The 72,089-nt window shown below is 32.2% G+C and overlaps 2 protein-coding genes across 2 annotated transcripts; both read right to left on the bottom strand.

Annotated features, from left to right (window-relative positions):
- Nucleotides 1–12,722: 12,722 nt before the first annotated feature.
- On the bottom strand, nt 12,723–37,943 carry LOC126892595 (macrophage mannose receptor 1-like). The gene is made up of 4 exons (XM_050662162.1): nt 37,788–37,943; nt 31,893–31,999; nt 17,701–17,809; nt 12,723–13,039 (listed from the first exon to the last, which is right to left on the bottom strand). Exons 1-4 carry the CDS (start codon nt 37,873–37,875, stop codon nt 12,765–12,767), a joined length of 579 nt encoding a protein of 192 aa, XP_050518119.1. The 5' UTR covers nt 37,876–37,943; the 3' UTR covers nt 12,723–12,764.
- A 4,738-nt stretch (nt 37,944–42,681) lies between these two features.
- On the bottom strand, nt 42,682–67,686 carry LOC126892594 (perlucin-like). The gene is made up of 5 exons (XM_050662160.1): nt 67,668–67,686; nt 67,317–67,438; nt 61,005–61,090; nt 60,527–60,635; nt 42,682–43,092 (listed from the first exon to the last, which is right to left on the bottom strand). The coding sequence occupies exons 2-5, from the start codon at nt 67,405–67,407 to the stop codon at nt 42,788–42,790; spliced, it is 591 nt and encodes a 196-aa protein (XP_050518117.1). The 5' UTR covers nt 67,408–67,438; nt 67,668–67,686; the 3' UTR covers nt 42,682–42,787.
- Between the last annotated feature and the right edge of the window lie 4,403 nt (nt 67,687–72,089).

The raw sequence follows: 72,089 nt of genomic DNA, 5'->3' as shown, positions 1-72,089 counted from the left end.
AATGCTATAGAAACAGCAGAGATGAAAACATTGCGAAAAATCGATGGTAAGACGCTGTGGGATAGAGCTAGAAGTGCAGATATATGAAGGAGATGCAAGGTGGACAACATTAATAACTGGGTGAAACAGAGGTGTAACCAGGATGATCCTAAGGGGGAGTTACGTCTACTTGAAGGTCTCTGGGGGTATGGAATAATAATTGTGTTAAGCGTATAGAGCTCAAAGTACATCCAAAAGGGGGGTTATAACCCCCAAAACCACCCCCTGGTTACGCCTATGGGGTGAAAAGCAGAAGAGTAGAATGGAACGACCACATAAGCCGAATGACAACAAATAGAGTAGTAAGGACGGTCAGAGAAGGTTCCCCAATAGGAAGACGATCAGTGGGAAGACCACGAAAAAGGTGGAATGACAACTTACTGGAGGCACATTGAAAAACAGACAGAGTAATGTCTATATAAAAGTAAGAAGAAGAAGAAGAAGAAGAAGAAGAAGAGAAGAATTTTCAAAATTAACCATGCTTTGGAAAGGTAATGTTCAGTAATATTTTTGGGGACGAGAACGAAAAACAGACACTAAATGGGACGTAAAATCCACACCCTTGGACCAAAATGGATGGTTGACATATATCTCTTTTCCTATATTTTAAGATTGGATTTGGCCCAATTTTTTCAATTCAGTCACATTTAGAAAATCGAAAATTTCTTGTATAATATAGTGTCGCATGTACGGGAACAGCCGTTCTCTGGGATATAAAAAAATAATAAGCATCAAGGAGACCAAAGCGAACTATAAACAATTTTTCTCGGTTAGATCTACATAGATCAAACTGAAAATTTGTAGAAATACACCTTATAATATTTATAAGGACGTAACGTAGAGAACATTCCTTCTTCTTCTTCTTTCTCATAATCCTTAGTGCCATTCAGGGCGTCGGATGTCGGGTTCTGCCTTGTAGAGAACATTCTAAAATTTTAAAAAAAATTTCCGAAATTTTCCCTCTTGTCGGAAAATCTTTTTGGAAAATTTTGTGTACAATTCTTTGTCATGCCCTTTTAAGTGTAGTACTTAGCGTGTGTACCAATTTTTAGCTAAATCGATTCAAAAGTAACCGAGAAACACTGTTTTAAATTTTTTTTTTGATAATACCTCTTCGTCGATAGCCTAAAAGAATTAAGATTTCTGTTAGTTTGCCCCAACATTTTTGTCAGACAACTATATTTTTTGTTTAAGAATATAATTACTTGTAACCTACTACTTTTGTCGGAAAAATGGTTGTAAAGATAAGGGATGCACGAACCCAGCATAATTTGAAAGTATACTTTACTAATAAAAATACATTTTTTGTCCGACTGTCGAGTTGCCCCAATATTTTTGTCCGACACTTTGATTTGTTGATTAAGAATATAATTACTTATAACCTACTAATGTTGTCGGAAAAGTGGTTTTAAAGGTAAGGGTTGCACGAACCCAGTAAGGTTTAAAAGACAGTTTATTAATAAAAATTAAATTTTTTGTCCGACTTTGGATTTGACCCAATATTTTTGTCGGACACGATTTTTTGATTTGGAATATAACTACTTATAACTTGATACTTGTGTCGGAAATTTTTTTTATTTCGACAAAAAAAAACTACAGAACGATGTTTGTCGTTGTTCAAGGAGTATGTACACAAATTATCAGATCACAATTTTTCTAAAATTTTCCCTCTTGTCGGAAAATTTTTTAAGATAATTTTGGGTTCCGATCTACGTCATACCCTTTTAAATGCTTTACTTAGTGTGTGTACCAATTTTCAGCTAAATCGATTCAAAAGTAACCGAGAAACACTGTTTTAAAATTTTTTTTTGATAATACCTCCTCGTCGATAGCCTAAAAGAATTAAGTTTTCTGTTCGTTTGCCCCAACATTTTTGTCAGACAATTATATTTTTTGTTTAAGAATATAATTACTTGTAACCTACTACTTTTGTCTGAAATATGGTTGTAAAGATAAGGGATGCACGAACCCAGCATAATTTGAAAGTATATTTTACTAATAAAAATAAATTTTTTGTCCGACTGTCGAGTTGCCCCAATATTTTTGTCCGACACTTCGATTTTTTTATTAAGAATATAATTACTTATAACCTACTAATGTTGTCGGAAAAATGGTTTTAAAGGTAAGGGTTGCACGAACCCAATAAGGTTTAAAAGACAGTTTATTAATAAAAATTAAATTTTTTGTCCGACTTTGGATTTGACCCAATATTTTTGTCGGACACTTAGATTTTTTGATTTGCAATATAACTACTTATAACCTGATACTTGTGTCGGAAATTTTTTTTTATTTCGAGAAAAAAAACTACAGAACGATGTTTGTCGTTGTTCAAGGAGTATGTACACAAATTATCAGATCACAATTTTCCTAAAATTTTCCCTCTTGTCGGAAAATTTTTTAAGAAAATTTTGGGTTCCGATCTACGTCATACCCTTTTAAATGCTTTACTTAGTGTGTGTATAAATTTTCAGCTAAATCGATCAAAAGTAACCGAGAAACACTGTTTTAAATTTTTTTTTTTTTTTATAATACCTCCTCGTCGATAGCCTAAAAGAATTAAGTTTTCTGTTCGTTTGCCCCAACATTTTTGTCAGACAATTACATTTTTTGTTTAAGAATATAATTACTTGTAACCTACTACTTTTGTCGGAAAAATGATTGTAAAGATAAGGGATGCACGAACCCAGCATAATTTGAAAGCATACTTTACTAATAAAAATAAATTTTTTGTCCGACTGTCGAGTTGCCCCAATATTTTTGTCCGACACTTTGATTTTTTGATTAAGAATATAATTAATTATAACCTACTAATGTTGTCGGAAAAATGGTTTTAAAGGTAAGGGTTGCACGAGCCCAGTAAGGTTTAAAAGACAGTTTATTAATAAAAATTAAATTTTTTGTCCGACTTTGGATTTGACCCAATATTTTTGTCGGACACTTAGATTTTTTGATTTGGAATATAACTACTTATAACCTGATACTTGTGTCGGAATTTTTTTTTATTTCGAGAAAAAAAAACTACAGAACGATGTTTGTCGTTGTTCAAGGAGTATGTACACAAATTATCAGATCACAATTTTTCTAAAATTTTCCCTCTTGTCGGAAAATTTTTTAAGAAAATTTTGGGTTCCGATCGACGTCATACCCTTTTAAATGCTTTACTTAGTGTGTGTACCAATTTTCAGCTAAATCGATCAAAAGTAACCGAGAAACACTGTTTTAAAATTTTTTTTTTGATAATACCTCCTCGTCGATAGCCTAAAAGAATTAAGTTTTCTGTTCGTTTGCCCCAACATTTTTGTCAGACAATTATATTTTTTGTTTAAGAATATAATTACTTGTAACCTACTACTTTTGTCGGAAAAATGATTGTAAAAATAAGGGATGCACGAACCCAGCATAATTTGAAAGTATACTTTACTAATAAAAATAAATTTTTTGTCCGACTGTCGAGTTGCCCCAATATTTTTGTCCGACACTTTGATTTTTTGATTAAGAATATAATTACTTATAACCTACTAATGTTGTCGGAAAAATGGTTTTAAAGGTAAGGGTTGCACGAGCCCAGTAAGGTTTAAAAGACAGTTTATTAATAAAAATTAAATTTTTTGTCCGACTTTGGATTTGACCCAATATTTTTGTCGGACACTTAGATTTTTTGATTTGGAATATAACTACTTATAACCTGATACTTGTGTCGGAATTTTTTTTTATTTCGAGAAAAAAAAAACTACAGAACGATGTTTGTCGTTGTTCAAGGAGTATGTACACAAATTATCAGATCACAATTTTTCTAAAATTTTCCCTCTTGTCGGAAAATTTTTAAGAAAATTTTGGGTTCCGATCTACGTCATACCCTTTTAAATGCTTTACTTAGTGTGTGTAATAATTTTCAGCTAAATCGATTCAAAAGTAACCGAGAAACACTGTTTTAAAATTTTTTTTTGATAATACCTCCTCGTCGATAGCCTAAAAGAATTAAGTTTTCTGTTCGTTTGCCCCAACATTTTTGTCAGACAATTATATTTTTTGTTTAAGAATATAATTACTTGTAACCTACTACTTTTGTCGGAAAAATGGTTGTAAAGATAAGGGATGCACGAACCCAGCATAATTTGAAAGTATACTTTACTAATAAAAATAAATTTTTTGTCCGACTGTCGAGTTGCCCCAATATTTTTGTCCGAGACTTTGATTTTTTGATTAAGAATATAATTACTTATAACCTACTAATGTTGTCGGAAAAATGGTTTTAAAGGTAAGGGTTGCACGAACCCAGTAAAGTTTAAAAGACAGTTTATTAATAAAAATTAAATTTTTTGTCCGACTTTGGATTTGACTTAATATTTTTGTCGGACACTTAGATTTTTTGATTTGGAATATAACTACTTATAACCTGATACTTGTGTCGGAATTTTTTTTTATTTCGAGAAAAAAAAACTACAGAACGATGTTTGTTGTTCAAGGAGTATGTACACAAATTATCAGATCACAATTTTTCTAAAATTTTCCCTCTTGTCGGAAAATTTTTTAAGAAAATTTTGGGTTCCGATCTACGTCATACCCTTTTAAATGCTTTACTTAGTGTGTGTACCAATTTTCAGCTAAATCGATTCAAAAGTAACCGAGAAACACTGTTTTAAAATTTTTTTTTTGATAATACCTCCTCGTCGATAGCCTAAAAGAATTAAGTTTTCTGTTCGTTTGCCCCAACATTTTTGTCAGACAATTATATTTTTTGTTTAAGAATATAATTACTTGTAACCTACTACTTTTGTCGGAAAAATGGTTGTAAAGATAAGGGATGCACGAAGCCAGCATAATTTGAAAGTATACTTTACTAATAAAAATAAATTTTTTGTCCGACTGTCGAGTTGCCCCAATGTTTTTGTCCGACACTTTGATTTTTTGATTAAGAATATAATTACTTATATCCTACTAATGTTGTCGGAAAAATGGTTTTAAAGGTAAGGGTTGCACGAACCCAGTGGGGTTAAAAGACAGTTTATTAATAAAAATTAAATTTTTTGTCCGACTTTGGATTTGACCCAATATTTTTGTCGGACACTTAGATTTTTTGATTTGGAATATCACTACTTATAACCTGATACTTGTGTCGGAATTTTTTTTTTATTTCGAGAAAAAAAAACTACAGAACGATGTTTGTAGTTGTTCAAGGAGTATGTACACAAATTATCAGATCACAATTTTTCTAAAATTTTCCCTCTTGTCGGAAAATTTTTTAAGAAAATTTTGGGTTCCGATCTACGTCATACCCTTTTAAATGCTTTACTTAGCGTGTGTACCAATTTTCAGCTAAATCGATTCAAAAGTAACCGAGAAACACTGTTTTAAAATTTTTTTTTGATAATACCTCCTCGTCGATAGCCTAAAAGAATTAAGTTTTGTGTTAGTTTGCCCCAACATTTTTGTCAGACAACTATATTTTTTGTTTAAGAATATAATTACTTGTAACCTACTACTTTTGTCGGAAAAATGGTTGTAAAGATAAGGGATGCACGAACCCAGCATAATTTGAAAGTATACTTTACTAATAAAAATACATTTTTTGTCCGACTGTCGAGTTGCCCCAATATTTTTGTCCGACACTTTGATTTTTTTATTAAGAATATAATTACTTATAACCTACTAATGTTGTCGGAAAAATGGTTTTAAAGGTAAGGGTTGCACGAACCCAGTAAGGTTTAAAAGACAGTTTAATAATAAAAATTAAATTTTTTGTCCGACTTTGGATTTGACCCAATATTTTTGTCGGGCACTTAGGTTTTTTAATTTGGAATATAACTACTTATAACCTGATACTTGTGTCGGAATTTTATTTTTATTTCGTGAAAAAAAACTACAGAACGATGTTTGTCGTTGTTCAAGGAGTATGTACGCAAATATCAGATCACAATTTTTCTAAAATTTTCCCTCTTGTCCGAAATCTTTTTGGGAAAATTTTGGGTACAGCTCTACGTCATGCCCTTTTAAATGTTTTACTTAGTGTGTGTACCAATTTTCAGCTAAATCGATTCAAAAATAACCGAAAAAATCTGTTTTAAAATATTTTTGGATAATACCTCCTCGTCCATAGCCTAAAAGAATTAAGTTTCCTGTTCGTTTGCCCCAAAATTTTTGTCAGACAATTACATTTTTTGTTTAAGAGTATAATTACTTGTATCCTACTACTTTTGTCGGAAAAATGGTTGTAAAGATAAGGGATGCACGAACCCAGAATAGTTTAAAAGTATAGTTTATTAATAAAAATTAAATTTTTTATCCGACTTTGGATGTGCCCCACTATTTATGTCGGGCACTTAGATTTTTTGATTTGAAATATAACTACTTATAACCTGATACATTATGTGCTGAAAATTTTTTTTAATTCGAGAAAAAAAAATACAGAACGGTGTTTGTCGTTGTTCAAGGAGTGTGTACACAAATTATCAGATCACAATTTTTCTAAAATTTTCCCTCTTGTCGGAAAATTTTTTAAGAAAATTTTGGGTTCCGATCTGCTTCATACACTTTTAAATGCTTTACTTAGTGTGTGTACCAATTTTCAGCTAAATCGATTCAAAAGTAACCGAGAAACACTGTTTTAAATTTTTTTTTTGATAATACCTCCTCGTCGATAGCCTAAAAGAATTAAGTTTTCTGTTCGTTTGCCCCAACATTTTTGTCAGACAATTACATTTTTTGTTTAAGAATATAATTACTTGTAACCTACTACTTTTGTCGGAAAAATGGTTGTAAAGATAAGGGATGCACGAACCCAGCATAATTTGAAAGTATACTTTACTAATAAAAATTAAATTTTTTGTCCGACTGTCGAGTTGCCCCAATATTTTTGTCCGACGCTTTGATTTTTTGATTAGGAATATAATTACTTATAACCTACTAATGTTGTCGGAAAAATGGTTGTAAATAAAAAAATTTCAGGAAATTGACATCTTCGGCGCGTCCGACTGCGCATATGCCCCGTGAAAATTGTCCGACAAGGTTACCACATTATTGTAAAAAGGTTTTATGATAGATACCGTTAAAATTATCGATGTGGTAATAAATTTATTATTTTCATAAATTTGACATATTTAGCGTGTCCGACGCGTCATATGCCCCAATATTTTTGTCCGACAAAATTGTTTTCGTTGTTTATATGATAAAATCCATTGATTAAAATAGAATGACCAATGTGGTAATAAATTTTTTTCTTGCATAAAATTGACAACTTCGTCACCGCTTGACAGACAAACGCCCCACTACCATAATGCGCCAAGCTCAAAATTTGTCCGACTCCATCCAAATAACAAGTACAAAAAGTTTCAACGGTGTGGTCATAAATAATAATTGTATATGCGGGCCCAAGGCCTACTAGCTAAGTCTATTATCCTTGCCGGCTCTGCTGTCGTAAGGCCAAAATCATATAGTACGTTCGGTAAAATATTGCAAAACCTCTAAATTTTAAAGAACCGCTTGGATTGACATAAAATTTGGCATACAGATAGCTAACAAGTCAAAGAAAAAAAGTGATATTGTGCCGATATGTGCTTTTGCCCCGGGGGTGCTTTTCACCCCCTCTTGAGGATTAAAAAATATTCGTCCAAAATAAGTCCGGAAATGGATAAACTGACTAATTTTAAGTAACTTTTGTTCTATAGAGTTTTTTCACTAAGTCAATACTTCTCCGGTTATTTGCCAGTGAATATGTTCATTTTTTCAACAAAGTAACCACGCTTTTAGACGGCTTTTTGCAAATAACTCAAATAGTAAGTATTTTGTCGAAAAAACATTATCAGCAAAAATATAGCCTGTAAAAAACTTAAAAAAAATGGTGTATATATCACGTATCTATACCTAGTACAAGCAGAGTTATAGCTAATTAAAAATAAGTTCATATTCGTCAAATTCCAAATGGAACATTTTAACGTGAAATAACCAAAAATGTAGCACATTTCGGGGAAAACGCATTAAAACTTTTTTAAACAAAGCTTCATTTTTGTTTTATAAAAAAAATTTCTAGCGTCAAAAGTAAACAAGTTACGCTCAAAATTAAGTTAGTCCCTTTTTTTGGTAAAAAAATCGGGAAAATCACCCCCTCATTAGTATCTCAAATGAACTTAATCGTTACGCCTTCACAAGTTTCTTGACTCGTGTATGTATTGTTTATATGATCTGTAAGTTTCATCGGTTCAAAGTCCTTATTTTTGAAAGAGCTGTAGTTAAAATGGGTTGAATGGGTCACTGATCACGAATGTATGCAAATTTAGAAACATCAAATCTTAATCAATTTTTGTCTAACAGAAAAACAAAAAAATACATGATATTCAGAAAAGCAATGTTGACTTTTTTTGTTTTTCGAGATTTTTGGTATCTCTAACAATTTTTAAGTTATTTTGAAAAAAAGCATATTTTTCAAAATTAAAATTTTTAAAATTTTTATTTTAAAACCAAATTTTTTCAAAAATAAGCACTTTGAATCGATCAAACTTACAGATCATATAAACACAACATAAGTAAAATGATTTGTGGAGCGGTAACGATTAATTTTATTTAAGTTGCTAATTAGGTGGTGGTCTTCCCGATTTTTTTTTTGCCAAAACAAAAGGGACCAACTTTATTTTGAGCGTAATTTGCTTAAGTTTAATGCTAGAAACTTTTTATAAAAACAGAAATAAAGCTTATTTTAAACTCTTTAAAAAAGTTATAATGGGTTTTCCTTAAAAAGTGCTTAATTTTTTGGATATTTCCCTTCGAGATATTCTATTTGAAATTTGATGAATAAGAATCTATTTTTCATTGGCTATAACTCTGGTTTTACGAGGTCCAGAGACCTAACGCGTACACGATTTTTTAAACTTTTTTACAGGCTATATTTTTGCTAAGAACGTTTTTTCGACAAAATACTTACTTTTTGAGTTATTTGCGAAAAACCGTCTCAAAATGTAGTTATTCTGTTGAAAAATGAACATATTCACTCGCAAATAACTCTAAAAGTGTTCACTTGGCGAAAAAGCTCTATAGAACAAAAGTTACTTAAAATTAGTCAATTTATCCATTTCCGGACTTATTTTGGACTTATATTTTTTCACCCTCAAAAGGGGATGAAAGTCACCTCCAGGGCAAAAGCACATATCGGCACAATATTATTTTTTTTTTTCTTTGACATGTAAGCTATGCGTATGCCAAATTTCAGGTCAATCTAAGCGGTTCTTTAAAATTTAGAGCAGAAACCGTAAAAGAATGTACCTACTAATATTTTTCAATCATAAACGGATTTTACTCCATTTATATTTGGATATGTCAAGATCTTTAAAAGAAAAGGAGAATTGCTTCTATAGACTAGTCAAGTGATTATTAATAAGAACTTTACTTTCTTCCATTTCATCAGCAAGACAGGCAATTTTAAAAGTGGGAAACACGTCAAAATATTTCAAACCTATTATGCACAGTTCTAATTTTTTCATAAATGCCAGTAATATTGTCTGTCTAAATGCATGCATTTGAGGCCCTAAATACGCAAGTTTTAAAAGGAAACTCGTGTCATAAAACAAGTTGGCTTATTCTCTATTATTATCAGTAAGAAAAATGGCGATCGCTTCCTTTAGCTCAGACACTTTTTGAAGTACTTTGACACGGAGAAAGCCAACGTGCCTCACAATAACATAGAAGTGATCTAAAATTTACAGCTCTTATAATAACTTCAAATATTGTTAGTAGATCTTCACCCATATCTCTTAAAAAAATCGATTGTTTGTGAGGGTCGCCCCCAAAATCGATACACGCCTAACTTCACGTGTAACTTTGATACGAGAATTATAAAAAAACATGCATTTAAATTCAGATGCCGTAATTTTTTGAGCATTATAAAGTGAGTACAGAGACATATACATATACATTTTTTTGTAATTCAATCTTCAATTTACCCTGCACTTCTCGTAGACTTATTGTCGATAGGGTAGAGTTGAATCATGCTTTGTGTCCAAACTGCACGAGGAGCAGCCACCTTTCGAACTCGTGCCTGTAGACTGTGTAGACTGGCATATTTTCCGGCCATAGTTGGAGCTCCATCTGTGCATAGTTCTACACATTTCTCCCACAAAATGTCATTTTCATTAAAAAAATTATCAAGGATATTAAAACTTCACTTACTATAGTATTGCTTTATTAAGTTTACAGAATAACATGTCTTCTCTAACATCAGTTTCCACAACATATCTTACATATGTTATCAAGTGTGCATCCTTAAGAACATCGGTAGCCTCATTTACTTGTAACGCGAACTTACTTTTACTTGTCATTTACTTGTACTTTTAATAGATAGCTTTCCTTCTATTAGTTGATCGCAGAGATCTTTAGATATTCGTCTTCTCATTGTATTACCTGCAAGTGGAATGATTTTAAGATGATCAGCATATGATTCACTGAGCATCATAACCTATGATGCTATCATAACGATTATGCTAACAATAGCATTAAATAGCAGGTAGATTCCTTTTTTTGACACCTATTCGATTTCTTAGGTTTGTATTCGAAAATGATATTTTGAAAACAGCTGCATGCCCCCTTGCAACACTCTCGGGCCCCCACACGTTGGAATCCACTGCGGTATGACATACCGTATCACAGTGGATAAGGTTTAAAACAATAAATTTAGAATGAATTTTTTTTATTTAAATAAAGCCGCATCATCCCGAAGGATATTAGCGACATAACGGTTATAATATATACAAATAACAGTAATATCTGGTACTTACATGATTAAATTTTGTACAACATAATGATACAAGATAAATACCCTATTAGTTTTCTGTAATCAAAGTTCTTTCCCAGTAACAATTGCAAGTTGTTCGGGATGCCAAAATATATACGTCTTTCAATACTATATTTAGGATAATCAATTAAGAAATTAATGAACTATACTGTCTGCTACATTACAAACTGAACACTTCAGAGCTTCGCTGTTTGTGAATAGATGTGCGTGTGTATACCTACTATGGCCCAGTCTCAAACGTGTTAGGATTATTTGGGATCTTCTGCTTGCTGCTGTTGGTTGCCACGGAAAGATGTCACTTTTAATCAGTTTTAGTTTCGAAATCGAATTTTGCCACTCCCGGTTCCACGCACTTAAGACTTTATTTAAAAAAAAAGGCTTTTAAATCACTTGCCAAACTCTGATGTTCGCGCTCCGATTCGTCACTACCAATATCATCGCGAGCACTTATATCTGCCAATTCGTAGCCATCTATACCAATGTGCGAAGGTATCCACAAGAAGTTTACTGTTCTGGAATTTTCTTGAGCTATCTGAAGTTCCACTTTTATCATTTTTTTTTCTATGGGATGTTTCGGATATAGATTTTGCACAGCTTTAATAGCGCAGAGGCAATCGGAAAGAATGATAATGTAGATGTTTTTGTTGTTAATATATTGTAGGGCTTTGAACAAAGCAAAAAGTTCTGATGAGTATATGGTGGAATAAGTGGGGAGGTCAGATTTTAATGGACTGTCTGATGTGATAACAGCTGCACCAACACCCTGTTTTTCTAAGACGTTTGAAATTTTTGGAATTATATACTTTATGTGGGTTAGTTTCCTGTAAGCATATTATATCAGGTAATTGCTCAGTAATAAGTAGTTTCAAGATTCCATTGGAGTAATGACGTGAATGTTATTTTTGACTTAATTGAGAAGTGTCACTGTCAGAGTCATAAATCTCTTTACTAAGGTAAACATAGATTTTCGTCTTAATAAATGTTAATTTGCGCTTTATACTTCTGTCTTTTAAGGGGGGATATACTTTTTCGAACATATTAATTAGACCGGAGTAATCTTTTGTGTATTCTTGAATGATACTCAAGGGATCAGCAGAGCCGGTAATGTTAGAAGCACATCCAGTTGGTTGTAATCAAGAACGAAAGCTGGAGAATAATTTTCAATGAACCTTTTTGCGGGATCTAGTAGCAGTGATATAGAGTTACTACTACTTTCCGTTGAGAAAATTTTAGATTATTTGATTTTTGGCAAAATTTTAGACTCACGGAAAGACTCGCATTCTGCTGAAGAAGACTCAATTTCAGGTGAAGTTATATCGTCAACGCTATACGCTTATGAGAGTTGGATTCTTGAACAACGTTTGTTATCGGGGTTGTTGTGTTTGAATCGTGGGGTGCTAACGTTGGTTCTTGTAATACCAGATGTACATGTTGGGAATCTGCATTGGTGGAAACGTGGGAGATTGACATTTCGTCATATGGTTTATGTGTTTGTTGCGAAGCTGCATTACCTAGGTTGGGTAAAGATTTTTCATTATTTGAATGTTGATCTTCTAGAACTGTCGATTCGGAACACTGAGATGCTTTGTGGCCAGGCTTTTTGCCATTGTAGCAGACCAAGCCATCTTGTGATATGAAAATCATATGATAGGTGTTATCAAACTCAAGTAGAAATGATTCCGGAAGTGTTAAATTGTGGGGACTGATGTATATTTGCCTCCTGAAGCTGAGAATATGGTTATATTCAGGTAAGGTGGAACTAATTTTAAGGAAGGTTGTAGGTGAAGCCGGTACTAAACAAATATTTTGTAATTCGTTGATTAGTATTTCATGAGGTATGGAGGGGCTTACGTTGGAGAGGACAACCCTCTCTGCTGGTGTAGAATGAAAATTAAATATACACTAAAGCGTTTATAATATTGTTGGTTTAAGCAATTTATTAAACATTTTAAACATTATTATACAAATTTAATTCACAATCATTTGTCATTTTAGCCTCGCAAATGACATTGTCTGGAGTCTCTCTATTTTCGTCGTTCCATCTAAGGCCTGTCTCGTATCTGTATTGAACTTCGATACAAGTTTCATCATTATCCATATAATTATTCGGTTCATTTGGTTTCCAGTTGGTAAAAGTTACAGGACGTCCTGTGGACATCCAGATCCATTTGTTGTACGGCAATCTAGTTCCCGATGTATAAAAATTGTATTCTCTACCCTGCACTGGAATTAAAAAAAAAAATAGAAATTTAAAAGAGCTTGATAATATTAACTAAGGTCATCGGTACATAATTCGCATATATTTTACGGCTATTCCTACCTTTTCTGTCTTTACACAGCAAATTATGTCTAGTAAAATTCTCACTGGTAGGGATCTGTAAACTGTACTTGACAATGTCATCATTAATTTTAAAGATGGCTTTTGAATGTTACTTGTATAATTATATATATACACCGTCCTTAGGCGTCAACGCCCTTCGGTAGGGACCTATGGAGGAGTATCATCAACCCGCAAGCCCTTATTCCTTGCCGTACCGCTCCTCAATAGGCCGATCAGACGCCAGTTATTGCAGACCAAGTCGTAGGTTCTATTTAATTTTCTACTAAGGCGTTGGCCTTTTATTAATTTCATGACCTGGCTAACGCTCGAACTCGAACCGTCGATCGCAAACCACTAAACTTGTCGATCGACTGCGCCTTTGCCAACTGGACTGTCTAGACCTACTTGTATAATTAATTACCTTAATTATTATTAATTCAGTTAATTAATATGATAATTTTTTCACTAACTATGTATTCAGTGATTATAATAATTTATCTACTGTACAACAGAAACTACTAATCAATCAAGCAAAGAGGAAAAGTGATAAAGTGATTTTTTAATAATATATTGTTACTATGAAACGCTTAAAATTTGGAACATTTTTAACAACAAAATACTTGGATCCCTGAATATATCCTCGTGTATTCTGTGCTTGGATATTCCATAAATAATAAACAATAAATAACTTTTTATTAAGTTCACGTCTTAAATCAATTATTTATCAAATACACTATATCAACATTATTTAATCAGCAACTCTAAATATTCCCGATGCCATGTCAAATATTTAAATTTGTCAATGTCTGACTGACAATACGCTAACAATATTCTATTCAACTGAGTGCGTTGTATGACAAAGATAGATTTGGAGACTATTACCTCGGACATTATGTTCATTTTTTTCGAATCTTGAAAAAACTAATAAATATTTTTGAAAAATTTAAACGCAGAATGAAAGACTAAATTATTACCGAGGACAGAAAGTTGCTTAGAATAAATAAAAAGTTCGAGAAATCAGATAGTTGAAATTAAAAATCACACTAAATTTTATCTTAGCTTTTCACCCCTGTAACTTATTTATATAAACATTATAGAAGTTGTCAGGGACTTTCGGCCCTCGCTAATAACGTAATCTTTCATTCTGCATTTAAATTTTTAAAAAATACCCATTAACTAGTTTTCTCAGGATTAAAAAAAATGAATCCCATTTGAATAGCATTGGAGTAGAAACTACGTACCCATCCCCTTAATTTATATAGGCGAGCGGCAGCAACCCCTAAAATTACGTTATACCGACCACGAAAATCAACTTTAAGGTGAATGACCAATTTTGGTGATTCTATATGTATTCGAGCTCGCTGAATCCGAATATGAAGTTAATTTTTATCTAGAATTGGTGGAAGATGTGCAAAAATGTGAAATATTAATTTTGATGATTTTTCGAATTTACCTCGCCGTGTCTTTGGTCGCTGTAAATATTTCCTTTTGAGAATTTTACAGTGTCATCTTTGAAGTATTTAGATAAGAACTAGCTTTGTAGAAAGTGTTTAAACAAATCAAAAAGGAGTTGTTAATTTTTAAACATCTTATCGTTATACTTTGTTAGTTTCATGTTTACTCAAACATAAATCCCTTGAATCGCGATTTTCGGCTCTTATTGGAGCCTTCATCGGAAGGAACGTAGGCACTGTTCTTCATATTTTAACTGATTCGTATCGAGAGGTTTGGAATCATTGCAACTGAAGTGATGATAGTAGGTGGCTAGCGCCATCTGGCATTGAAAGACGAAGATTGTTTTGCCTTCTCATTGCAACTGAATAAAAATGGTATACATTTTTATTTTATAGTCGTATTACTCCGTAGAGTAACTAGGTGCATTTTTCCGTTGGAACTTTACCAGCTGCAGACGGGGGATGTGAATTGCATAGTGTAGAATTCCTTCCCTCTCGTCTTAACTGCAGCATCCATTTGACTTGCAAATTGTAGAAGTCTTGGAAGTGTCACCAGGAAAGTGTACCAATAAGTTTTCAATTTAAAAATCTTTTTGTAATATTTTTAATATTTTCAATATTAATAATTTACTATTAGGATTGAAAACTACTTCGTCTTTCAATGCCAGATGGCGCTAGCCACCTACTATCATCACTTCAGTTGCAATGGGTGGGAAAACCTCTCGATACGAATCAGTTAAAATATGGAGAACAGTGCCTACGTTCCTTCCGATGAAGGCTCCAATTAGAGCCGAAAATCGCGATTCAAGGGACTGGACTGCACTCCGTATTCTAATTGAAAAGTAAGATTGTTTTGTCTTGCTTTACCTTTTTGATGAAACAACAATGTTGTGTCAGTATAGGTTTACTGTTTCTTATATTTCACTCAAAACGTAAGAGGAAGGAGAATCTAAGAAGATGATACAAAAGAGAATTAAAGGCATCTGAAACTCTGGACAAGCTTATCAAATGTAAAATGTACAGCAGGAAGATAGACGTTCCATCCAGACCAGTTAAAGATCTATGTGATATCCAAAATATAGGCAAACATGTACCGGATATACACAGAAGAAGAGACACGATCGTTTTTAAGTTATACTGGGATTTGGGAGACATTTCCAATCAGTTAAGCATTATAATTGCATTGATGGAACAGGTTAATGTAGCAAAGAGTGGTGGAAGAACCAATAACCATGCTTTTTATTTTGTTAAACAAGTTACAAAAGTAAGGGTGTGCATTGTACTGTACAGTGAATTTTACATCAACTTTCATTCCACATTTTTATTCTTGTTTCTATAAACAAGGTTTTTCTGTAACTAATAATCATTTTAAAATTCTTTTTTAGTTATTAGTAACACAAATATTGTTGCGTTCATAATATAGTCGGTATATCTTTATTGCGAATTAAAACATGATTAAAAATTAAAAAAAATAAAAACGTTTATTTTGTTAACTTTTTATGCCACTACTTACGACCGACCATCTTTTCCAAAACCCTATAAAACTTGAATTCAATACTGGCATATGTATATCAAAGTTCTCGAAATTCATACAATAGAAAAAAAAAGTAATATGTAACCATTCATTGACAAGTATTTGCTTTCTTCTGTCGACCTCTTATCCATAAATTATAATTTTGAATGGTATTTTATGATGTCACGAAACTTCATGGTCAATTATCTCAGAACTTCATTTTTGCGGTTGTGCCACTATAGAAATCAGTGAGCGACATGTTATTTTTATAAACGCTCCACACTGAGTACATCAAAAGCAGATAGGTACAAAAAAGACGTTTGGGGACGTTTTTAAATTTTAAGTATGTATAATTTGTGACGTTTCTGATTTGTTTACTTGTCAATGTCAGTTTGTTGAATTTTTGCTATTTTTCTGTCCTGTTTTTGCATTTAGAAGTTATTTATATTAAACAAACCGTTCTTTTCACAACTAATTTTTATACTGGAGTTTGAAATTTTATGGTAAGTGAATTTTATTGTGCAATTAATTTACATACAAAGTTAACCTCGGTTACAGTTAAGGAATGGTTTTGTTTAAGTTATCGTAGAAGTGAAGTGAAAAACAAAATAAATAACAAATAATATTTAATATCACTAATGATAAAAAATGAATCTACTAAGCTACTTCAAATGTAGCTATAATTCTGCACCAAAATTTAAAGTTCTATTTATTTGATAACGTGAAATTTTATAATATATTCCGTGATCGGAGCAGTACCCACTTTCTTTCACTTGCTGTTGCGTGGAATAGATTTCCGACTTATTTCGTATGCTTCAAATGACGACGCACGGGTAAAGAATCATGAACTCCACTGTACGTAGGTATTTTGATCTATCATCCAATATTAATTAAGTAATGAACAGTCTATATTAATATGTATTTTCTTTTCGAAAAATTATTTTTGATTGAATATTTTCACGTCCACTTAATAAAATTTCACGTAATGTTTGTTGCAATTAATATTTGGCTTAAAGAATCACGAAAAACTCACAAATGTGTATACTTAGGTATAGTATAGAGAATGCTTACGAAATAAAAAAGTACCATAAAATATAATTTTATTACAATACTAAAATACCATTCAATTTAAGAAAACTAAGAAAATACTCATTCTGAGTTTCGGCCAAACCTTGTATACTAAAAGTAAACATTTCGCTATATTGATAATGTTTAACAGTAGTGGACTACATTTAAAATCGTTTGAAGGCAAATAGAAATTTTGTTACGAATTTAACAAAAAAACGTAATTATCTTTTAAGCTACCTCATAGAATATTACAAAACTCTATACTTTAAGCAGGAATACATCAAGAAGAATCCAAAAATGTAAAAATATATAGGGTGTTTCATTAAAAAAAAACAACGTAAGTTTGTGTCACACTGTGGTCCTGTATATTTGAAAATATATACTTTTAAATTATGGTCCTATCTGTTCCCAGATTTTGACGTCAATAATTTTTTCGTATCTCTTACGACAAATCAGTAATTGGAATTCTTCACACTAATGTTCCACCCTGTATATAGCTACAACAAATACAGCAATGAATAATACTTACACAGCTCTTTCAGCTTACGAGAAAGGAAATCGTTTTCTTCTTTTGATTCTATACTAAGTAAATCCATATCAAGAGATTTGCAATGGAACATTGCTTGTAGCCAATTACCCTAAAAAATAAAAAAAATACTAAAATGTAAAACATAAATAAATAAAAACAAATAAAATAAATAAAGTCAATTTGTCAAAATCAAAGTTTTCACCTTAATTGCCCAGTCGGGATAGCATTTGACCTTGCATTACGAGCTGCCCCAAATTTTATTTTTCTAATCTTTAGGAGGGGTGAATAGTAGTATAAATTTAAAATCTCTACTGAATTCCACCCTTGCGTTAGCCGCCATATTGATTCTAAACGGGAACAGTTTTTGCTCAATGTCTCCGTCATTTTCAACAAAAATTGTACAAACTGAAATTGTTGAAAATCCGATTTTATAAAATTTCGTTTATATATCCTTAGAAAAACTCGAAATCGTCAGATAAGATAAGGTATGTTAAGTGCATGCAAAACAGTGTTTATTTCAAAAATCTGATGATTTGGCGGGGCGTAAGGAAATGGGTGAGTCATAAAGTTTCACAAGAAAAAAGCGAATATTTCGTGAAATGAACGATATATCCAAAAACTAAAAAATACGTACTCAATATTTGTCAAAATCTATCGAATGATAACAAAGACGACTCTCCACGAAGAAGGGTGGGGGGTAAATTTAAAATTTTAAATACGAATCCCGCGATATTTCGCGAAGTGAATATCAGATCAAAAAACAGAAAAATACACTTATTCAATATAGGTACGAGTATTTGAAAAATCTATCGAGTGGTACCAAACACGACGCCCCACGGAGATGGGGGAGGGGTTACTTTAAAATTTTAAATAGAAGCCCCCATTTTTTATTGCAGATTCGGATTCCTTACGTAAAAATAAGTAACTTTTATTTGAAACATTTTTTCGAATTATGGATAAATGGCGCTATAATCGAAAAAAACGATTGTTGGAAATGAAAAATTAAATTAAAAATGAAAAGTCCCCACTAAAATGGAAAACTTTAGTTACTTTTTTTTTGGTGTTAGAACCTACTCTTCACAACCCAATAGGTCCCAAAAGCGCTCGAGTGACTGCACATTTAGCATACTTTCCTCCCCAACTATTAATACGGAATCCTAATATACAGTTGAGTCCGGGAATCTTTACCCGTGCGTCATCATTTAAAGCATACGAAATAAGCCGATGATATGTCGGAAATTGAAATTTACTAAACGCAACAGCAAGTGATAGTAAGTGACTTGCTGTTGCGTTTAGTAAACTTCAATGTCCGATTTATCATCGATTTATTTCGTATGCTTTAAATGATGACGCACGGGTAAAGATTCCCGGACTTAACTGTAGGTCGACTTGCACCCATCTGCTTTCCGGATGAAACATTTTTTTTTATTATATTTTATACACAGACAAATATTTCTAGCATGGGATGCCTATCAAAATCGTGTCATAGCTTAAGGGGGGGGGGGCGTAGGGATTGAAATCAATATTTCAAGCACTTTTGTTAAAGTATGGTCGAATTATTTTATTTTTAAATTAAATAGGCATATTCAGTACAATTCATAGATTATTCAAGAAAAAATATTGAAAAATAAGCCAACTGCGGCAAATTTTTAAAGACACCTAAAAAACAATAAATTTTGCGGTGTACATCAGAACTCTTTATTGGATCCTCGCAAATAAAAGATTTAAAAATAATTTATTAGTATACGAGTTTCTCAAGGTAACGCGCTCGAGTTTTTTACTTTTATCATATTTTGCCTTTTTGATAACACTCAGATGTCAAAACAACGAATTTTTTTGAAAATGGTCGAGTAGTTTTTGAGTTACAATGTCTACAGCCTTTGAAAAAAGCAGTTTTGAGAAAAACGCTTTTAATGTATTGCCAACATATTTTTGAATCGCGAGCTAATTTACAAAAGAAAATGAGAACAGCTGTTGACCGTTGTTCACTACTTTCAAGCGTGCTGGCGCGAACTTGCTGCAAAGCGAGTCAAATGTAAGTAGATAGGGAGATAGTACTTTCACCTCGCTTTGCAGCAGGTTCGCGCCAGCACGCTTGAACGTAGTGAACAACGGTCAACAGCTGTTCTCATTTTCTTTTGTAAATTACTCCGCGATATAGTGTAGTATAGTTGATCCAAAAGATGGCATAACCCAGACATCCAAAGTGAAAGTTATCCTTCAACACCAAATTGTTCTATATGGTCAACACAATGCCCAGAAAAAAGTCACACCATTTTGAGCGTCGGGTTTGGGGGGAGAGGGGGGAGAAATCGGTAAATTCGTATTTTTTTAAAGTTTTTCGCCAATATTTCTAAAACTATGCGGTTTAGCATAAACAACCCTCTATACAAAATTGTTCTACATTAAATTTGAAATAAAAAAGGCCCTATGAATAATCTTTCTAAAATGAATGGTTCCAAAGTTACGGAGGTAGTATAGTATAACTGGTCCAAAAAAAGGCCTAACCAAAACATCCAAAGTAAAAATTTTCCTCCAAAACCAAAATGTTCTATATGGTCCATATATTGTTCAGTAAAAAGTTACACCATTTTGAGCGTCCGGTTTGGGAGGGAGATGGGAGAGAAGCCGGTAAATCAGTAGTTTTTTTTTTGTTTTTCGTCAATATTTCTAAAATTATGCTTTAGCGTAAACAATCTTATATAAAAAAATATTCTACATGAAATTTAAAACAAAATATGTTCTATACATAATTGTTATAGAATCAACGGTTCCAGAGTTACAGAGGGTGAAAAGTCGAAGTTTTCGATACTTTTTATATTTTTTTGGGCAATATTTATGATATAACTATTCCAAAAACCCAGACATCCAAAGTTAAAGTTATCCTCCAACACCAAATTGTTCCATATGGTCCACATAATGTTCAGAAAAAAGTCACACCATTTTGAGCGTCGGGTTTGGGGGGGGAGAGGGGAGAGAAATCGGTAAATATAAAAAGTATCGAAAACCTCCACTTTTCACCCTCCGTAATTCTAGAACCGTTGATTTGATAACAATTATGTATGGAACCTTTTTTGTTTTAAATTTTATGTAGAACATTTTTCTATAGAACAGTCCTTACGCTAAAGCACAGTTTTAGAAATATTGACGAAAAACTTAAAATACTACTAATTTACCTACTTCTCCCCTATCTCCCCCCAAACCGGACGCTCAAAATGGTGTAACTTTTTACTGAACAATATGTGGACTATATAGAACAATTTGGTGTTGAAGGAAAAGTTTTACTTTGGTAGGCCTGTGTTAGGCCTTTTTTTGGACCAATTATACTATACTACCTCCGTAACTTTGGAACTGTTCATTTTAGAAGGGTTGTGCATAGGGACTTTTTTATTTCAAATTTAATGTAGAACAATTTTCCTGTAAACACCCTGTCGAATATTCTAGCATTTAAAAAATATTGAAATTAAAACTTAGTTGTAGCCCTAGCCTCTCTTAACATTCTGCTTTTTGACTGATTCACTTATGTTGGATAATGAAAAAGTTAGGTACTTTGACAAGTATCCATGTTCTTCATCAATATAGGGTGTTTCTTAATAAGTGCGACAAACTTTAAGGGGTAATTCTTCATGAAAAATTAATGGCCATTTGATTTATAAACATAGTCTGCAAATGCTTCGTTTCCGAGGAACCGGGTGTTGAATTTTCTCGTACACACTGACAATTTATTTATTGCTCTAAAACCGGTTGAGATATGCAAATGAAATGTGGTGGGTTTTAAGTGACAGTCATTGCGCATTTTTTGACGTACAACTATGTATTTTATATTCACCATTGTGGTGAATACGGGTCATATTATCCGGTCATATTATCCGGTCATATTACCTGTATGCACGCCAATGGCGAATATAAAATTTTTACTTGCATGTCAAAAAATGTGAAATAACTACCTCTTAAAATCTACCAAATTTAGGTAAATTTAGGTTTAGATTCAAGAAGGTTGCAAAAAAGAACAGCAACAAAAAGTGCGATATGAGAATACTAAAAGATATGAAAACAAAAGAGACAGTCGCACAGATTCTTTCAGAGAAGCTAATTAATGTGGAGTAAACATATTTATAATGCCGAAGAATCACTCCAAAATATATGTGAAACCTTTAACAACATCAGAGAAGAACATCTTAATAGAAAAGAAAGAGATGAGAAAAAGTTGGATGAACGACAATATACTACAACTTATGGAAGAAAGAAGAAAATCAAAAAACAACAAAATAATGTACAACACGATTCAGAGACAAATAAGAACTGAAATAAGAAAGGCCAAAGAAAATTGGTTAAAATCACAGTGTGAAGAGATAGAGTCGTTAGAGCAAAAACATGATACGTTTAACATGCATAAAAAGGTGAAACAAGCAGCTGGTCTTCAGAAATCCAACACAGCTAGCAAATTGCGAGACCAACAGGGGAATATCATCACAGACAGAAATCAAGAAATCTGCATATGGACAAAATACATACAGGAACTTTTTGATGATACTAGATCCGAACAACCTCCATCCTACATATGTGATGACCACTTACCAATCACATCAGGTGAAGTGGAAAGAGCAATATCACAACTAAAAGATGACAAAGCTCCTGGACCTGACAATGCATATGCTGAACTCATAAAACTATTTAACACCGACGGACTCAACGCCTAACCAAAATATTTAACGACATATATTTAAGCGGAGTAATACCAAAAGCATGGTTGAAGTCGACGTTTGTTGCTTTACCAAAGAAAACAAAGTCCGTATCCTGCAGTGATTTCCGAACCATCAGCTTAATGAGCCATATTTTAAAGCTATTTCTAAAAATTATACATCAAAGGATATATAGACTGTGCGAAGAAAAAATCAGCCGAACACAGTTTGGTTTTCGAAATGCAGTGGGTACAAGAGAGGCTCTATTTAGTATACAAGTGCTATTTCAACGATGTAGAGACGTGAATTGCGATATTTATGCATGTTTCATTGATTACCATAAAGCGTTAGATACAGTAAAGCACGACAAGCTGATGGAGATATTAACCAATATTGGAATAAACACCTGTGATTTAAGGATTATCAGCAATCTGTACTGGAATCAAACATCATCTATCCGGACAGAGGCAGGAGAATCCGACGATATCAAAATCAAACGTGGGGTCCGTCAGGGATGTATACTATCCCCACTGCTGTTTAACATCTACTCTGAGGAAATCTTTCAAGAAGCATTGGATGATGTTGAAGCCGGAATTAGAATTAACGGAGAATGTATCAATAACATAAGATACGCAGACGACACTGTGGTATTCGCTGACAGTTCTGAAGCCCTACAGGAGTTAATGAGCAGAATCGCAGAAGTCAGTCAGAGATACGGACTTTCACTAAACACTAAAAAAACCAAATGTATGATGATCTCTAAGAATGAACAGCAATTTGGACGAATCAGTGTGAATGGTCAACAAATAGAAAGAGTAAAAACATACACCTACCTTGGTACGAACGTCAATGAAAATTGGGACCATTCTATAGAAATCAAATGTAGGATAGAGAAAGCAAGATCTGCATTTCAAAAAATGGCAAAGTTGTTCAAATGTCATGATTTGTCGCTACCCATAAAAGTCAGATTACTACGATGTTATATATTTCCTATACTGTTGTACGGAGTTGAGTCGTGGACTCTCACAGACGCCACCTGCAAGAAAATTGAGGCTTTTGAGATGTGGCTTTATCGTCGAATCCTGAAGATATCTTATACCGACCACATTACTAATGAGGGTGTTTTGCTGAGAATGAAAAAAGAAAAAGAGCTGTTAATCAAAATAAAAACAGCCAAAATCGAATACCTCGGTCACATCATGAGGAACAGTGAGAGATATGGACTGTTGCAACTGGTCTTGCAGGGAAAAGTAGAGGGAAAGCGAGGACCAGGAAGGCGAAGGATTTCCTGGCTGAAAAATCTACGAACGTGGTTCAACACAACCACTACAAATCTTTTCAGAGCAGCAGTGTGCAAAGCGCAGATTGCCATGATGGTCGCCAACATCCGAAACGGATAGGCACTACAAGGAGAAGAAAATCTACCATATTTCATTTGCATATCTCAACCGGTTTTAGAGCAATAAATAAATCGTCAGTTTGTAATAAAAAATTCAACATCCCGTAGCTAGGAAACGAAGCAAACTGTCATTATTTTTTCATGCAGAATTACCCCTTAAAGTTTGTCGCACTTACTTAGAAACACCCTTTGTTGATGAAGAACATGGCTAGTTGTCAAAGTACCTAACTTTTTTATTATCCAACTTAAGTGAATGAGTCAAAAGCAGAATGTTAAGCAAGGCTAAGGCTACAAGTGAGTTTTAATTTCAATATTTTTTAAATGCTAGAATATTCGACAGGGTGTTACGAACTTTCAGGAAAAATACAGTATTATTGTTACACCCGGTATACAATGACATTTACATGTTAAGCAACACTATTACTAAATCCATATACTTAGACAAAAAGGCTGTAACATATTAAAAAAAATAACTAAAATCGGACAAGAGGTTTGGGAGATTCGAGACATCAACAATGACCCATGTTTAAGGTGTCCCATATTTTTTGGCCAGGAGTGTATATTTCTACTTTTTTTCAGAGTCACATTCAAAAACCAGAAAAACTGGTTTTATAGATTTTAAAATAGGTCCAATCAAGTTTTTTCTTAGTGCAGCAACTGAAGGTTTTCATCTCCGATTTCGTTGAACCTTCATCGATTTTCATGAAAATTGGTGTGTAGTTAGAGGATACCTCAAGGAACAAAGGTGACATGATGCCATCTTGCGCTTTTACCCTGGGGGTGGATGCTGCCCCTTCCCGAGGGTGAAAATTATTTTATTAAAAATATTAACACTAATCGATAGAGGATCAAATTATAAGCAAAGTTTGTTATATAGAGTTATTAATATAAATCAATACTTTTTGATTTATTAAAGATCCAATATTTTATTTTTTCGTAATAAATGCATGTTTTAAAGCTGTTTTTCACGTATAACTCCGAAACTATAAGCTTTTACAAAAAAGTTATTATTACCAAATTAAAGATAATAAAAAATTTAATACACTCCCTACTTAAAGAACTAAACTAATGTTATTTTAAAGTGAGTTATGGGTAATTGAATGTATATTTTTTTCGATGAGTACTCAAATCTAAGTATTCAGGCTTAAATAATGGGAAAACTATGCATTTTATAAAATATACCTGCTGAATACTTGTCAAAGAACTTCGGAATACCTATCAAATGAGCTATAGAAGTTAATAGCATTAAAATTACGCAAGTTGTGATGAAAATAAGAGAACCCTTTCGAATTTTTTAGGAAAAAGTGAAAAATAAACATATGCCATTTCAAAAAAAAAAATAAATTTTATAGTAATATATACTACAGTTTTTTTTATATTAGCATAAGTAATGATTTCAACAATTTTGACCGGTTTAGAATGCATATTTTTGAAAAAATGTATAATTTAAAAAAATCATATTTTTTAAAATTATCGTAATTTTCATTTTTTTATATAATAACTCCAAAACTACGTGCAGTCACTGAAGGTTTTCACCTCAAGGAACAAAGGTAAGATGATGCCAACTTGCGCTTTTACCCTGGGGGTGGATGCCACCCCTTCTCGGACTGAAAATTATTTTATTAAAAATAATACCATAAGTCGATAGAGGGACAAATTATAAGCAAAATTTGTTATATAAAGTTATTAAAATAAATCAACACTTTTTGAGTTATTAAAGACCAAAGATTTTATTTTTTCGTAAAAAAATGCATGTTTTAAATCGGATTTTCACGTATCAATCAAAAATTATAAGCTTTTACAAAAAAGTTATTATTACTGAAATTGAAGATAATAAAAAATTGAATACATTTATCGTATAAAGAACTAAACTAATGTTAGTTCCAAATAAGTTATTGGCAATTGAATGTGTATTTTTTTCGACGAGTACTCAAATCAAAAATATTCAAGCTTAAATAACGGGAAAACGATGCAATGTATTAAATATTCCTGCTAAATATTTGCCGAAGTACTTCGGAATACCTATCAAATGAGCTTCAGAACAAGGTAATAGCGTCAAAATTAAGCAAGTTATAATGAAATTAAAAGAACCATTTCGAATTTTTTAGGAAAAAGTGAAAAATAAAACATACGCCATTTCCACAAAAATTAAAATTTATAGTAATCCTTACATAAACTTCTTTATATTAGCATAAGTAATGATTTCAACAATTTTGACCGGTTTAGAATGCATATTTTTGAAAAAAGGTATAATTTAAAAAAATCAGAATTTTTAAAATTATCGTAATTTTCATTTTTTTTTTTTTGATAATAACTCCAAAACTACTTAATATACGTTAAAAATGATGTGTACTCATATTTTAGGTTTTTCTGTGTTGAATATTTAACCAGTCTTACTATCTCTATTGGGTAAAAAATAACCGAGATAGAAACGTTAAAAGCTTAAATTTTGCTACGAGAACCTTGTAACCGGGTCAATTTACCATTTTATTTTTAAAAAAGTAAAAGGTTTTAAAGATTAAATTCAACGCGGTTTAATAGCCCTTGGAATTAACTTTCAAATAGTTTTTAGATAGACCTGATACCATCAAAATTAACGGAGGTACTTAAAAAAACACAATAACATTTTTTGGAAAAATTTTTAAAAGATAAATTTTGAAAAATTTTGGAGCATAAATTTTAATGGAATCAACTTGTTCGGGGGCTCAGTTGATAGATATTTCTAAGTACTTTGAGAAATGTTTAATAAGTTTATTTTATAAATTGAATCAATTTTCCGTTATTTAAGCTTGAATACATAGATTTGGGTACTCGCCGAAAAAAATATACATTCATCCTGAATTACCTATAACTCACTTTCAGTTAACACTAAAAGATTTTTCTAGCAACGAGTTTATTTAGTTTTTTATTAGCTTCAATTTTGGTAATAATAACTTTTTTGTTAAAACCTATAGTTTTTGAGTTATTTATCAAAAATTGGTTAAAAATATGCAATTTTCTCACGAAAAATTAAAATTTTTGATCTTTTTTTTTTCCTTACATTACGCATCAACCACGCAGGGTTATTAGCGTGTATGGATTGTGTTACAAAATTATAACTTAAAAATAGATTTTAAACATAACAATAGGAAATTATAAAAAGCTCTAAATCTATACAAAATAAAGTAAAATATTATATTTTTGGTAAGAGGTTGCAGTCTTTGAGGAATGTGAAGATGCTTTTTGTATCACTGTCTTTTCCGAGTGCACTATTTAATGTTGGTGGTATGTTGCACTTTTTTCGTTGCACTTTATACTTCGGACACTGCAATAAACAATGCTTTACGGTAAGGACACTTCTACACAAATCACACACAGGTTGATCGGCATGTTGGAGTATGTAGTCATGGGTTAATCGAGTATGGCTAATCCGGAGACGAGTGAAGATTACTTGCTCTCTTCTGTTTTTGAATTGTGGAATTTGATTGTGGTTAATGTCAACTTCGTATAGCTTGGTTGATGAGTCCCTCCATGTATCCTGCCATATTTTAAAAGTACTTACTTTGAAATATGCTTTCAGGTCGGTGTGTAGGGTTTTCATATTCTCTTCTGCGTTTGGGTTATTAGGTGCATTCTTTGCTATTTTGTCCACAACCTCGTTACCTTCGATTCCATTATGAGATGGTACCAAAATAAAATTAACTTTAATATTCATATTTTCTGCATATTTCAGTTCCTTTTTAATGAAAAGTAGTAGTGGATGATCAGAATAGAGTTGTTTTAATGCCAATATTGAGCTGAGAGAATCTGTGATAATGATGTTTCTCTTATTATTTTTGTTAACTATCAGAGCCAATGCTTTTAGAATAGCAAACAGTTCAGCGGTGAACGTTGTTGTATATGAAGGTAATTTATAAGCTGCTGTGTAATCTGACGAGTAGATTGCTGCGCCAGTTCCGTCTTCGTTTTTGGAGGCATCGGTGTAAACTTTGAAGCAGCTACCATATTTGCTTAATATTTTAAGAAATTCTTGATTGATTTGACTTGCAGGCGTTTCTGATTTGTTTAGTCGCAATAAGCTGGTATCAGTAGAGGGAAGGCGAATTGTCCAAGGAGGAGGGGTTTGGATTGCGGAAATATCGTAGGTGTCTGGAAAATGAATACCTAATTTTGATAAGTAAGTTTGTATGCGGTAATAAAAAGGGTGGTCAGTTCTATTTGAGTTTTGGAAACAACTTTTAAAACGGTCAGCAAATACGTTGTGTATAACTGGGTTACCTTGATTAGAGGATACTGCAGCGGCATAAGAAAGACTTAGATATTGTCTTCTAAACGATAGTGGGATCTCGCCAGTCTCCCAGTATAGAGTTTGTGTTGGACTTGTGTGGTGTGCTCCTAAGGAAATTCGAAGACCTGTATTTTGAATCACATCTATTGTTTTTAAGTACGTCTTTTTTGAGGAGTTGTAAACGATTGAGCCGTAGTCAAGTTTGGGAACGTACTAGGGCCTTGTAGATATGTAGTAATGTAGACGAGTCGGCGCGCCATTTTTTGTTTGCAAGTGATCGGAACAAATTTATTCCAGGCTGACATGTCTTTTTTAAATATTCTAAATGTATTTTCCAAGTTAGTTTTTGATCAAATATCGTACCGAGAAATCTAACTTCGTCTACACATTTAACCTGTGCTCCATTTAAGTATAATTTCTTCAGTTGTATTTGGTGACTTTTCGTAAAACACACTGCTTTGGTTTTAAGGGTATTAAACTGAAGTCCACTTGTGGATGACCATTCTTCAATATGATTTATGGCTTTTTGGACATGGTTATGGATGGTTGTTGGGTTCTTTCCTCTACAAAATATAACCAAATCATCTGCATATAGCCTAGCTTTTACAGGATGTTTAATTTTTGCGGTAATAGAGTTCATAGCTATAAGAAACAGAGTTGTGCTAAGGTTCGAGCCCTGTGGTATACCATTTTCTTGATTTCTTGTTGAGGAATATACGCCATCTACTCTGACTTGAAACTGTCTATTTTCTAATAAGTTTGATATATATTTGAGTATATTACCTCTAATTTTCCATTCACTAAGAGTTTTTAATATTGATAATTTCCACACTGTATCGTAGGCTTTACGAATGTCGAAAAATATTCCGATACAATGTTGTTTAGTTGCAAAAGCCTCATGTATTTCCGATTCTACGTCAATAAGATTGTCTACAGTAGAACGATGTTTTCTGAAGCCACTCTGTTCTGGCATGTTCTGGTATGATTAATTTTTTTGATTCCAAATACCACATTAGTCTGTTGCTTATTATTTTCTCTAGAATTTTGCCCATACTACAAGTAAGAAACATTGGCCTATATGTTTCGGGATCTGATTTTGATTTACTTTGCTTAGGAATAGGAATTATTATTGAATTTCTCCACGATTTTGGAAATAAACTTTTCGAGAAGATTAAGTTGAAAATGCTGAGTAAGTTTTCTTTAGATGGGTAGGTGAGGTTTTTTAGAAAAATAGTGGGTATATTATCTGGTCCAGGGCACGAGTTCTTACAGTTTTTTATTACCGCTTCTAATTCATCCATCGATATTGGAAAGTTTATTTCACTATTATGTTGATCTTCATAATCTATGGTATATCTTTCTTCATTTCTTTTGTTCCTTAAGAAATTTAGTAAATAGTTTGCGTCGCTTGAATTTTTTTCATAAACTAATGCCAGTATATTTGATATTTCTTTTTGGGATTTATATATTATATTATTTTTCTCTAACAGATTTATTGACTTGTGTGCTTTTGCACCTTTTTGTGCTTTTTACTTTTTTCCATACCCCATGTATGGGGTAGGTAGGAAAATAATTTTTAACCCCGAGAAGGGGCGGCATCCACCCCCATGGTAAAAGCGTAAGTTGGCACCATGTCACCTTTGTTCCTTGAGACATCCTCTAACCACACCAATTTTCATGCAAATCGATGGAGGTTCAACGAAATCGGAGGTAATAGCTCATATTATCCACCTTTAGTGACTGCACTATATAGGTTATATACACACGTAGCATTCTCAAAACACGATCAAACACGTGGGTGAAACACGTTCAAACTCCGCAAAAACGTGGGAGACTTTTTGAGGGGTTTTGGGGGATTTGAACGTGTTTCGTCCAATTTTTTAATGCCCCAACCTAAAGGACTCATTTATGTCAATTTATATAAAGCTTAAAAGATGGTAGACATACTTATATAGCCCGATCAAAGAACAATCAGACCCCAAAAAAATAAAGGAAGGATGAAAATTTGGAAATAGGTAGTTGAAATTGTCTACTATTATATAATAAAAAGTTTACAATTCTGCATCCCCTCCATTTTACAAAAATGGAGAGGAATATCCCCTCTAGAATATGAAAAAATACATTCAAAATAAGACCGGAATTGGATAAAATGACTAATTCTAAACAACTTTTCTTCTATAGAGTTTTTTCACTAAGTCAATACTTTTGTAGTTATTTGCGAGTAAATATGTTCATGTTTAACAAAATAAAGCATGTTTTTGGACGGTTTTTCGGAGATAACTCAAAAAGTAAGTATTTTATCGAAAAAAATATCCTTAGTAAATATATAGCCCATCAAAAATTGAAAAAAAAAATGGTGTATACATGAGGCCTGTAGACCCATTAGAAGCAGAGTTGCAGCTAATGAAAAGTAGGTTCTTCGTCAAATTCCAAATCGAATATTTCAATATGAAATAACTCAAAAACGGAGCACTTTTAGGGGAAAATTCATTTTAAATTTTTTAAAGTGTTTAGAAAAAGGTTTATTTTTGTTGTTAAAAAAAACTTGTAATATTAAAAGTAGGTGAGTTACGCTCAAAATATTGTTGGTCCCTTTTATTTTTTGGTAAAAACAATCGCGAAAATCGCTCCCTAATTAACATCACATATACGTTTTAACATTACCACTTTACAAGTTACTTTGTCTATGTAATATTTATATGATCTGTAAGTTTCATCGGTTCAGAGTGCTTCGTTTTGAAAAAGCTGTAGTTAAAATGGCTTGAACGAGTCACTAAACACGAGTTTAGGCAAATTTTGAACAGCCGTAGCATAACCAATTTTTGTCTCAAAAGAAAACAAAAAATCAAAAATATTCAGAAAAGCAAAACGTAAATTTTATTACTCTTTGAGATTTTTGGTATTCCTAATTGTTTTTAAGTTAATTCCATAAATATTTACGATTTTTCTCAAAATAAAAAAAAAATGTTTTATTTTAAACTCAATTTTTTTCAAAACTGAGCACTTTGAACCAATGAAACTTATAGATAATATAAACAATACATAAGTAAAGTAACTTGTAAGTCGGTAACGATTAATTTTTATTTAAGAAGCTAATTAAGGGTTGATTTTCGCCATTTTTTTACCAAAAACTAAAAGGGACCAACAATATTTTGAGCGTAACTCACTTACTTTTAACGTTAAAATTTTTTTTTTGACAAAAATAAAGCTTTTTTTAAACACTTTAAAAAGTTTTAATGAATTTTCCCCGAAAAGTGCTCCGTTTTTTGGTTATTTCACATTGAAATATTCGATTTGGAATTTGACGAAGAAGAACATATATCTCATTATCTGCAACTCTGCTTCTACTGGGTCTGCAGACCTCTCGCATACACCATTTTTTTCAATTTTTTATGAGCTATATTTTTGCTAAGAATATTTTTTTCGCTAAAATACTTACTTTTTGAGTTACCTGCGAAAAACCGTCCAAAAACATGTTTTTTTTGTTAAAAAATGAACACATTCATTCGCAAATAACTCGAAAAGTATTAACTTAGTGAAAAAACTCTATAGAACAAAAGTTACTTAGAATTAGTCATTTTATCCAATTCCGGACTTGTTTTGAACGTATATTTTTTCACACCCGAGAAAATATTTTTTACCCCGTATTTCCCAATTTTTGTAAAACGGAGGGGATGTAGAACTGTAAACTTTTTCTTATATAATAATAGACAATTTCAACTACCAATTCTCAAATTTTCATCCTTCCTTTATTTTTTAGAGATATTCGTAAAATTTTGCGTTCCCTGATTGGGCTAATATCACAGAATATAATTTTAAAAGGCTTAGTTAACAACTTAGTTACCTCCCATGCATATCCAATGTAATATATAGTATCTTCGAATACAATTGTATCTTTTTCTTTGTCGAAACCCCTTAAGCCCCTCAGGGGCGTCGGAGCTTCAATTGTATCTAAAAAAATTAAACATTCTTATAAATGAAAATTTTGATTAAAGTTTTACGAATTAAACCAATTAAATAGTCTAGAGGTTAGCTATTTAACAGGTAACAATTTAATTGTTCATACGGCTGTATCTCGTAACCTAAAAGAGATATTTTTTTCAAAATAAAATGAAAATGGCGTTTACTTAATTTTAGTCCCAATTTACGCCATTTTCTTTGTTTTTTTTTCAAGCCTCAAATTTGATTTGAATTTTTTTTAATCTCTTTTAGTTTACTCGCTAAAGTCTTATAAACAATTTATATAACAATTTTTACAATTATTATAATGCTAAATACATATTTATATTTTATAAAATTTTAAAATGAACTGTTCTAATTATTATTGTGTTTTTTTTTCAGGTATGTCCAATATGAGTCTTATGTAAGTCTAAATTTTTAGTTAATTTTAAACTACTTTCCCGATCAAGGCAAAATTTTACGAAAACCTCCAAAAAAATAAATGAAGGATGACAATTTGGCAATAGGTAGTTGAAATTGTCTATTATTATATAAGAAAAATATTGCAATGCTACATCCCCTCCATTTTACCAAAATTGGAAAATACGGGGTGAAAAATTTTTTCTTGGGGTGAAAAAATATACGTTCAAAATAAGTCCGGAATTGGACAAAATGACTAATTGTAAGTAACTTTTGTTTTATAGAGTTTTTTTACTAAGTCAATACTTTTTCGAGTTATTTGCAAGTGAATGTATTCATTTTTAACAAAAAAAAAATGTTTTTGGACGGTTTTTCGGAGATAACTGAAAAAGTAAGTATTTTAGCGAAAAAAATATTCTTAGGTAAAATATAGCTTCTAAAAAATTTAAAAAATGGTGTATGCGTGAGGTCTGACGATCCAGCAGAAGCAGAGTTGCAGCTAATGAAATGTAGGTTCTTCTTTGTCAAATTCCAAATCAAATAATTCAATGCGAAATAACCAAAAACAGAGCACTTTTCGGAAAAAATTCATTACAACTTTTTTAAAGTGTTTAAAAAAAGGTTTATTTTTGTTTTGTTTTAAACTTCTAACATTAAAAGTAAATGAGTTACGCTCAAAATATTGTTGGTACCTTTTATTTTTTGGTAAAAAAATGGCGAAAATCACCCCTTAATTAGCTTCTCAAATAAAATTAATCGTTACCGCTTTACAAGTTACTTTACTTATGTATTGCTTATATTATCTATAAGTTTCATTGGTTCAAAGTGTTCAAAGTTCAATGTCAAAGTTTAAAATAAAACATTTTTTTTTATTTTGAAAAAAATCGTAATTGTTTATGGAATTAACTTAAAAACAATTAGGAATACCAAAAATCTCAAAGAGCAATAAAATGTACATTTTGCTTTTCTAATAATTTTTGATTTTTTGTTTTCTTGTTAAACAAAATTGGTTATGCTATGGCTGTTCAAAATTTGCCTAAACTCGTGATTAGTTACTCGTTCAAGCCATTTTAAATACAGCTTTTTCAAAACGAAGCACTTTGAACCTATGAAACTTACAGATCATATAAATAATAGATAGTCAAAGTAACTTGTGAAGTGGTAATGTTACAATGTATATGTGATGCAAATTGGGGGGTAATTTTCGCGATTTTTTTGCCAAAAAATAAAAGGACCAACAATATTTGGAGCGTAATTCACTTACTTTCAATATTACGAGTTTTTTTTTTAAACAAAAATAAACCTTTTTTTAAACACTTTAAAAAAGTTAAAATGAATTTTCCCCTAAAAGTTCTCCGTTTTTGGGTTATTTCACATTGAAATATTCGATATGGAATTAGAGAGGGTGATATAAGAAAAAGTTTACAATTCTACATCCCCTCCATTTTACAAAAATGGAGGGGACGTAGAATTGAAAAGTTTTTCTTATATAATAATAGACAATTTCAAATACCTATTCCCAAATTTTCAATCTTCCTTAATTTTTTTTTGGGTCAGATTGTTCTTTGATCGGATTGTTCATTTTGTTCAGATTTGGTCAGATTGTTCTTTCATATAAACTTGACATATTTAAACAAATAAAAGGTGTCCCGAATGAATAACAATAAAGTGTGTTTATATCATGTAAAAATAAAGGTTTTAATAAAATATAAGGATTTATCACGTAAAAATAGCAATAAATTTTTACGTGATCAATCTTCAGGAATTCAGTATCAAATAATATAGACGTTAATAGAAGTGTACTGCCCTGTAACGGTTTAGCATAGGATTTTGTGTTCCTCAGAAAAATCAGCCCAACAAGATGATAAGGTTAATTAAAGACATTAATACGAAGAACAAAACCAGAATAAAAGTCGAGAATGAACTAACATCGGAAGTAGAAATCAACTCGGGAATCAGACAAGGGGATAGCTTGAGCCCATTGCTTTTTAATTTGGCCATGGACAAAATCATAGAAAACATTAAAGGTACTGGAAATGGATATAAGATGGCGGAAAAACAAATAAAAATCCTCTGTTATGCTGACGATGCAATCTTAATCTCCGATAACGAGGATAACCTACAGCGAATGGCACAAACTTTCAATACAGTGGCGAAGAATTACAACATGAAAATATCAACAGCCAAGACAAAATCCTTGGTGGTCTCAAGGGAACCCATAAGATGCAAATTAGTAATTATCAACCAACTAATTGAACAAGTCTCGAGATTCCAATATCTGGGCAGAGGCGGCTCTAGTCGATGTAGCGCCCGTGTGCAGTCGATGCTCTGGCGCCCTTTGGTAGACGCGCAGTCGAAATGGAATAGTCGAATAGGTATCTACCTATTCCTAGTACTAGTACATAGGGTATTAGAGGGTAATAGGTACACTTATATTGTAAACAAAAATCCAGATGTAAATAGTCTAATATTAAACGATGTCGGGAGCCAATAGGTATTCACAGCGTCAGAACAACCTACCCAAAAGAGAGGCAGATTGCAGACGTTTTATCGGCAGATGGTTTACCTTCAAACTAATTTGTCGACCAAATATCGGCCGACAGTTTAATCAGTGTGAGCTAACTAGGACTTGCGCACACACGACGATTGTTTATCGGTCGATAGTTCAATTCTCTCCTAGTTTTGGTATCCAATATGAATATTTTTTTAATATTTTGCGAGAAAATGGCATCGTCTAATTCACAATCGTTAATTGTAGGAACCTGCATGGCCCAATTAGCATGACTAGTTCATTGACGGTCTTTTGAAGTTATACTTCTTTAGGCGCGCTTGAGAATAAAATTTCATAATTCTGCGCGCATGCGCACACAGACAGTATGTACTTAGTTGCAATGAATTGTTCAGAATTAAAAAACGGCTCCGAACTCTGGAGAGGAAAGAGATAAGAGGTAGAGCATTGGACTAGAGATCGAGAGGTCGCGGGTTCAAATCCCGGACGATTCACGTTTTTTTTTAATTGTTGATAGTTTTAATAAAAAAATTTTGAAAGTGGTAGGTAAGAAAGTTAGTTTAATATTTAAATAAAATGCAAATATAAACAGTTAAGTATATTTATTTCGTTGAAATTATATAATAGAAGTATAACTTCTATCGTGCGTACAAAGTACACAAACACATTCTTTTTTTGGGTAATCAAGTAATTTAGAATACATTGTGTAGAATTTTCCACTAAATAATCTGTCACTGAGAATTCATCATCAGCATCATCAACGGTAGAAGAAAGCCTTCCTTAGATGTATCCATTCATTGTAGTTAATTGTTTTTTGCATTCATTCGTGACCAGCCATTCACTTGATGTCATCAGTCCATCTTGTTTGAGGTCTGCCTCTACTTATTTTGCTAGTCGTTGGTCGCCATTTAAGAATTTGCTTCATCCAATAGTTTTCCATTTTCCTTTGTTTCCTGCCAGTTCCGTTTTAACATGACAATCTTCTGGATCACGTCTGTTACTTTTAACCGTCGCGTCGTCTTATTTCTTTCACTGTAAATTGGATGCACTCAATGCTCTCGGAATCTCTTCTTGAATTTCCTCCTCCATTATATGAGAGCGATAATAACATTTCTGGATAATTTTTTCATTGTGCGACTACTAACTTCAACAGTCAAATAAGAACTTTAGTACTAAATCGTTCGAGAATAGTCGGTCGGCTGTTGATAGCGTGCGCCCTCTTCACCAACCCGACTGTTTAGTTGGCTCGGTATGCGCACTAACAGCCCATCCCGACTAAACTATCGGCCGATAAAAAGTCTGCAGTATGCGGTGCTCATGCTACTGCAGTGTTTTATCCTTCCAGTGTTTTAATTTTTGAAAGAACGAAAAAGTGTCATTACTTTGCTTTAAAAGTTCGAAGCGTTCGTCAAATTTAGTAGTTGCTGTATCTAATAGGTAATAGTAGAAGTTTACTTTAAAATGTATTTTCGCGTCAGTTACTTATTCATCTTCCGCCTCCTATTTAAAAAAAAATCATATTTTATGTTGAAACAAAGTAACCAAAGTAACGGACCCGCTCTTTGGTGCTAGGCGCCCCTAATATCCCGGCGCCCGTGTGCACCGCACACCCTGCACAATAGGTAAACCCGCCTCTGTATCTGGGAATCGAAATATGTAGTTATGGGGATGTTAAAGAGAGCGTCCGAAAGCAAGCAAATAAAGCCAATTGCGTGTCAGGATGTCTGAGGGATGTCATCTGGAGAAACAAAGATATGAGGCTGGAAGGGAAAGTATGCATATACAAATCATGTGTAAGACCGATCATGACGTACGCGATAGAAACAAGATGTGACACAGCAGAGACCAAGAGGATACTGAGAACATCAGAAATGAGAACGCTGAGGGTCTAGGACGTTTCATCGCCGCCGTTTCGATGCTGCCCGTTCGATGCCGATGCCGGCCGATTCATCGCCAGTCAATTAATCGCTATCTGATATATTTCCGAATTTTCGACAAAATTATTAGTTATTTTTAGTATTAATTAGGAATTCTAGGAAATGCGAGATATGACGGCGATGAAATGGACTGGCGATGAACCGGCGGCATCTAAACGGCCGGCGATGAACCGGCGGCATCGAAACGTCCCGTTCCGAACGCTGAGGTCAATAACTGGGAAAACACTGAGAGACAGACTACCGAACGGCAGAATAAGAGATCTCTGTAAAATACAAGATATAGTACAGTGGGGAAGACAGAGACGACGAGAGTGGAATCAGCATGTGACGAGAATGGACAGCGAGAGAATAGCCCGTATAGCCAGGGATTCGAAGCCAACAGGCAAGCGACCGATAGGAAGGCCCTTTAAAAGGAAGGAGATAGCTGGCAGTCAACATCACAGCTACGAATACAAGCGCAAAATCGGTAAGGAACAGGCCAAGAGGCCTATTATAAGAAGAAGAAGAAGAAGAAGAAGAAGAAGAAGAAGAAGAAGAAGAAGAAGAAGACTTGTATCACGCAGACCACGAGGAATACTCAAAACCAGATGGGAGAACCAGATAGTCGAGGACCTAGAAGGATTAGAAAACTAATAGGGTATCTATCTTCTATAAATTTGTATGTTGCATAAAATATAATCATGTAAGTACTACTGTCAATCAAATTCCAATATACTTCAATCGTTAAGTCGCTAATACCTTTTGAGAGGTGGGCTTTTAATGTTAATGAGCTGCTAAAAACTTATAATAAAAAATTCCACTACAAGAAAACAAAAATAATAATTAATAAGTAACAATAATATATATTGTCAAAAAGTAGCTAAAGATTGTGATTAAATAAAAATGAGAACACAATTTAATGCTTTTTATAATAATTATTATTTTAATTACGTACCATTCGTTTGCCCAACTGGATTTGCAATATTCATTTTAACATCGAATGAAATCATACATAGTACAAGAACTATAATTTGGTTTTCCATTCTACTTAACTTTGATTGGGTGTGAGATATTATATTACAAATTTTTGTCCACTGTCTTATATATGGTCCAGCTCTATATATATGTACAATATTCGTAACTACCTCTTAAAATAATCTTCAAAATTTTTATTGCATATTAAAATAAAATATTAATCAGTCTACTACTGGTAGTTATATTCTATTGTATGCATTAATTAAAAATTATTTTATGTCATTTAGAAGTAATCATATACTTTTTTCATGTTTGATTGTATTTAGCGTTTACATCATTTAAAAGAAAAACTTACATAAAAGTGAAAAACTTCGGTTTGTAAAATGGTATATAATTTTTATTAAAAAACTTTAAAAAAAGTCATCCAAATGGATTAAATCATGAGAACGTTTTCGATCTGGTCAGATCATCTTCAGTGACATTCTGAATAGTAATTGAAACTAGCCCACTAGATTTTTAAAAAAAATTATATACCATTTTACAAACCGAAGTTTTTTACTTCTATGTAAGTGTTTTTAAGTATGATATTGGGACAGACAATCACTGGGACTACAGCCAATCACTGGGACTTTTACTTTAATTTATACATCATTTTCTTCTTCTTAGTCATTAACCTGATGCAGGTATTGTGATATCATGAAGCTATTAGCTGATTTTCCAGTGCTCTCCCATTTCTCTCTATCTTCTGTCATTCTAGCATTTTCTGACAATGGAGCGCAAATAATAGCAAACAATATGCTCCGTGTATCGTGTGGTAGATCTATCTCGCCTTCTTTTGCCTTCTACATTTCCCTATATGGAAAGGTTTTCAAAAATATTTCTTCGAAGAAGATGTCCAAACTAGCTTATCATTTGTAATGACATTTGTATTCTTAGTATTTTCTTTATTTTTATATCCATAATAATACAGTTTCATTTGCATGGTATTCTAAGCATTCGTCTATACAGCAGTACAGCTCAAATAAATAAACTTTTTATCTTCCTCCATAAACGTCCAACATTCCGATGCGTTAGTAGTCTGGGCAGATTATCGGAGAATATGTCATTTTTGGGAAAAGTTATTTACCAGCAATTTTATTGCTGGAATCGGATCTTATGATTGTATATATTAATAATATAGGTATGCAAAGTCCGCAGATAGTGTGCTACTTTTTTTATAAACAAAATGGCGCCCGCAAATCGTGTTTTTTCCATTTTTGCTCTATGACTCCAAAGATTTTAACTTTACACCAAAAACACTCAAATAAAAATTCACCGTAATTAAATTCTGCATAGAAACGTATTTTTCCCAAATTACTTCGACGAAAATTTTCCCCGGAAAATGCGGGTTTCTCCAATCCATCTTTAATATTCAACTAAAATTTTAGATAAGTAATTGTTTATCAATAATTAAATAACTTATCAGTATGAAAGTTATTTTCGTATAGATTATAATTCCAGAAGCGTTGGAAATCGAATTAACAGTTTAGCAACAATTAAATTGTTAATTAAAAATTTACGGTCACTATAATACCCGCAATAATTATGATATATAAGAATAGCTATGATTTTTGAATAAAAAGACACTATACCTATCTAGTGTACTTTACATAATTGAAATTGAACTATATAAGCGGTCTCAGGAATATTTTAAAATTATAAATAATTTTTTGGCTTATAAACAAATTGAATATCTCGGGGAATATTAAATTAAATTAAATCAGAAAAACGGTATTGGAAAAAAAGCGACAGAACGCTTCTTCTAAAAGAAAAAACTTTTAATTGTGATGAGTGGTTCCTGAGATACAACCGGTCAAAGTTGACCGGAATTTAAGGCAAAGATACAAACAATATGATCATAATTTTCAAACCATCACCTTTTTATTTTTGTCCTCTTTCTCCGCACCAGTTTTCATATCTTTAAAATACTCATAACATATATTATTATAATAAAAACTATCGATATTTCTAGTGAAATTTGCCAAAAATAGCAAAACTCCAATCAAAAATTAAGTTGAAGAAAATGTAATCTCAAAGTTCAAAATCGGTATACGTTAAAAAAATGCATTTTCTCGGCTTCTTTCTTCATTCTTTTTTTGTTCCCAAGTAACTCGAGTAGAGCCATATAACTAACGCATTTTTAAATGTCAAATTTGCTTTTGTTTTGTTATAATACATTAATTTATTGATTACAACCAAAGTTTTTAATTTCTTTAAATAAAGATTGTTTACATAATTATACAGCTTTCAAATGAGAATATGTGTGTTTTTACCGGTAAGAGGCACACTTGTAGTAAGTTTACCTAAAAAAGTGTACAACTGGAAAAAATATGTAGTTTTCTTTTCTTATAAACACGCCGTGTTGTTTAAAAATTTGGCTTTGGAGAGCCTGTGGAATAATGACTTCGGTGACATTCCCTTGACTTTTGTAGGTGTATAATTCTTTCCGAAGTGAGATAGGACCTATAAGCGGCAAGATCAACTTCCACTTCAGCTGGACCAGTTCCATAGGCATGGTTAAATTCTAGAAGAACTTTTCGTAGTTCTTCAGTCTTAGTAGGTAGTCCTTCGGAAGCTAAAAAGAGTTTCACGCTGGTGTTGGTATATCCGTCATAAAATACAGAAGCAGTCTGATCGTGTAGAAAGCAAGATGTTGTTTAATTGCCTTTAAGATATCCGGTTCCCTTAATCTTGCAAGAAGATATCGACTGTTCGAGTTATTATTTAGTCTAACTCTTGGTGGTGTTAAAGGATCCAAATTTATGGATGGTTCCAAAGTATCTTTCTTAACAAAATTGATATGGGAACGGAAAAGCTCTTGAGATTTGCAAATTGTGATGGCCTGCTTGTCTGTAAATATATTGGTGCCTTCAACTTCATTTTTGTTGTTGCTTGGAATGGCAATTGAATTTTCCAAGCTAACCGGGGTTCTGATGTACTTCGGATTCATATTTTCTTCAGATAAAGTTTGTTCAGAGTATGATGATTCTGTAGACCATTTAATGTTGACACCAGATGGCCAAATTTCCTTATTAAATATTAAGTCGATAGATGTTTTTGATTTTATGCCTATTTTGAATGAGGTACCAGTTGCTGTGTTGGCGTCTTTAAAGATGGCGTAACATCTAATATAATCCTTAATACCTAGCCTCTCTTTAATGTAGTGAACTATTTGTACCGGGGTGTATACTGGGGTTAAGTAACTAATAACAACAAAGTGACACTTATCTGCTGAAATTTTGGACTTTCTTTCTGGGCAGGTTTGGAAATGTTGAGGGTCTTCAGTTTGGGTGCTTGAAGTGACATACACTATCTTTTTTTTGATACCTCCTTTTTAAGTTTTGTGTAGCAGGTAGTTTGTTGGAAAGATTACTCATCTGATTAGATATTTCGCTGATGTTTGCTGATAGCCTTTGTAATCCCAATTTTATCTCGGATGAATTTGAGTCTTCAACTTGAACCTTAACAGTCTCATCGGAACAACCGAAAAAAACTGACGAGATATTGAAGATATCTTGTTGCATTTGCCGTACCGGTTTTAAAAGATATTCAGGATTCAGCAGGCTATTTAATTTATGGACCTCGTCAATCTTTTTTGTAAGGTAATCCAATTTTCCATCATTTTTTGTTAATAGATCGTATGTCTACGTGAAAACGGGCAAATTATCAGTCAGTTTTTTAGTTAGTTGAATTAAGGCATTAAAGTTCTCTTGCGGTATCTGATAGGAAGAAGGAAGAGAGGCAGACACCGGAGATCCTTCAGAAATGAAGTGGACGACGAAGCAATGGAGAGAAGAAATCTGCAGAAAGGCGACTGGCAAAACCGAAAGAATTGGAGAACGGTTAAAAGGAATACAGTGAAAACTATGAAAATCCTTAGTATACAGTGAGCACGTAAAGGTTGGAATATATTCATTTTCTCGAGAATGGACGACTTTGAAAAAAAATCCCGAAACAGGTTAATTTTGTTTTTAATTTACGACTTTTTGCATATATATCATACTAGTGACGTCACCCATCTGGGCGTGATGACTATCACGTCATCGGGGATTTTTTTTAAATGAGAATACGGGTCATGTGATAGCTCATTTGAAATGTAATTCAATTCTCTATTCAGAAATATAAACATTAACATAATTATTTATACAGGGTGTCCAAAATTTTTTTTTAATTCAATTTATTGGCATAAAAAGAAGAATGTGTGTAATGTATTTAATTCAAAATACATTTTACTGCTATCAGAAAACAGGAAAAAATATTTATTTGACAAATAAATAATGTTTTTTGCTTAAATTCAATATTAAAGCAGCCACCCACCTACCTGTTGACAGTTTGAACATTTAATTTAAGCGAAAAGCAATGATTACTTTTCAAATAAACATTTTTTTTCTGTTTTCTGAGAGCAGTAACATGTATTTGGAATTAAATAAATTACAAACTTTCTGCTTTTTATGTCAATAAACTTAATTAAAAAAAAATTTTTGGACTTCCTGTATAAATAATTATGTTAATGTTTATATACTGAAGGAGGGAACTGAAATACCGTTCAAATGAGATATCACACGACCCATATTCTCATTTAAAAAAATCATCGATGACGTCATTACGCCCAGTTGAGTGACGTCACTAGTACGATATATATGCCAAAAAGTCGTAAATTAAAAATAAAAATTGACCTTTTTCGGGATTTTTTTCCGAAGTCGTCCATTCTCGAGAAAATGATTTTATTTCAACCTTAAGTGATCACTGTATAATAATATACTAAGAATTTCCACAATTGTATATTATACAAATTTAATGATCAGGCCAAAAAAGGCACAAAATCAAAACAAATAAACGTTTTTAATCGGCTATAATGACGTATAAAACATACAAAAACACACAAAATACAATACACTTATATAAATAAAATATCTGAACTATAATCCGTTTGTTTCAAACTTATCTTAAAACAGTTACAGAGTCCGTAAAATTACAAAACAGAGGAACCATTTCTGCCACCGATTTTGTAATTTTAGCCTCACAAAGAGCATGAAGATTCGCATTTTGATTGTTGTCGTTCCATTGAAGACCGTTATTGTAGTTGTATCTAACCTCGATACATTTTTCGTTATTCCCTGCATTATCAGGTTGTTTCGGAAACCAGTTAGCATAGACAATTGGACGGCCTGTTCCCATCCATACCCATCTGTCGTTAGGTAATGTAGTTCCAGATGTCCAAAACCAATATTCAGCTCCACCACCAACTAAAAATTAAAAAGTTAAGTAATAAAACCACACTAATAGTCCAGAAAGCCACTGCGCATCCGCTAGCGAAAATGTTCTAATTCAGATTTTTTGCACAATCTTACTCAAAAATGACCCCTTTTAACAAATTTGCATGTTGCCAGGACCAAAAGTTGATCAAAAATTTTTTAAAGGTTTTTTTCCTAAAATTATTTTTTTTGCATGGAACAAAATTTTTTAGGTTTTTTGGATCATTACAAACAGAAAAGGTCTTTAGTGACTTTTCTCTAAAGTTGATAGTTTCTGACATATAAGCGATTAAAAATTGAAAAATTGCGAAATCGGCCATTTTTAACCCTCAAAAACTATGTGAAAAACTAAAAATTTGAATGTTGCCAAGGTAGATAGATATTCTTTAAACATCGATTGATGAAATCCCGAAGAGTTTTTTGCAATACAATATCAAAAAACCCTTTGTTTTCTAATTGCCAATCCAGCGTGCGCGACACTATTTTCCACCGTTGCATGTGTATGCAGTATGGTGCAAATGAAAGGAATAAATTCGTAAACCGGCGACTTTAAGGAAAAATCCCGAAACAAGTCGATTTTTTATCCCGATAAGTTATGATATTGTGACATATATATGGTATACCAGTGACGTCATACATCTGGGCGTGATGAAGTAATCGATGATTTTTTTAAATGAGAATACGAGTCGTGTGCTGGCTCATTTGAAAGGCTCTTCAATTCTCTATTCAGTAATATAAACATGTACATAATTGTTTACACAGGGTGTCCAAAAAATTTTTATTAAATTAAATCATTTGGCAAATTGACAAAAAAATTAAATTATTGGACACCCTGTATAAATAATTATGTAAATGTTTATATTACTGAATAGAGAATTGAAGAACCTTTCAAATGAGCTAGCACACGACCCCTATTCTTATTTAAAAAAATCATCGATTACGTCATCACGCCCAGATGGATGACGTCACTAGTATACCATATATGTCACAATATCATAACTTAAAAATAAAAATCGACCTGTTTCGGGATTTTTCCTTAAAGTCGCCTGTTTACGAAATAACGACTTTATTCCTTTCATTTGCACCATACTGCATACACATGCAACGGTGGAAAATAGTGTCGCGCACGCTTGATTGGCAATTAAAAAACAAAGGGATTTTTGATACTGTATTGCCAAAAATTCTTCGGGATTTCATCAATCGATGTTTAAAGAATATCTACCTACCTTGGTAACATTCAAATTTTCATTTTTTCACATAGTTTTTGAGGGTTAAAAATGGCCGATTTCGCAATTTTTCAATTTTTTAATCGCTTATATGTCAAAAACTATCAACTTTAGAGGAAAGTCACTGAAGACCTTTTCTGTTTGGAATAATCCAAAAAATCTAAAAAAAATTTGTTCCATGCAAAAAAAGTAATTTTAGGAAAAAAACAAAATAAAATCGTTTAAAAAATTTTTGACCAACTTTTGGTCCTTTCAACATGCAAATTTTTTAAAAGGGGTCATTTTTGAGTAAGATTGTGCAAAAAATCCGAAGTAGAATATTTTTCCTAGCGGATGCGCAGTGGCTTTCTGGATTATAACTAAAAATTCTAAATATCTGGATATAAATATACGAGAAACTTATATATTTACAAGATAAAGGCAGGTTTTGTTTATATTCGATTCAGAGTTGGACCACCATCTCCATATAGCTATTTCAGCATCCTCATGCCTCCTCAGTGAAGCTATGCAGTCACAACTCTATATTATATATTTATATTATATTTTCGGTTTATAACGTCCTGCGTTGTCCGGTGCCTAAGCGCCAGTTCTCTCGGTTATTCCAGTCCTCATCGGATAATCCTCTTTCGCTCATAGATCTTTGTATACCACCAATCCAAGATTTTTTACGGAATTACGAGAAACGGAAATTATATAAACAGTTTATATTGTGACTGGAATTTCCTTTCAGCTAATAAATACGTTATTACTTTGTCATGAGTACCAATTCGACTCTTCCCCGTAATATCCACAGGACATAAAATACTTTTTAATTTGTCTAACAGTTTCTACTGTCCACCCTCTGTAATTCATTTTTAGAAATAGTTCATTAGAATTTGCCCAGAGACCTATATGTTTTCAAGTTAATCTTGGTATCATTAAATTCAAAGAGAAGGGATCTTATTTTAAAATAAAAATGAATATAATTGAATACGCGAAATAGTCCAAGTGCAGTCAAATCGAAATTATTAAAAAGTTTGGAATTTCAGAAAATCGGGTGAGCAGGCTTTTAGAAATCCAAGACAGTTCTATCAACGATTGGCGATCTAATTTAAAATAACGCAAAAACGAAAACCCAGTGGGAAATATTAGTGATTTTATTATCAAAGGTGTGCATCAGATCTTTCTAGACATTAAACAGGCTTATGATTCAATAAATCGTCTAACATTATGGAAGGCAATGGTCGATCTGGGCGTACCCAAAAAACTAACTGCGGTAATGCAAATGTGTGTAAGTGATAGAGTAGAATAGGGGGATAGGTATCAAATGCTTTCTGCGTACATTCTAGACTGAGACAGGGAGATCCCTTATCCCCATTGTTGTTTAACCTGGTCTTAGAATATGTATGCCAAAAATAGTCCAAAATTTAAACCAGACATAGCTGCTGGCGAAGCAAAAATCGTACTCGCCGTTGCTGATGACGTTAGTTCAGTGGCGCAATCGACATTAGAAGTTAATGATATTTTATCGAGCTTTGAGGAAACTGTTTTATATATCGGTAAATTTTAGTTTTATTTTGCAATTTCCGAAGCAACAAATGATAGGACCATCATTCAAAAAGTGCCATTTTAAACCTTGGCTCATCTAGTAAAAGAAGAATATTATAAATAAGATATTTGATTACCCTATTTTTACCTATAGCGATTTAAACGAAAAAATTGCCATTTTTGATTCTTATTTGTTAATAACTAAATTTCTTGTCCGAACTGTGAAGGGGCATTTTTGTATTTATAATGTATTAGGTATATAGGGTGAGGCAGATAACTGGCCTATTAGAAATATCTCGAGAACTAAAGGCAACAGAATCATGAAAATTTGTATAAAGGGGTTTTGAGGGATGATCTATTAAATGGAAATATTTTCATCAATTTTCAACTTCCGGTTATACCGGAAGTTGCTTATAACTTCGTTTTTTTAAATGGGACATCCTGTATATTTTTACATTTTTGGATTCTCTTTGATGTCTTCTTTCTAAAAATATGAGGTTTTGTAATGTTATATAGGGTATTTTAAAAGATAATTACGTTTGTTTATTAATTTCGTAGCAAAATTCATACCCTGTAGAATTGTAGTAGTTTGACATCTAAAACTCTACTTACGTTCAAATGATTTTTAATATAGTCTACTATTGTTAAGAATCATTAGTATAGCTAATTTTGAAATTTTAGTATACAGGGTTGGTCGAAACTCGGAATGAATATTTTCTGAGTTTTCTTAAATAGAACACCCTGTATTTTAGTATTGTAATGAAATGATATTTCATAGTACTTTTTTATTTTATAAATATTCCCTATACCTAACTGCTTTAATTTGTGAATTATTGGTGATTCAAGCTAAACATTAATTTCAACAAAAAATACGTAAAATTTTATTAGGTTGGCCGTGAAAATATTCAATCACACATAATTTTTCAGAAATAAATACATATTAATCCACACTGATCCTTAAAATTACCAATAATGGTTTAGCTATCAAAATACCTATGTAGTTAAGATTATTGGTGCGATTAACAATTAAGCACAAATTAAAGCAGTTAGGTATAGGGAATGCTTAAGAAATAAAAAAGTACCATAAAATATCATTTCATTACAATACTAAAATACAGGGTGTTCTATTTAAGAAAACTCAGAAAATATTCATTCCGAGTTTCGACCAACCCTACATACTAAAATTTCAAAATTAGCTATACTAATGATTCTTAACAATAGTAGACTATATTAAAAATCATTTGATCGTAAGTAGAGTTTTAGATGTCAAACTACTACAATTCTACAGGGTATGAATATTGCTACGACATTAATAAACAAACGTAATTATCTTTTAAAATACCCTGTATAACATTACAAAACCTGATAAAAAAACGAAGTTATAAGCAACTTCCGGTATAACCGGAAGTTGAATATTGATGAAAATATTTTCATTTAATATATCATCTTTCAAAACCCCTTTATACAAATTTTCATGATTCTGTTGCCTTTAGTTCTCGAGATATTTCTAATAGGCCAGTAATCTGCCTCACCCTGTATAGTACCCAAAAACCTATTTGCAACCTGGCTGCTCAAGTGTCCTGACAAAAACATTATTTCTCTGGTCTAATAAGGCAAAATATTACTATAAACTATTATAAAGAAGCGGTTAAAGAATTTAAATATCTAGGAGCAACAATCACCAATAACAACAAAAAATAAACCAAGGGGTTCTAACATGGATAATGACAGGAAACAGATCTTTCTTTGCAATGCACTTCTCTCACGAGGTGCAAAAATCCAGATATATAAGGCCATAATACGACCAGCAGTCACGTATGGAAGCATAACTCGGACGCTAACAAAAAGGGAAGTACATAAATTATTGCTGGTGTGGGAACGTATAACCTTCGAATTATACAGGGTGAGTCATGAGGAACTGTACATACTCCTACCTCGTATAGAGGCCCCTATGGGGAATAACAAATGACCATTAAAAAGTGTCTGCTCCCATTGTTTAATAATATACAGGGCGAGTTTCGCATTTTGACAGAAATTTATATTCGTTATAATTTTTGAACGTTCAGATCGATGTGTCTCTTATTTTGGTCAATCGTTACACTATTACCACCTAATCAACTGATTTATTCAAACTAGAAAAAATCAGGTCCGGCTTTAAAAAATTAGTTCGTTTGGGTCTTAGAAAAAATTTCACCCTGTATACGCTTTTTGAGAACTCTTATATTAATTTTACAAATTAGACAAATAGGCAATTAAAATGACGTATTTATTTTTTCCCCACACGATTACTTAATTTTTTATTAAAAAAATCAAATTTGACTATGAATTAAAAATTTAGTAAAGTGAACCATAGATTTAAAAAAAAATTAACTTTTATTACAAAAATTAATTTTTTTAAACAAATATTTGATTTATGTTACCACCCAATCAACTGATTTATTCAAACTAGAAAAAAAATCATGTCCGGCTTTAAAAAATTAGTTCGTTTGGGTTTTAGAAAAACTTTCACCCTGTATACTCTTTTTGAAAACTCTTATATTAATTTTACAAATTAGACAAATAGGCAATTAAAATGACATATTTATTTTTTCCCCACACGATTACTTAATTTTTTATTAAAAAATCAAATTTGACTATGAATTAAAAATTTAGTAAAGTGAACCATAGATTTAAAAAAAATTAACTTTTATTACAAAAATTAATTTTTTTAAACAAATATTTGATTTATGTTACCACCCAATCAACTGATTTATTCAAACTAGAAAAAAAAATCATGTCCGGCTTTAAAAAATTAGTTCGTTTGGGTCTTAGAAAAACTTTCACCCTGTATACTCTTTTTGAAAACTCTAATATGAATTTTATAAATTAGACAAATAGACAATTAAAATAGCATATTTATTTTTTCCCCACACGATTACTTAATTTTTTATTAAAAAATCAAATTTGTCAAAATCGCAATTTTACCATAAAAATAAAAAAAAAACACACAACGTTTTTCTTAAAATTAAAAGTTTCACCATTTTTTTTTCTATAACACGTCTAGATCTAAAACCTTTTTGGACTCTATAGTTTAACATAGACGTGATCAAATAGATAAATTTTAAATTTTTTCACTTAATTTTTGCGATTTAACTTTTGCAATTCACGAATCTGCACCTTTTATTTTTAAAAATTCGTAACTTTTACGAGAAGAAGACTGAAAGTCCACAACGATTGTCATAGTCTTCACAATGGTAAGAGATATGTGCTTTAAAAATTTCAGAAAAAAAATTTTTAAGTGGAACGTTGTAGCGAGTTAAACCGTGATATCATCTTTTTTTTTTTTTTTTCATTTTTAGGTTAAAATTCCGATTTTGACAAATTTGATTTTTTAATAAAAAATTAAGTAATCGTGTGGGGAAAAACATAAATATGCCATTTTAATTGCCTATTTGTCTAATTTGTAAAATTCATATTAGAGTTTTCAAAAAGCGTATACAGGGTGAAATTTTTTCTAAGACCAAAACGAAATAGTTTTTTAAGTCCGGGCCTGATTTTTTGTAGTTTGAATAAATCAGTTGATTAGGTGGTAACATAAATTAAATATTTGTTCTAAAAAAAACTAATTTTTGTAATACAAGTAATTTTTTTTAAATCTATGTTTCACTTTACCAAACTTTTAATTATTATTCATAGTCAAATTTGATTTTTTTATAAAAAAATTAAATAATCATGTGGGGAAAAAAATAAACATGCCATTTTAATTGTAGTCCTGTCGCCAGGGGGGGTACAACGGCCTCCTTAATTCAGATGGACTTACCCAAGTTTTTTTTATATATTTTGACCTGCAGAATACGAATTTTTTGGGTAACAGTTGATCCGGATGTCGATAAGATTGTTATAGACAAAGAACTTGAGGAATTACATAACAACGATTTCTCGCAAAACAAAACATCTTTTTGTATTTTTTGGGTCATTTTAAGCAAAAAATATTTCTACAAGTTTTTTCGTAGAATGCATAGTTTTCGAGATAACCGGTGTTGAACTTTCAAAAAATCGAAAAATTGTAATTTTTGAACCCGAATAACTTCTGATTAAAAAATAAAGTAGCAATTCTGCTTACCGCATTTGAAAGTTTAAGTCAAATTATATCGGTTTTGACTATTTGCATTGCTAAAAATTTATTATTTTATTGTTAAACAAAGCTATAAACACCTAGTATGTGAGTGATGTTTTCAATGATTTCTCATTTAAAATCTAACGAGTAGGTAGAGTAGCTACAAGTGCAAGCGAGGTAATTTCTACGTAGCATACGTTAAAACGCATGTATTATGCACGGGAAACACTATGTGTTTATAGATTTGTTTAACAATAAAAAAATTAATTTCTAGCAATGCAAATAATCAAAACCGATATAATTTGACTTAAACTTTCAAATGCGGTAAGCAGAATTGCTACTTTATTTTTTAATCCAAAGTTATTCGGGTTCAAAAAATTGCAATTTTTCGATTTTTTGAAAGTTCAACCGCGGTTATCTCGAAAACTATGCATTCTACGAAAAAACTTGTAGGAGTATTTTTTGCTTAAAATGACCCAAAAAATACAAAAAGATGTTTTGTTTTGCGAGAAATCGCTGTTATGTAATTCCTCAAGTTCTTTGTCTATAACAATCTTACAGACATCCGGATCAACTGTTACCCAAAAAATTCGTATTCTGCGGGTCAAAATATATAAAAAAAACTTGGGTAAGTCCATCTGAATTAAGCAGGCCGTTGTACCCCCCCTGGCGACAGGACTATTGCCTATTTGTCTAATTTGTAAAATTCATATTAGAGTTTTCAAAAAGCGTATTCAGGGTAAAAATTTTTCTGAGACCCAAACGAACTAATTGTTTAAAGCCGGACCTGATTTTTTTCTAGTTTGAATAAATCAGTTGATTGGGTGGTAACATATATCAAATATTTGTTAAAAAAAATTAATGCTTGTAATAAAAGTTAATTTTTTTAAATCGATGGTTTACTTTACCAAACTTTTAATTCATAGTCAAATTTAATTTTTTTATAAAAATTAAGTAATCGTGTGGGGAAAAAAATAAATATGCCAATTTAACTGCCTATTTGTCTGATTTGTAAAATTCATAGTAGAGTTTTCAAAAAGCGTATACAGGTTGAAATTTTTTCTAAGACACAAACAAACTAATTTTTTAAAGCCGGACCTGATTTTTTTTCCAGTTTTAATAGATCAGTTCATTAGGTGGTAATAGTGTAACGATTGACCAAAATAAGAGACACATCGATCTGACCGTTCAACAAATATGACGAATGAATATAAGTTTCTGTCAAAATGCGAAACTCGCCCTCTATATTATTAAACAAGGGGAACAGACACTTGTTAATGGTCATTTGATATTCCCCATAGGAGCCTCTATACGAGGTAGGAGTATGTATAGTTCCTCATGACTCACCCTGTATATGGTCCTTGTAGAGACAGCGTGACGAACGAATGGAGGCGCAGATACAACAACGGTTTAGAGTCTTACACTAGAAAAATAAACCTAGTGAGATCTATAAATGCCAAGAGACTCACATGGGCAGGGCATATTATACACAGTAATGATAATCGCCTTATAAACAGTGTGTTTTTGGGAAAAGCCTGATGGGGGAAGCTCTATAGGACATCCTAGAAAAAGGTGGAAAGATGCAGTCAGAGAAGATGTGAAAAACATGGGGTGAGACAAAAAGAAATAGTGGCACAAGATAGACAAACATGGAAGGCAATAGTAAACGTCGCAAACACTCACGAAGAGCTGTAACGTCATTGATGATGTTGACGAGTGGGAAAGATTCAGACGTCTAACAGGCATTAGTCGAGTGGTTTACTGAGAAGAGGGCCTAAATTGTTTCTTTTAGCCGTTCAGTTTTAAAAGAAAAAGCTGAATAAATAGCCAAAAATTCGGGTAATTTAAACTTTAAAGTGTCAAATGGATGGTTTTGCAGATGGAAGTGCACAACTTCCCTTAAAAAAGTATTGTTATATCAATATTTTTGCTGGGCATGAAGGCTATTTGAATAAACGGGTTATATTATAGGTAAGTATTAGCATTGTTTATCTACATTTGGTCTAGTTATACAATGGTATTAGGTATTGCTGTATAATTTTTTACCTATCACACTAGAAACAAAAGTTGTATGATGAATTTTAGTCCTAAGTTGGTTATAAAATTTGCCCTGATTGCAAAATTACCCAAATTTTTTGTATACATAATAATAATAATAATAATAATAGCTTTTATTAGGATTAATAGCTTTTATAAAGGATTCCAGAGCTCAATCCTTTTGATACCGTAGGTATCTGGGATGAGTCAATTTTCCCCTTAGAGGGAGTGTGAGCCGTATGGCTAAATCTGGATAATAATAATAATAACATCTTTATAAGACCATGCAGAAAGCTGTACTACTCGCGACGGCCAGATGCGTACGAAAATTTCTGGTAGATACACCTGCATTCCAAGTCACCTAGGGCTCGATAACACGGAAAGAGTCCCACCAGATCTCAATCCTTTTGATACCGTAGGTATCTGGGTTGAGTAAATTTTCCCCTTAGAGGGAGTGTGAGCCGTATGGCTAAATCTGGATAATAGCTTCCCCAACAGTTTCCCATTTACAGAGGAATACAAAGAATAAGAAGTTATAACAGCACTGCATGCTTAATACAAATAATAGAACTTAAAATCTAAGGTTGCGCAACTTAGTAGTAGAACAATAAAACAAAAAGAAAAAGAACAAAATATAGGTAAATATTACAGAGATAATAAAACAGAAAATTTATATGCTTATATGTGGTAACTGATTAGAAATTACAAATAAGTATTGCATTTGTTTTTCATGTCCGAGACACTACAACAAAAAATGTCACAAACAGATGAAAGTTTGTTTGCATTAGCACACATCATATTAATCGGCGCTTTTAACATTAGATTTGTTTGAGCTATTTTGCACAGAAACGTCTCATTTTGTCTTGATGCAGGCCTCGGAACAAAAAAACCTAATTGATTTAGTAACACTGTACAGTTTATCCCACCGTTTCATAACTTATGTAGAAACAATACTGATGCCTGATTTCTACGTTTTTCTAGAGAGACAAAGATAAATCTTTTATAAATTAAAATAATTGCAACCCCTAGCAGGGTAAACGACGTCAACTTTAAAACTAAGAAGTTTTAAGAATTTCTTTTGCACCCTCTCAAGAGCTGTATTGAGCATAAATAGTATACTGAGCATATTAGAGATCCATATTCCAATTTTTTTCTCAATAAACTAAAAATAGACACGACAGCGCAGTTACATCAGTAAAATTCCCACAATTTCCAAAGATAAATCCATATGTGCGGTAAGCTTGACTGACAATGAGCTTAATATGAACGTTAAATGTTAAATGAATATAAAAATGAACCACTAAATCTCTAATTGTTTCAGTTCTCTCCAAAATTGTATTATCAATGACATACGAAAAAAATATTGTATTTGTTTTACGACTAAATGTTAAAACTTTGCATTTAGCTATGTTTAAATAAAGTCTATTGCTCAAACACCACCTTTGCAACAAATCAGTTTGTTGTTGTAACATAATGCAATCATTTATATTGGATCCCGAATCATAAAGTTTTAGATCGTCAGCAAACATTAATTTATTACAGTTTATGGACTCACACAAATCGTTAATGAATACAACTTGTGGAACGCCACTAGTTGCAAGGTAAGTGTCTGAACTATGTCCATTGTAACAAACATACTGATTACGATTATGTAAGTAAGACTTAAGAAGTTGATAGAATGTCTCAGGAAAACCCATCAAGAAAATCTTTCTAAGAAGTATGACATGGCTAATTTTATCAAAGGCCTTGGAAAAATCGGTATAGACCACATCAACCTGTCCTCTTCTGTCTAATGTTTCGCACAAATACTGGCTGAAAATTGATAAGTTGCTAATTGTTGATCTAGAACTCATGAAGCCATGTTGATGGACAGATATAATATTTTGCGTGCACAGATAAATGCGACTATATAGGATTGTCTCCAAGAGATTTGCGACATTGCATAATATGTATAGATATGGGTCTATAATAATTAATGTTCGCCCGATCCAATTGTTTATGAATTGGACATACTTTTGATTCTTTCCATTTATCTGGAAAAATTGAGATTTTCAATATTAGATTAAAAATTACTTTCAAAGGCAAAAGCAAAGATGGTAGACAGTCTTTTAATAAAAAGGACGGTATTTTATCCGGGCCACTTGTGAACTTGTTTTTCAGTTTTTTACCCGCTTGTATATTTTTTTCTTCTGATATTGGTTCACAACTAATGTCTAAAAGTATGTTGTGATCGAAATTAATAGCAAAGGGCTGATCTTGATTTTCAGGAGGCGAAAATACACTTTGAGAAAAAATTTCCAAACGCGTCAACAATAGATTGGGGGTTATCAATTTGTTCATTGTTATAAGATATTCTACCAGGTATTCTTGAAGACTTGTTTTTGTTATGTATAAATGACCAAAAAGACATCTCGTAGTTCATCTCGTAGTGAGTACTGTATCTTTTGTACACAAGATTGTTAAGCATTTTTAATTTCTTCTTAATATTTGACCTAAATCGACTAAATTGGTGATAATAAATAATATTATTTGTAGATTTGAACTTTTTATGAAGTTTTGCTTTTACTATGATGTGTTTAATTATTTCACTAGTATACCAAACCGGATATTTATGCTTAAAGTTTTTAAAAAGCGGTACATTGGCATCTAGAATTTTATAAAATTTATCATAGAAATGTTGAACTGCAGTATTTACGTCCGTACAATTAATTAAAAAGTGCCAATCAGTTGTTATGAAATCGTGGTACAAAGATATGAAATTAGCTTTTTTATCATTATGTTTAACTGTTGACATTTGCGTTAATATTATCACATTTTTTACGAAGCCCACTCATTATAATGGATAAAGATGGATGGTAGAGATCTTCGTTTACTAATGGCACGTAATCTCTAGAAACAGTACAATTTGTATTACTAATTACTAAGTCAAGCATCCTATTGTAGTTATTTAAGATGTTGTTACATTGCCTCATATATAAAAAAGCTAATAATTCTTTTACTGCAGCAGCTTTCCTGTCATTTAGATTATTGACTACAAAATTTGGGCAATTAAAATCACCTAGTATAATAACTTTATCAAAGTTTAGTACCTCCCAGTTCTCTAGAGCTTCTAAAAAGAGTTCAAACTCATCAACTGTGGAAATGTACAAAACTGCTACAAAAAAAGATTTAAAAGCTAGATGACATTTACATACTAAAAAATCAACCTTTGGAAATTAGTATCAAAATCAGAAGAGTTAACCAGTTCATATTTAATAGTTCCGTCTACAGCAAGTAACACCCCTTTACCAGTAGAGAGATCTAGTTGATTAAATTTACGGTCACTGCGATATACTTCATATTCACTAGTAAACAGTTCACTCGAATTAACATCTGCTTTTAACCACGTTTCACTGAGTGCAACGATGTTGTATTCACAGTCACTTATATTTGTAATAAAAGAGTCAATCTTGATGTTGAGACCTCTTACGTTCTGGTAATAAATAGATATATCACAAGTACTGAGGCTGCTGGGGGGACTTAGGTTAAAAGTACCACCTTAGGCATATTGTTGAAGTATTTAATACGGCAGTTTTCTCCGGCATTTGTTCGGTTAGCTAAAGCTCTTGCTTAATTTTTTTAAAATATTCAATCTGCCTTTTGATACGGTCTGCTGCTATGATGAACTTGTGTAGTATAATTTAGTATTCTTTTGTCATTGTTTATTTACTGATTAATTGTTTTGTCATTCAAATTAATTCTACTGTCAAGTTTTATGTGAATAAAAGCCTAATTTTGTAAAAGGCATTTTTACTACAATTTTATTCACATAAATATACCAAATATACAATGGAGAAGTACTTTAGACCTGATAAACTAGAGGCTGATCCAAACTCCCAAACTGCCGCCAAAGAATTTAAACACTGGTACGAAACATGTAAGAATTTTTTGGAAAGCAATAAATCTACAGAAAAATTGCTAGAAGATAAAGACAAGTACATGCTTTTAATCAATTTTGTCTCACATTCAGTATATGATTACATAAGCGAAGCAAAAACATACATTTCTGCTATCAAAATTTTGGAAGAATTGTATATTAAACCTACAAATGAGATTTACGCAAGACATATTCTAGCTACAAGAAAACAACAAATAAACGAATCTATAGATCAGTATGCTCAACAGTTAAAGCTTTTGGCTAAAAATTGTAATTTTAAAGCAGTTTCTTCAGAAGAAAATAAAAATGACTATATTCGTGATGCTTTTATTAATGGTCTCGTTCAATCCAATATACGTCAAAGATTACTAGAGTTTAGTTCTTTATCTTTGGACGAAGCATTATCTAAATCTAGATCTTTAGAAGATTCTCAAAAACAATCTGATACATATCATGCAGCATTAAATAATATAGCATCTTGTAGTCATCCAAATTCAGAACAAACTACTTTAGCTTCTGTTCAAACAAAACTTGGTCAGACTTGTTATTTTTGTGGACATCCAAGACATCCTCGATCTGTATGTCCAGCAAGGGCTGCGAATTGCCAAAACTGTCATAAAATTGGACATTGGTTTAAAATGTGCATGCAATCAAAGAAAAGTCAAACGAGATCAACTTATGCATCTATAATGGTAATCGCTTCTTCAATGGAAACACCTCAATCGCTTTCAAAATATATAGCCAAAGTAACAGTTAACCAAATTGATGCCAACGCTTTAATAGACACTGGAAGCTCAGATACTTTTTTAGATCATGAATTCGCTATTGAAAATAAGCTTAAAATTTTTCCAATACAAGGGGTCCAAGTTTCTATGGCATCTATGTTATTCTCAGCTAATATTCAAGGCTATTGTTTAATAAACATTCAGGTTGATAAAGAAAAATATGATCAAACAAAAGTTTTAGTTTTATCCAATCTTTGTACAGATGTGATTTTGGGTCAAGATATTATGAAACAACATGAAAGCTTAGAAGTTAAATTTGGAGGACCAAGAAGACCTCTTAAGATATGCTGTCTTACTGAAGCTAAAATTAAGCCACCTTCGTTGTTTGCCAATTTAACAGAAAATTGTCACCCTATTGCTACTAAATCTCGCAGGCATTCACAGGAAGATGAAGAATTTATTAAACAAGAAATAAAACGTCTCCTTAAAGAAGAAATTATTGAAGAAAGTAAATCACCTTGGAGGGCCCAAGTGTTGGTAACTAAAAACGAAAATCATAAACGTCGGATGGTAGTTGATTACTCTCAAACAATAAATAGATTCACATTACTTGATGCTTATCCGTTGCCGAATATTGATTCACTAGTGTCTAAGATAGCAAAATATAAAATTTTTAGCTCAATTGATTTAAAATACGCATATCATCAAATACCAATTAACGAATCTGACAAACCATTTACAGCTTTCGAGGCAAGTGGAGGCCTTTACCAATTCCGTCGTATTCCTTTTGGGGTTACCAATGGAGTATCATGTTTTCAGAGAGCCATTGATTCTATCATAAAAAAAGAAAATCTACAAGGTGTTTACGCTTATTTAGATGATGTAACAGTTGGTGGTGAGGATCAAGATAGACATGATTTAAATTTACAGAATTTTTAAATGCTGTTAAAAAATATGGGTTAACGTTAAATCAAAATAAATGTCACTACAATCAAAAAATTATAAATATTTTGGGATATACAATAGAAAACTCTACAATGAAACCTGATCCAGACAGATTGAAGCCTCTACTAAATTTACCAGTTCCGAATGATTCTAAAAGTCTTCAGAGGGCACTTGGAATGTTTTCACATTACTCAAAATGGGTTAATAATTTTTCAGCAAAAATTAGAGGTCTTATAGATTGCAAGAAATTTCCATTAGGTCCGGACTTGCTTTTTGCTTTTGAGGAGTTGAGAACTGATATAGCTAATGCACTTCTATGGACAATCGATGAAAAAGAAATTCTCATTGTTGAAACTGATGCTTCTGAATTTGCTATTGCTGCCACTCTGAGTCAATCCGGAAGACCCGTTGCTTTTTTCTCACGTACCCTTACAGATTCTGAACGAAAACATTCTGCAATTGAAAAAGAAGCATATGCTTGCGTTGAAGCATTGAAAAAATGGAGACACTATCTTTTAGGAAGACAATTCAAACTAATCACAGATCAAAAATCAGTTTCGTTCATGTTTAATACAAACCATACAAGTAAAATCAAAAATGAAAAAATTTTGCGTTGGCGTTTGGAGCTTTCTTGTTTTAAATATGATATTATCTATCGTCCAGGAAAGGCTAATGATGCAGCTGATGAACTATCAAGAATATGCAATAATATAAATAATACAAGCAAGTTATATCAATTACATTCAGATTTATCGCATCCTGGGATTACTCGTATGCACCATTTTGTAAAAATTCGAAATTTACCTTATTCTTTAGATGAAATTAAACACGTAATTACCTCTTGTCCAATCTGTGCAGAAATTAAACCCAGATTTTATAGGAAAGAAGATGATACACATTTAATTAAATCAACAGCTCCGTTCGAAAGATTGAATATTGACTTTAAAGGTCCAATACCCGGTTCTTCTAGAAATTCTTATATGCTTACAATCATTGATGAATTTTCAAGATTTCCATGGGCTTTTCCATGCTCAGATACCTCCAGTCAGACAGTAATTGAATGTTTGAATCAAATGTTTTGTTTATATGGAATGCCGGCATATATACATTCTGACAGGGGAACTAGCTTTACTTCACAAGAATTTATTAATTATCTACACTCTAAAAGAATATCTTCAAGTAGAACAACACCATATAACCCTGGAGGAAATGGTCAAGTCGAGAGATACAATGGAATTATATGGAAAGCAGTGAATCTAGCATTGAAAACCAAAAATTTAGACATCACTAAATGGGAGACTGTTCTACCAGATGCTCTGCACTCTATAAGAAGTTTACTGTGTACAGCAACCAATTGTACACCTCATGAACGTTTGTTTACGTATCAGCGAAGATCAACTAGCGGAACTTCTATTCCATCATGGCTTAAAGATTCAGACAAAGTATTACTAAGAAAATTTGTACGAAAAAGTAAGTTTGATCCTTTAGTTGAAGAGGTTGATCTTTTAGAAGCCAACTCAGATTACGCCTTAATACAGTATCCAAACGGAAAGAAAAGTACAGTTTCAACGAAGCATTTAGCTCCTAGAGGTGACCTGAAATTATTGAATCAAGATAATGATGCAGATGAAAATGAAAGTCCAAATAATACACTAGAGAATTCCTCTACTGAATCAATACCAGAGGACATAGAAAATTTATCTATTCAAGAACCCAATCAAGTACCTGATGATAATCATGAACCAAGATTGGAAAATTCAGATTTTCAATCTAGCCGTAAATCAGCTAGAACTAAAAATAAACCACGATATTTGCAAGATTTTGTTCAAAAATAGGGCCGGGTGAATGTAGTATAATTTAGTATTCTTTTGTCATTGTTTATTTACTGATTAATTGTTTTGTCATTCAAATTAATTCTACTGTCAAGTTTTATGTGAATAAAAGCCTAATTTTGTAAAAGGCATTTTTACTACAACTTGTTAAATTGTCTTGATGTTTTTAACTGTTTGGAGTTTCTTAGAATTTTTGTTACGGTGTATTCATTCTCAAATGCTACTTTTATAGGACGAATCTTATTGTTGGTAAATAGCCCAATCTATACGATTTAAAGTTAATGTTTAACAAGTCAGGAGCCACTACACCCATAACATCTCTGACAATATTTCCATCCGATTCGTTCTGCTCCGCTATCGATTTTTGTTGATCAGGTTCGGGAACATTAAAAATTACCATATTTTTTTTTTTCGTTTTTGCCGCTCAGATATTTCAGGAATCATTTCTTCGAAATCAAAGTCTGGCGAATTTAAATTTGTATTTTTTACTTCTTTTAACTCTTTAATTTCGTTCTGCAGTTTCAGAATTAGAGCTTTTAATTCCTTTAAATCTCTTCCTACCGCTCTACATCCAACACGTCCAATCATACCCTTTTCCGCTATTTAAAGTGCGTACCTCGTTAGAGGTAATATCTACACACGAATGTTTGAATTTATCCTTGCATACGCAACACGTAACCATTAAATGTTCCTCAAATAATAATTGTTTGCAACAATTGCAAGCGATCCGTGTAGGCATGATGATATTAGAAACAATAAAGTCGGAACGCCAATGGTAACTTATCAGTTAAAAGTAATGAGGCGATAAAAAGAGGATTGCTAGACCGTATTTGTAATTGAGGTTAGCAAATTTGGGCAGAGCAAATTTCAATTAATAGAATTCCTATCTGCATACGAACATTTATAGTGATGAACTAAGTATTTATAAATACCTCTGTAGTCAAAAGCACAATTACTATTTCCAAATAATTCACTTTAAATCAACTAATTTACTACTAACAATGAAATCGATGATGTTTACAGACCAGTGCCGTGAATACTGTGATATATATGTTGATATAGTTTTATGTCAAGGTACTTAATAAATTTCTAAATATAAATATATGTTTCGCATAACTTACAGAATGCTTTCATCTGATTATATAGAAAATCATTTTCTTGTTTTGTCTCTATACTAGCTAAATCCATATTGAGTGATTTGCAATGCTCCATCGCCTGGAACCAATTACCCTAAAAAATAAAATTATGTAAAATAAAATAATAATGTTCTAAATTGTAGTGTAATAGTCTTCTGCTTTTATGGTACTTTGTCTTTATTTCTATAATCCCGGTCAAAATTATTAATTTTCCTGTTTGTGACAGATCCGTATGTAAATCTTCCATCCATAGATGAGAATAGATTGGGTATATCCACAATAAATCATTCAAATTATTCTTAGGGTCAGCAGACTTGAAAGTTAAATACACCAACATAACAATAATTACTCCAATGGTCTACACAGATCTTGCAATAGTTTTTAAAAATAATATTATATACATAGTGTTTGGAATATATTTTTTTTAATATTAGATACTTAAAAGAATAAAAAAACTTCATACCTTAAATGTATATCCAAAGTAATATAAAGTATCTCCTTCCCTCTCAAGAGTAAGTGCTGGAGCTACAGATTGTGCTATACCTGTATCTGAAGCATCAAACGTTATAATTAGTAAAACGTTTAATACATGTTTTAAAAATTAATGACTTGCAACAAAAAAAACCAAAGTATAAGAAAGATATTCACAAGTTTATCTGAAATGAATGGCAAGTAAGAAACGGCAGTTGAAATGAAAAGTGTATGGATTTATGTCACAGAGAGCATATAGACCAGTAAGGATGTGTAAAAAAACGTCTATTTTTGGATGTGAAAGGTGGCATTCGGATTTTTGCAGATAAAGTTAGGTGACACTTTCAGTAATATAAATTGACTTATGCTCCTTCTCAAATATGCCCAAAACATTAATAAAAAAATTAAAATATTTAAAAATTTCGAAAAACGTCGATTTTTTTCTGCTTTCTTTGCTTATAACTTTAAAACGATTCGTTTTGGAACAAAGTCGTACAGAAATAAAATAAAGATAATTTAATTTTGTATGATATACGACTGGTCAAAAATGTCTTAACGTATGTATTACCTTTTCTGCAATATAGCAATAAATTCAAAATAAGGGGGCAAAATACGCCTGTTGTTTTTCAATGTTTTTAACCACTTTGGTGGCAACTAGAACCTTAGTAATTCGCTTATGAAATTCTTTGTAGCATACTTAAACCGTGTACCAAATTTCATTAAAATCTACCTAATAGATTTTGCAGAATAAATTTGCAATCTAAATGTTTTTAAAAAAGTTCAAATTTTTTAAAATCTTTCTGAACAAAAAGTGGACCATTTAGAAGTTGTCTAATTTTTTTTTACATATAAAGAGGTGCTTTACCTATCTAATACACTTTTACAGAATTAAAATCGGATTATTTAAGGGGCCTCAGCAATGCTTTAAACGTATAAACAATTTTTTGGCTTATAAACAAATAGCTTTGTTTAATAATAAAAAAATTAATTTTTAGCAATGCAAATAATTAAAACCGGTATAATTTGAGGCCCGATTTCACCAACGATACCTAAACAGTTGCCTTATTAAGTAATTCTTATCGATAGAAATTTCCTAAGTCAGTACTTAAGAACAATAGCGTTTCACAACTAAAAGAACTGCCTATCTAGGAAATTCTTTCCTAGGTATTAATTCAGGTACGTTTGAACTCTTTTTGATAAATAAAAAGAAGAATAAGATGACATTACCTTACTTTTTCGATTATTTGTCATAATTGTTTGTTTACCAATTTGGTTTTATTCAGTTTTGTACAGTTATAGTTATTTTATTTAGTAGTTAGTTATTTGTAAAACTTTCAAATGCTGTCAGCAGAATTGCTATTTTATTTTTTAATCAAAAGTTATTCGCGTTCAAAAATTGCAATTTTTCGAATTTTTGAAAGTTCCACTGCGTTTATCTCGAAAACTATGCATACTACGAAAAAACTTGCAAGAACATTTTTTGCTTAGAATTACCCAAGAAATACAAAAAAATGTTATATTTTGCGAAAAATCGATGTTATGTAATTTCTCAAGTTCTTTGTTTATAACAATCTTATCGACATCCGGATCAACTGTTACTCAAAAAAATCGTGTTCTACGGGTCAAAAAATACATAAAAATCTTGGGTAAGTCCATCTAAATAAAGAAGTTCGTAGCACCCCCTCCTGGCCACAGGACTAATTTGTTTAATAGCCAAAAAATTGTTTATAATTTTAAAACATTGCTGAGGCTGCTTAAACAATCCGATTTCAATTTTATAAAGTGCAATAGATAGGTGGAGTGCTTCTTTATATGTAAAAAATTGACAAATCTTTGTATGTTCTAGTTTTTGTTGTGCAAGATTTTAAAAAATTTAAATTTTTTAAAAAAGTTTAGATTGCAAAATTATTATTCAAAATCTAGTAAGTCAATTTTAATGAAATTTGGTGTACGGTTTTAGCACATTACAAAAATTTTCTAAGCGAATTAGGAAGGTTCCAAGTGTAACCTAAGTGATGGAAAATCATTGAATAAGGACAGGCTCGTTTTGCCCCCTTATTTTATATTTATTGCTATTTTGCAGCAAGGGTGATAAATTAAGACATTTTTAGCCGATCGCATCTGATAGAAAATTTAATTATCTTTGTTTTATTCCTATACGACTTTGTTCCAAAATGAATCGTTTTAAAGTTATAAGCAAAGAAAATAGAAAAAAACGAAATTTTTTGAAATTTTTAAATGTTTTATTTTTTTTATTAATGTTCCGGGCATATTTGAGAAGGAGCATAAATCAATTATTATTAACGAAGTTATCACCTAACTTTATCCGTAAAAATCTGAATGCCATCTCTCGCATCCACCTAAAAACAGATCCTTACTGGTCTAATATGCGTATTGAGAACGTAAAGTGTGATGATAAATTACCTAGAATAACTAGACCTAGACTTAAAAAATATGTTTTACTACCAATTCTGAGAGGATTGTATCAATAAACTTTCAGCCTAAAAATGTGACTAGGACTTGTAACAATGAAGAAAAATCACACTGAAATCGGCGACTATAATCGGCGACTTTAACATCAAAGGTGGCCAGGGACGGGTGGATTAATATCCATGGGTAAATATGGTCTGGAAGGTCTGGAAGATCTGATAAGGAAAACCAAATAAATGTGGAGACCGTTAAATACAATTCTGCCAAGAGAAAGAATTTGTAGTAGCTGTTTAAACTACCAAAGTTGTTCCAAAAATTGTATACATTGTCATGAAGTCTCCCGGCGATACGAGCTATAGAGTCATCTGAAATTAAATTTGTCCTTATTAGAAAAATATTTCGTAATACTTTACTTTCGGTCAGAACTTTTATTGGGGCAGACTTTGGCTCAGATCATAACTCCTTAGTAGACAGGTTACGAACAAAATTGAAGTTATTAAAAAATCCGCAACAAACAAGGGGAACAATGGAAAATCCTACTGACAATCTACATCATACTCAAGAACGGAATAGAAATAACTGTAAGCTTGATCAGAAACGAAAGAATACTCGTAAAAAACGGATAGTAGTTAAAGCAGGAAGTGAAAACTTAAAAGTAAAGGACATAAGGATTGGATGACTGAATAAATAGTATCTACTTTTATTAAAACTAAAATAATTCACAACAAAAAATATCTGTGGCTTGGTTCTAAAAGGGCCAATGTCAAATTTTTGTTTTTTTTATACAGCTTTTTTTGAATTTAATATTGACCAAACAAAATGCAAAAAATTGAAATTGGCCATTTTAACAACAAGTCACGTAATGTTGCTTAATGCTAGAAGGGCCTGTGTCAATTTTTTGCATTTTGTTTGGTCAATATTAAATTCAAAAGAAAGCTGTACAAAAAAACAAAAATTTGACATTGGCCCTTTTAGAACCAAGCCACAGATATAATCAAATAGAAAGAAACCGGATTAACAAACAAGAAATTAAAATACGCTAAAAAGAGATTTTTACATTATAGTGCCAAGAACTGGAAGATATTAAGAAAAAAATATTTTTATTTTAGCGTATCATACATATTAGAAGTAAGGAACTAGCAGAAATGAGAAAACAGTTCAAACTAGTTGCCGACAGATAAAAGTGGTGAATTTGTAAAAGAGTTTAACCAGAAAATGGACAAAATGACCAGACGGGGAGAATTAATAGCACAATTTTGTAGAGACAAAGAGCGAGCAAAAACACCAAAAACAGAATTTAAAGACGATACTAGTTAATGATGATAATTTGGCCTTCTCAAATATTTCAGCCTCTTCTCTGCTAAACATTTTGCAATACTCCAGATCTTGAAAGGGCCAACAAAAACAAATAACCAAAATGCTTCTTGAACCTCAGCGATCCCTTGGTGTTTTACAAACCTTAAATCATGGGTATCCCAAAAGAACCTGTAGGTAAAAGCTTAACTAAAACACATTTAAAAAAAATTCAGACGCTTTAGCTTATAGATAATCTCCGTTAATATAGAAGAATGGACCAGTAGAAGCTATGTGCATCGGAGGGATGTAACAGGACCTAATATTTCAAAATAGGGAATATACTCATCCTTGTGGAAACTCTAAATATCTAGGCTAACATATTATTATGAATAATGTACAATGTACAATACAGTACAGTCGCCTACAGACTACAGGGTATGAGGGCAATCCCAATCATCTGAGATCAGACGATATCGAAAGCTAGTAAACGAAAATCATCTAACACTATAATCCGGAGCATATGACAGTGAACTTATGACAGTGAAATCTGGCAAATAAAAACTAGAACAGAGCAATTGCTAAATGTCACAAAAATATAGTTTTCGTAAAGATCTGCAGGAACATTCAGAAGAAAAAAAGTAACAGAAGACCAATTCAGAGATATAATAAATAGTGGAGTCACTGAAGGTGGATATGAGCTATTACCTCCGATTTCGTTGAACCTCCATAGATTTGCATGAAAATTGGTGACTGGTTAGAGGATATCTCAAGGAACAAAGGTGACATGGTGCCAACTTGAGCTTTTACCCTGGGAATGGATGCCACCCCTTTTCGGGCGTGAAAATTATTTTAATAAAAATAACCCCATAATTTGATAGAGGGACAAATTTCAAGCAAAATTTGTTATATAAAGTTATTAAAATAAATCAAAACTTTTTGAGGTATTAAAGATCAAAGATTTTAATTTTTCTTGAGAAAAATGAATGTTTTTAACCAATTTTTCATCAAAAAGTTATTTTTATCAAAATTGAAGCTAATAAAAAATGAAATAAACCCCTTACTAGAAAAACCTTTTAATTTTAACTAAAAGTGAGTTATAGGTAATTGAATGTATATTTTTTTCGGCGAGTAAAAACTCAATTGTATTCAAACTCAAAGTATTCAAGCTGAAATAACGGGAAATTGATGCATTTTATAACATAAACTTATTAAACATTTGTCAAAGTACTTAAAAATATCTATCAAATGAACCCCATTGTTGATAGCGTTAAAATTTATGCTTCAAATTTTTTTTTAAAATTTATCTTTTAAAAATTTTTCCAAAAAATGTTATTGTTTTTTTTTAATAACTCCGATCTTGTTGACGATATCATGTTCATCTAAAAACTGTTTAAAAGTTAATTTCAAGTGCTATTTAAGCTCGTTAAACCTAATCTTTGAAACCCCTTACTTTTTTAAAAATAAAAGGTTAAATGACCCCGGTTGCATGGTTCCCACAGCAAAATTTAAGATTTAAACGTTTCTATCTCGGTTATTTTTTACCGTATAGAGATAGTAAAACAGGTAAAATATTTGGCATAGAAAAAACTAAAATTTGGTTATATATAATTTTTTACGTATATTGAATATTTTTCGAGTTACTATCAAAAGAATATGAGAATTACAATAATTATTTTAAAAAGTATGATTTTTTTTAAATTACATCTTTTTTTCAAAAATATGCATTCTAAACTGGTCAAAATTATCTAAAACATTACTTATGCTTATATAAAGAAGTTCTTGTAAGGATTACTATAAATTTTATTTTTTGGGGAAATGGCATATGTTTTACTTTTCACTTTTTCCTAATAAATTCGAAACGGTTCTTTTATTTTCATTATAACTTGATTAATTTTGACGCCATTACCTTGTTCTGAAGCTCATTTGATAGGTATTCTGAAGTTATTTGACAAATGTTTAGCAGGAATATTTTATACATTTCATCGTTTTCCCGTTATTTACGCTTGAATACTTAGATTTGAGTACTCGTCGGAAAACATACACATTCAATTGCCAATAACTCACTTTGAACTAACATTAGTTTAGGTCTTTATGTAAGGAATGTATTAAATGTTTTATTATCTTCAATTTCAGTAATAATAAACTTTTTTGTAAAAGCTTATAGTTTTTGATTTATACGTGAAAAACCGATTTAAAACATGCATTTTTTACGAAAAAATAAAATTTTTGGTCTTTAATAACTCAAAACGTGTTGATTTATTTTAATAACTTTATATAACAAATTTTGCTTATAATTTGTCCCTCTATCGACTTATGGTGTTATTTTTAATAAAATAATTTTCACCCCCGGGAAGGGGTGGCATCCACCCCCAGGGCAAAAGCGCAAGTTGGCATCATGTCACCTTTGTTCCTTGAGGTATCCTCTAATTGCTCACCAATTTTCATGAAAATATATGGAGGTTCAACGAAATCGGAGGTGAAAACCTTCAGTGACTGCACTAAAAGTAGATTACATAAAAATGTAGACGACATTAATACAAAACCAGGAAACACTGTTTAAAAGAAGTGTTTTACTTACCTTTCGTTAACACATAATTGGTAGATCCTGCACTATTCATCTCAACATTGAATAAAATTACCAATAATACAACTACAACTTGTTTTGCCATTCTGCTTAACTACCTTCCCGTATGAAATTTTCTACAAAATTTTGTATACATACATCACTCATATATTTATAGTTTTGTTGTTAACTTGAAAAAGATAACCTTGTTAGTATACAGGAAGATCCTAGATTAATATTATTAACAGAAATGCTTCTTCACAGAAAACTTATTACTGCATAATACTACCACTATCGAAAGATATTTATTCGTATCAACACAAAGGTATTATTTCTTAAATAAATATTACTATTTTTATTCAATACCACTATAAAAGGGCTAGGCTAACAACAATAGGAAATAACTTCAACATTTCAACAACACTCAAAACAACAAACGCATTGAGATCTAATTTATGTAAGACTAAACCTAAGCCCGACCGCACATCAAAGAAACATGAAACGTAAATTACGTTTCATGGAAATAAACCACTGCTAAACAAATATACGTCCGGCCTTTATGAAACTCTCCGAAAATAAAAATGTGTCATGAACATGAATCACACTCGTTTCATTGGTAGGCGGACTTTGAGATTTGTTTAGCAGTGTTTTAGTTTCATGAAACATGTTTTTCGTTTCATGTTTCATGTTTTTCGTTTCATGTTTCTTTGGTGTGCAGCTTGGCTAACAATGGACCAGAAATACCAAACAATTGTATTTATAAAATATTTTGTGAATGCCAACATTTTATTAAGGTGAAACATCAAGACCATTAAACGCTAGAATTTAATCTTTTGTTGTTTGACTCTCATTCTAATATTCTGATCTAGGATTTGATTTGTCTAGGATCTGACAATCTGTCCCTATCTGACAAAATATCAGGTAGGGTATTCTCAAACTCGCCAAAAAATTTCTGACATTAAATTTATAGTGCTAGTCAAAAGTCCGTATCCCCCCTCTTATCTTTTGAACGGTTATACCTATAATAGTGAAATTTGGAGGGAGGAAATAAACGGACGTAAGCTTCTTAACTAGTCATGACAGGTGACGTAATAACGACAGATGACGTTCCAGAGCCACTCTGACCGATAATTTTAAATGGGACCTTATGGCAAGTGATACCTCGTTTGAAAGGTATTCAAAATACCTATTCAGTCATACTAATTATTTTGAGTTTAAGTTGATTTTGATTTTGGTGAATAAATTAAATAAATATAAAATTGTAGTTTCGCATTTAACTAATAAAAATTCAAATGTCAGCCTATATAGGTATAACCGTTCAAAAGATACGAGGGGGGTACGGACTTAGCACTGTATACATATATGTATACAACACAAAAAGTTCAATTAACATATTATGTATCAAGCGAAAGGTTTATACCAATGTGTTTTGCTTGTACAAACTTATGGAGCAGAGACTTTAACACTGACGCAAAAATCCGCGAATAATTTCAGAGTTATACAACGAGCCATGGAACATGCAATGCTGAACGTGAGCCTTCGAGGTCACGTAACAAACCAACAAATAAGGCAACGAACAAGTGAAACTGGGCAGGACACTTAGCTAGAACACAAGATGGACGGTGGACCGACGATATACAAAAAGTAGCGGGAAATGAATAAAATCATTAATCATTTATCATTGGTCGACCTTGTAAAGGTCAAAGGGCGTAACCCTCAAAAATTAGAAATTGAGATTTTTCGTTTTTCTGAAAGACCGACCAGAAATACACCTCCCGGACAAAGGTCGTACCCCACCTATTACTATAAACCTATAAAATATCAGAATACTGTCATTATGTACATTTGGCGCTATCACAATTTTATCCCAACATTTGGCGTAACCCTCACGGCGTAACCCAGAACTGCTAATATCACATACCGGATAATTGGCGTAAGCCTAACTTTTCCTTGGCATGACCTGATCAAAATTCTTCCACGGTTATAGCAAAATCATCATTAGATCCGGAAAGTGAAGAAATAAGAATTTTTGTGTGAAAGGGCACAAGACAAGGCGATCAACCATTACTTCACATTCACTGGCACCGCTATACAACGAAGAATTAAAATTGGCATCTAAAAAATACGAGGATCTAATGAATTTAATTAAAAATAATGTTATTCCAAATCGGTACCAGGAAGAATATATCAAAATCAGATCAGACATTTCGGAGCCCGATGAACTTGCTGAAACTGATGAGGAAGACTAATTTTTGTTGTATTTTGTTTAAGAGGAAACAGTAGCGATCAACAGGTAGCAAAAACGCGTTCCAAGATTGCGGCTGTAACTTTGAATATTTTTTCGAGATATTTGGCACACGTATTCGTAATATAATAAAGAATGTCGGTACAGAGCCCAATTTGAAAAATATATTAATATGTGGAAATTACTCTGTAATTAAATACAATATTAAAATATTTAGGACCATGCAACAACGGAAAACTAGGACAACAATAGATAGATACAAAAACTTAAAGAGAGAGGAAAAACGCATACACCGAAAAAAGAAACGAGACTCGGAAAATGACATATTAGAACGGCTCGAAAGCCATATGAGTCACGGAGAAACAAGAAAGTTCTATCATCAAATAAATATTATTAGGAAGGAATTCAAACCGAGAATCAACTATTGTACTGATAAAGAAAGTAACTTACTTACCAACAAAGAGGATATTCTGTTACGATGGATAGAGCACTTTCGAGAGTTACTGAAATGGGAACATACTAAAAATATAGAGCTGGAATACCGAAATGAGGAACTTGTGGAACCCCCCTCGGTAGAAGAAGTGAAAATATCTATAGAAAAACTAAGAAACCACAAATCCCCAGGCAGCGATGGCATCCCAGCAGAGTTATTTAAGCACGGTGGAGAGCAGCACACCAAGGTGATGCGAGAAATTGTTTGTAAAATTTGGTCTAAGGAGCAAATGCCTGAAGAATGGAGCTTAGGCTTAATATGCCCGTTACACAAAAAGGGAAACCAACTGGAATGCAATAATTACCGCGGAATAACTCTCCTAAATACAGCATACAAGATATTGTCAAACATTTTGCACGAGAGATTGAAGCCTTATACCGAAACGTTTCTAGGAGAATAGCAGGCAGAATTCAGGCGTGGACGTTCAACCATTAACAGATCTTTACACTACGACAGATCCTGGAAAAAGCGCAAAAATTGAACATAGATATGTACCATATTTTTGTCGATTTTAAAGCTGCTTATGACAGTGTATTAAGACCAAGTCTATACAACGCTATGAATAAGTTAGGAATCTCAAAAAAACTCATAATATGTATGATAAAAGTGACAATGGCGAAGATGATATCAGCAGTAAAAATTCAAAACGACTCGTCAACCCCATTTGAAATACATAGGGGGTTAAAGCAGGGAGATGCGCTGGCGTGTCAACTTTTTAATATAGCATTAGAAAAAGTCGCGCGAGACGCTAATATAGATAGCAGGGGAACAATATTCAAATAGATCTGTCCAAATTCTAGCATATGCAGACGACGTGGACATTATAACAAGAACCAGAGCGAGAACTGCGGAAATCCTAACCGAGCTAGTAGCAGCAGCAGAACGACTGGGGTTACATATAAATCGAAAGAAAACAAAATTCATGGCGACTAACACAAACACAAGAGCTGGAAATGTTGATGCAGATCTAATCATCAGTGTCCAAAACTTCGAAACGGTCAAAGAGTATATATATTTAGGGACATCGGTTAACCCCAATAATAACACATCAGAAGAAATAAAAAGACGAATAATAATTGCAAACAGGTGTTATCATAGTCGATCAAAGTACTTAGCTAACAAACGTCTGTCTCAAAAAACTCGTATAAGGCTGTATAGAACATTGATAGTCCCCGTTCTCACATATTGATCAGAGGCATGGACGCTAACTAAAACAGATGAATCTACTCTGACGACTTTTGAAAGAAAGGTGCTACGTAAGATATTCGGAGCGGTCTGTGAGAACGGAATATGGAGGCGTAGATATAACTTTGAACTGCAGAATATCTACAAGCATACGTTTGGTGGAAAAGATATTATCACTATAATTAAGCCAAACCGCCTGCAGTGGGCAGGACATGTAACCCGGGCCCCTGAATCGAACATGATAAAAAAGATTCTAACAGCGCAACCCGTGGGAATGAGAAGACGGGGTAGACCAAAGCTGAGGTGGATGGACGATGTAACACAGGATGCCAAGAAGATCGGAGTCGGCAACTGGAAAATGCAAGCATGGAACAGAACAGAATGGCGTAGAAATCTTGAGAAGGTCGAGGCCCTCTAAAGGCTGTAGCACCAAGATGATGATGATTAAAAAAACGAGCCTATACCGCCATTAAGAAGAACAAAAAATACACTTTCTTCAAATAAACTTTTTTATCCGATGCCTACATTTTGTGTCATTTTGGAACTACTAAAACTTTTTATTTCATTAGTAGTTCCAAAATGACACAAAATCTAGGCATCGAATAAAACAGTTTATTTAAAGAAAGTGTATTTTTTTGTTTCGCCTTAATGGCGGTACAGACTCGTTTTTTTAATATTGTATTTAATTACAGAGTAATTTCCTCATATTAATATATTTGTCAAATTCGGCTCAGTACCGCCATTCTTTATTATATTACGAAGGGGGTAGAGGGGGCTCCTTAGCTGTGGTGAAAGCAACCTCTCTAAGAGAAGGAACTCTGAAATCAAACCCTGGTCCTCCAAGGGGGGGTTAAGGCATCAGGCT

This window comes from Diabrotica virgifera, chromosome 9 (assembly GCF_917563875.1).
Source record: "Diabrotica virgifera virgifera chromosome 9, PGI_DIABVI_V3a".
Classification (NCBI taxonomy): domain Eukaryota; kingdom Metazoa; phylum Arthropoda; class Insecta; order Coleoptera; family Chrysomelidae; genus Diabrotica; species Diabrotica virgifera.
The sequence above is the reverse complement of the archived record's forward strand: the minus strand, read 5'-3'. Positions and strand labels throughout refer to the sequence as shown.

Bases quoted from the DNA above. Each gene is read 5' to 3' on its own strand.
- LOC126892595 (XM_050662162.1), bottom strand. From the start codon at position 37,875: ATGGAAAACCAAATTATAGTTCTTGTACTATGTATGATTTCATTCGAT. The intron at 32,000-37,787 runs GTACGTAATTAA...TAATTTTTTTAG, and splicing joins TCCAGTTGGGCAAACGAATG to ATACAATTGAAGCTCCGACG. The intron at 17,810-31,892 runs GTAACTAAGTTG...TTTATTTTTTAG, and splicing joins ACATTGGATATGCATGGGAG to GGTAATTGGCTACAAGCAAT.
- LOC126892594 (XM_050662160.1), bottom strand. From the start codon at position 67,407: ATGGCAAAACAAGTTGTAGTTGTATTATTGGTAATTTTATTCAATGTT. The intron at 61,091-67,316 runs GTAAGTAAAACA...TTGATGCTTCAG, and splicing joins CAATTATGTGTTAACGAAAG to ATACAGGTATAGCACAATCT. The intron at 60,636-61,004 runs GTATGAAGTTTT...TTTATTTTTTAG, and splicing joins ACTTTGGATATACATTTAAG to GGTAATTGGTTCCAGGCGAT.